The sequence below is a fragment of the Mchenga conophoros genome, linkage group LG19, assembly GCF_057382185.1.
Source record: "Mchenga conophoros isolate Kocher_MC1m ecotype Shallow Benthic linkage group LG19, M_conophoros_male_GT1.1, whole genome shotgun sequence".
In the NCBI taxonomy this organism is placed as follows: domain Eukaryota; kingdom Metazoa; phylum Chordata; class Actinopteri; order Cichliformes; family Cichlidae; genus Mchenga; species Mchenga conophoros.
This window is the reverse complement of record NC_140544.1, coordinates 4,018,180-4,079,127: the sequence shown is the minus strand read 5'-3', so window position 1 is coordinate 4,079,127 and position 60,948 is coordinate 4,018,180. Positions and strand designations below refer to the sequence as shown.

Sequence of the window (60,948 nt, the reverse complement as noted above, 5' to 3'; positions counted from 1 at the left end):
GCTTTTCTTACAGAAAAGCTGGTATAGCCATAAAATGCTAGCTGATGTATGCTGACGGGTTTACATTAAGCAACAGCACATGCATAGTTGTGGTGGTTGTAGGTGTGACTGTACATGAAGTCCCCATGTCACAGCAGAAGTCCAGAGTGGTGCATATTAACAGTATATTAGACACGAATGTTAAATGTGTCGTGGAAAGCATGAATTAAACTGTCTTGACTGTAGACAACATTAATATTAAGTGTGTTCCAAGACACAACATGTTGTACCATAATTTCCGCAAAGCGCACACATGTGTCTCAACATACATTTTGAAACTATTCTTGCAAGTTTTACAGCTCAACCTCCGCCATGGCCATTCACAATACACCAAAGTGTATCAAAATGATAGATTTTTGTTATTTTACACATTTACTTCTTACAATTTAAGCCCAGTTGTGCCGACAGATTTATTTCATTTACTACAGCAGTATTTCTTTATGATGTAGAAAAACAGACGTACTGTTGAAATTGTGCTTCTTTGTCTTATATTAGGAAATCTTAGTGATTAAATGTGTAGTTAAGTTTCTTTATACCGACAGGTTTCACAGGTCCGGCCCACATAAGATCAAAGTGAGCTGTATATGGCCTGCCATGTAAAATGAGTTTGGCATCCTTGCACTACGCAACAAGCATCAAAGTTGGGCTTGAGTTAAATAACCTTGTGTTTGTATCGTTCTGTTCTGTCTGGTGTTGTACTGTTACTTGCAGTTTTATTTGGAATGTTGCACTTTATGTAGTCCTGTGTTGATTGTCTATGTAGCACCATGGCCTTGGATCAACACTGTTTCCTTTCACTTTGTACTGTACCACTGCAGATGGTTAAAATGACGATAAAGCCAGCTGACTTGACTTGAATTGAAATAAAGAGAAAACCAGCAAGCCAAGCGAGCTAAATGAAGCAGTCAGATGATGGACATCCTCCAGTAGCTAAACAAAGAGATGGGAATGACAAAGGTGAAGGTGAACAATGTATTGGTAAAAAACCAACAGCAGGCTGGGAGCTGGAAAGATGGAAAGCTCATTAATTTGTTCAATTCAATTCAATTTCTTTATTGTCCCACAAAGGGAAATTAATTTAGCAGCAGGATAAAAGTAAACAGAAGAATACTTTAAAATAATAATGACAATAATAGTGATAGAAAGTCCAAGGACAGTTATTTGCCATTGAGGAGACAAGATGCAGTGAGGATAAAAGAGACCTGGGCCCGTATCCCTAAAGAATCTTTGTGCAAAAAGTGGCTCCTAGCGGCCAAATTCTAAGAAAATTCTCAGAGTCATGACGTTTTCTTAGAATTTCCCCTAAAAGTGACACGACAATCCCAGTTAATATAAAAGCTATTCCTCAAGATTCCTAACACTTAAAAGGGCTCCTAAGGCGAGATCTGCTAAGAGCAGGGAAGAGGACTTTTAGTGGCTTAGGAGTTCCCCTAAGCAGCTGCACAAAATGGCCAACAGAAGAGGCAGGAGAGATGTCCTGCAAACACTGGATGACAGGGAATTATTGAGACGCTACAGATTGGATCGTGCAGGAATCATGTTTGTGGTGGATCTCCTTAGAGATGCAATTACTTCACCAACTCGACGCCACAACACTATTACACCGGAGACGAAAGTAATCACAACCCTGAGGTATTTGGCAACCGGGAAAATGCAACAATGCAGCAGTGATGACTTGGGTCTGCAATCACAGACATTGCTAAAAGCTGAGCCGTGTTACCCTCGTTAAGACCACACTGGACTTGTAACGTTGTGATTTCTACTTCATTAAGGACAGCCCCTTGAGATAGGCCATCTTGTTTTCAACAGGGTCCATATGGGAGTGAAAGTACAAAATATGTCAGCTAGGATATTAATATGAGCAAATAAGACACAAATCATTATTTGAACAGGGTGTAATGAGTTTAAGTTTTCACATATTTTAGATTCTAATGTTAGGCTATAACCCCTACAGCTTACTATTCATTTTCCAGATATTTTCTTGAATGTGAAATATTATTTACAATTACAGTCAGCATAAGATTAGAGTGTATAATTATGTTTATTGATTTGAGGGTACATCCTATGCTCATTATCACCAAAAGCTCATTTCCATCAAACTTGTAGGATCAACCAATCACGGCTTTTGAAATGATGACTCATACCTAGTAACGGGGTCAACCACACCTCCTCACTAAGATAGGATTTTTCATCCATTCCTTGCTCAGAGTTCACTGAAAATGTTCTGGAATCACTTCTAAGCTAAAACTCCTGGCAAGGAATTTTTAGGTTAAGTTAGGAGCTCTCTGAGAGGATTCTCAGAATCTTTAGGGATACGGGCCCTGGAGTCTGGAGAATAGAAATTCCACAGTGGTATTCGCTACATTACATCTCTGTCAGTCAATTATTTTTTACTGCTTCCAATTCAATTTAGTGTCAGTTAGTTTACTAAAAAACAGAACAAAAAAAACCCCAAACAAAAACAAATGAAGAGAGAAGAACAGAAACGGACTCAGCATGGGGGAAAAGTATTCTTCCACTTATCCAAAATCTAGTGAAGTCAAAATTTACAGTTATACTGAAGTAACAGAAGTATCCAAAAATGAGGCCGTGATGATTCACCTGGCTGAGTGTGCTCTCAACGGCTTCCCTCACAAACTTCTCTATAACAGAGTCCTGGTGCTTGTGTTTGTCAAATGAATGACAGTAAAATTAACACATTTTGGCTAACTTACCATTAAAAAGGGGAAATTGTGGGGAAAAAATACTGAATTGAAACATAATTAGAATTACATTTAAATTCCATTTCACTTTCACCACAACAACAATCCCCTCAAGCTGTTTTATATTTTATATTTATTTTACATTTATATAAAACACAGAGAAAGCCCCAGCAATCAGATGACCCCCCTCCCCCCATGATATTAATTACAAGTTTTAAAAATCTACATACAGCTCTTTTAAACCTTTAATATTTGCTGCTGTATAAAGCTACAATTATTTACATTGTAAATACTTTTTATAATTTTTTTTATTGCATAAGTAAATGAAAAAAAAATACTTTTGTTCATTTGTGCAAAATTTTACTATGATGGCTAAAAATGTAATAACTGTGGACAGGGTTGTTCTTTAACTGCTACACATGCATGCAGAGACTTTTAAACACAAGTATGTCCCAAACATACACTGGAAACAATGGATATAGTCATCTGTTAGCTTGTGCACACCCACTTAAAACCTTTAGTTGAATATGTTGGTTGGTTACCAGTTACAAAGTAGCCTGTTTTAATGTCTATTTTAATCAACTTTACACAACGGAAATCATAATTTATCAGACAAGACCTCATAGTAGTGATGAGTATTTGTCAAAAATGGTGAAACTTCAGATTTGCTGTAATTCAAGACCAAAAAAGAAGCAAAATTTCAGCTTTTATAAGTTCTTTCTTTTTTGGGGGGGTCTTTTAAATGAACCATAAATTATTTAGTATTTTATATTACAAATTTACTTTAAAAAGTAACTCTATAGCCCATGGGGCAGTTGACTCATTAACAATCAGGCCAATGGTCATCAAAAAGATCATAGTAAAAAACTTTTAAACAAAGAATAATAATACTCAGGTGCGGTAATCTTACCTTAAATTTGTACTTCAGTTTATGTAACTCCCAGAAGGTTGATTCTGTTCATCTGGATTTGGCGCTTTCAGTAGGAGAAACGTTTTATCACTCATCCAAGTGACTTCAGTCTCAGCTGACTGCAGGTTTCCCCAATCTTATAAACAGTACCTTTGTGCAATGACTGAAACTAGCTCACTGAATGAATAATGGGCTGTGAGGTCAGTTTCTTGATAATTAATTAATAATTAATGTGCAAATGCACGGTTTATAAGGTTGGGGATGATTGAGCATGCATCAAGACCTTCAGTTTATGTAAATACTCATAAACATGTTTACAAAACTTTGATGATGAAATCCACAAGATCCACTTTAAGGCTGTCTTTTTTTTATTGACGAAAGTCTTGAATGGACTGTTTACAATAAGTTACATTCACTGATAACAACGCACCTGCGTTCATTCTTGTTTGGTTTGCAGGAGCAAGAGAAAAAGAAAAACCATAGAAACCCTGCCATCTAGTGGCCTACACTGACAAGTGCACAGGAAGGATTGAGACCAAGTGGAACAACGTTAGTTTAACATCCCTTTAATGAGTTCAGTCATGTAGAAGAAGAAATAGCTCACAAAAACAAATGATTAATTCCATTTACTAATATATTTGACTATAAAACTTTACAAATATGTATTTAAGGTTATATATACATAATTGAGAAAAATACATCATTTTGCAAGGAAAGGGGATCGTAATTCTTACAGGAGTAACATTGGCAGTACAAATACACATAAAATATTTTCACATTAAAATGTATTTTCGCTAACATTTCTGTGCTGAAGAAACTCTTAATGACGACCACAGTAACATTAACTTTGGATAATTGAGCACTCTCAAGCATAAAAGGGGACAATGCTGGCTTTTCAGAGCAATGCATATGTACAAGCACATAAAACCACACGTTACCATCTCACAGCCTCATAAAGGGAAGAAATCGCTGTAGTTTCTCAGTAGATCAAAGTGAATTTACTAATATTGACTGTATAGTTGTTCTTGGTGTGCTCTAGTCGCTGCAGTTCCATTGGTCTAAATTAGACTTGGCAGCAGATTAAAATCAAGCTTAACAACATCTCTACATTTTCTGCATCAACAAATTAATACTTGCACCATTCTCATGACAATGAAACTTCATTCAGTAGTTTGGAGGTGTATTCTGCAGTAGTACTTAGTGCAGGCAGAACTGCTGTGCCCAAAATCAGACCGTGTTAATTTGGCTTACAGCAATAAGGGCTGGAGTGTAAAGTTAAAAAAAAAAAGGAGGATGTGTCAAACCCAGCTTTGTTGCAGCAAGTTCACACTGTCATGACTATTTATTTGATCCCTGGAATTTTAAGTGATTACAGTGCCACTTAAAAATGACAATGTGTGTGGAAGGGAAAAGAGACAACTGAAGAATATTGAAATAATTTATGGGGACTAACCAAATTTGGAAGACGGCAAATTGAGTCAACTCATGTCCACTCAAGACCTTCAGGTGGGCAACAAATCCTTTAAAATGGGCGGGTGTTTTAGACCAAGATTCTCTAAAATGCCCAGACTGCTTCATCACACTCACATTCTGACCCAGCTTGGACTAATGGGATAAGGATGAAGGTCCTTATTGTAGTGGTGGAAGTAGAAACAAAAGCATTTTTTACAGATGTGCGCCTCCAACGTGGAGAATAAATCACTCATTTAACTGACTGCAAGTGCATTTGATTTGAGAGGAAGTCACTGAAAGTTACTCAGCAGTTTAAGTCATGCCTTTGACCTTTATATTGTAAAAGGATTAACCTTTTGACTGAACCGTCTGATGATGCACACGATCAACAGTTACAGTGCCCGTATGTACAAACCATAGCATAAAAGTGATGGGAAATAGTTACGGTGGAAAAGAGTTTATCAGTTCCTAAGAGCAACAACTTGACAGCCTGGATTGAGAATCAGGTGCCCTCCGGATCCAGTCCTGCTCAAAAAATGGTGTATTTTTTATTCTATGTATTCTGTTCATCGTCCAGTGTGTCCCATCTCTGAATGTAACTAAGACAACAACTGTTTTAGTGTATCAATGAAATTAACAAAATAGTCCTCTTAACGTACACACATTAAGGCATAATTGATCCAGAAGAGAGAGGGGGAAAAAAAGAAGAAGAAAAAGCACAGCACAAAGAACAACCTAATGTGAATCAACACCAAGCACACCCCTTTTCAAGGCTTTGCCTCCAAGCCCAGCACTGCTCACAATCTGAACGTCAGTAGCAAAGAAACAGTCGTGAGGACTGTTTCTTTGCCTACAGTGTCCAACAAAGTATCTGGCATGACCCTCCCAGCCAGATACTTGACCGTTGATACTGGATCAGTCTTGGAAAGGAGAAAATTTCCGCTGCAGAACCCCAGAGGACAGCAGAAAGACAGGTGAATGGGGAGTAGGCAGATGGACTGACAGGAAGCCACAGACATACACGACGATCCGGATCCCTGGATCACTGGATGACTTCAAAGTAGTGCAAGATGGCCATGATGTGCTGTGGCATGAACACATAGCCGGTGTATATGGCCATACCAGCCACAGAGATCAGCAGGGAGTCTGAAGGAGAGACGTTAAGGAGGAATTTCTGAAGACATTCAAGTTTTACTGCAGGGAACCACAAACAAACTAACTGATGTGCCTTCAACAATCAGTAGCTGGTAATGTGATTTACATCCAACAAACACTGCCTGCTAATGGATACAGGCTGGCAGCCAGTTGCACCTGCATGCAAATGTTTGGCCACCAAACAGTCAGTGACCTCTTTTCCTGGTTTGTGAATAGAAAAGATATCAATACAAGCCCTGCAAAATGTTAACTGGCTTATATAACAGCTGTGGCTAAAGTGTAGACACAAAGTCTCATAATTTCAGTAAGGCAAGTCAAACTTTAGTGGTAAATCTTCTAGCAACTGGAAAGAATTTCAAACTCGTTCGGCAGGATTTACATTCCAGAAAGCAGGGAGGAAAAAATATTTGAAATAACTTTAAAACTATGTACAGAGATAGCCACAATAATGCTCTCAAAATCACACTATTGAGCGTAAAGCATGTTTACACACTTTATAATTACCTTGCTAATGTAAACAGGAAAGCAGACTGTTGCCATCATTTTGCTCAAAGCATGGTCCAATAGACATTTTCATTGTTGAATGTCCTTGCTGATAGCTATCATATAAGATCACCACTACACAAAAAGGCAAGTTGCAGAAGGCTCTGCAGCTCTTATACTTGCTGCTTTCCACAGGCAGCATCTTCCAGTGGGAATATGTGACACTGTTGTCTTGCCTGACAAAATTACTGTGCTTACAAGAAAATTAGCAACCGCATCACACACACATCTGAAAGCTCCTGGTTCTTCAAGGACAGAAACTGCTGCTTTTTATCATCTTACATTTTTAACTTATGACTCAAAAAGATCATTTACAGTACCAGGAAACTTTAGGTGGAGGAACTTCAGTGTTTATTTTTGCTCCATTTAGCTGTAAATGTTGTACAAAACAGATTTTAAACTTGTGACAGGATGTTTTGCAATGAAAATAACCTTGGAGGTCACAGCTCTCTACAGAGCTGTACACCTTCTATCAAGTGACCAGATATTTCCTAACAGATTTGTCAACCAAGAAATTTTGTCAGTCACTGACATTTTCTAACGCTCATTCACTTGCTATTCCCGATAGGAAAAGAAACAGGAAAAAAACCCAAACCCTTAAATACTTACAAAACCTACAAAAGTCTCATCAGCCACTGGAAGTTAAGTTCATCGTAGCCATAATCTGCTTCCTGTAGATCAACAATAAAATAACCAGTGTGATCCCTGAGCGACTGCGTCAAGTTATTTGATGAGATGCAGGCCGATAACGATCAGGAAGACACAGTAACACACCTGACCCTCGGAGGGAGACGAGATACACCCCGACAGTGACGCCATCATGCACAGAACGTGATACTGATGACTTCCTGCACTGCCACAGATCAAAGTACAGTCATAAAACCATCAACAAGGGGTACACTCTAATTATTAACTTCGTTCAGTTAACATTGTTTGCGTTTTTTTAAAAGCATAAAATTAAAATAAAGGTCATACGTAACGTGTATGTACTTCACGCGACAATCACCTGACCGACTCTCTTACAGTAGCTGAAGCTAGCTTAGCTTTGATGCCGCCCAAAGAGTAAACTAACCGCACACACGCTGGACTTGAAAGGCAAAGTACACAGCACGACAACAAAGTGTGAAACATTCTTTAATGTATCAATGAAAGGAATTTGACGCTTTACTCAAGTCTGTCACTACAAACACGTTTCTTTATGTCAACTAGGTTATGAACTAGGAAGCGGTTTACGCACACATCGCTCCAGTTTTCATCCGTTTATACACAAACCAATTACAGATTAAAACACATAACTTGTAGAATAACATTTAGAGCAGTCTCTACAATGTGGCGGATGAGTGTTCAATTCAGAATTGACTAAGCTGTGAACTCTTTAGCTTTCAACGATAACAAGGGCCGACTCGGTCTATATGCCGCATTTGCCATAAATCACCGCTCATGTGTTAAAATGCTGTAAATGGTTTATACAAACAACTGAAGCTATGTTTACTTTTACCCAAAGTTAGCGCTATCAGTGAAAGATCTAGGCCAGTCAGGCTAGCGTTCGGCTAAAGGTAGCAAATTAGCTCGGTAGTACATCCCTTCAGAAGCCACTTCAATACGGAAAAAGGATACTGAACACCGTCCTCTCCCAGGGCTCCAGCATGTACAAGGCTGTCACCAGAAGATACTGGTAGTAAAACCAGGATAACTGCTTCCAACACTCTCCAAGTGCCATGGTCCAACTTTTAAAATCAACTTTGCTCCTTCCTCGCTGCTCTTATCCTCTTTATGTTTCGTGGTGAGGTGTTTTGTGCTCACGTAAGGTTTAATCGCGAGGCGCTGGTTTCCGGCAAATCACAACTCCGCGTTCAACCGTATGATTGTGACGCAGACCAGGGTGTTCCACCTTCCTAATTTCAAAATAAGAGTCAAAAGTAACTTTCAACACCACATCAAAGTTGGATTTATACTCTATGTTTCAGAACAGCAGCTCTATTTTTATTTGCTTGTTTATCTTGCTTTGCCTTAACCGAGTGCCCATCTTAGTGTATTTTCTTTCCATTAAGCATCAAATATCTTGGTTCTTTAAAACAGATTTTGAGTCACCCCCCAAACCAAAGCACTCTACTGGCCCAAACACTCACTAAAGCACTAAATGTGGATCATTCCATGGCTGAATAGATTCCCCAACAAAATGCTATACTCCCCAGTTTGAAACACATTTCCTTAAGAAGTACAGATATTTATGAAATCAGTTAACTACCAATTAAATGTCAGGAAACTATATTATGATCATACCAACTGTGTACAAGTGAGGCAGACAAAGCACTGTCTCTATTCCTACAATTCTGATAGACATCAGAACATTTACTTACCGAAGCCATAACTGTGGCAGCATGCATATGCTGAAAATTACCCGTCTCAGGCGAGATTATTTGTCAAGGAAAAATGATGTAGCCTTTCAAAAGTTTCAGAAAACTGTATTTTTTTGCATTTTAAAAAATAAAAACAGCAGCAAATGTAAAACTTTTAGAAGTTTTTCAGTGTCAGTGTGATTTAGTCTATATTATTTATGGCCAATTACACAGGCCACATTAGCATGATGGCAAAATTGCAAAAATACACTGATAGTCGTAGAAAGTTCTGTGGCTGCTCTACTAACAATGCACAATAATGACCAGCATTCAAACTACAGCGGTGCAAATTGGTCGAAAACAAGCAGACACTATGAGTGTCGAAGTATTCTGCTAATAAAATAACAAAAAATCTAATAAAACAAGGCACAGGTTTGATGATGCTCTTGTTAATATAAACAGCATTGTAATTCAGATTAATGAGGGGAAGCTAAAGGAAAATCAATATGTTTTAATATAGGGGCAAACTGTCCTGTCAGAAATTGATGAGGAATTTGTGTAATCAAGTGGGAGGAGGTGAAGTATAGGATTCAACCAGAGGAGAGCTGCATTATGCTGACCTGTACCTTAATAAATCAGATTTGTGTGACCGATTTAAATTTTCTACTCCCAACATTTTTGCTCTCCAAATTACACACGCAGTAAGACAAGACACAAGAACACCGGAGTCAACGGCAAAAGGTTGTGTTCAGGCGCAGCACTTAAAGTTTTATAGACATGAGGTGGTACATTTTTTCTAATGCTGAAAAGGATTTCATTTTTGTTACCTGTTGAACAATGTGTTCAAAATGTGTATGACAAACATGATCAGGCGACTGATCACAGACTGATTTGCCATCTCAGCCGTGACGCTGAAGCAAAAAAAGCTGTCAAAACTGTTGTAACTCCTGTAAACACAACACTGACAAGTTATCACTGGCGCCATGATCTTATTTGCAGAAAAAGAAAAAAGAAGATGGACATTTACACATCCTGCAAATACAGAACAATAACAGCGTTAACTTAAAGTGATGAGCACACGTCCAGCGTTCACTCCCCTTTAGCTTTGCTTTGGTGAGCATTTTGGATATAAAGACAAAGATCTGAGCCACGAGGTGTGAAGTTAGAGACAAAGTCCAGCTCAGACCTCGTTCAGTCCTTGTCAGCAGTGGCTGGCCAGGATGTTGAAGAAGTGGTAAACCTCATCTTTATCGAACACGGCCACCTCAGTGGAGCACTCAGAGCACTGCACCGGGTGGTACACCTCATCAGCATCCATCCCCATCGCTGCTGGAGTCTCATCCGCAGGCGTCTCTGTCTGCTGTCCCCTCCTCCTCTTCCTGTTCCTCCGGTTCTTCTCCTGCTGGTTTTTGTAACGCAGCACCTCCTCTCTCTTGACTGTGCAGTTCATCACAAACATTGCTCGATACTGCGTGCGGTACTTCTCGTGCCTGAACGGACACAAGAGTGATGTGTCGTTACATTTTAAAATGACAAAATCTCTACAAACTAATGAACGTTTCTCTTACAATCACTTCAAATCTTTTTTAAAAAACAAACAAACAAACAAACAAACAAACAACAAAAAACTGATGTAGAGTATGAAGTGACTCACATGCCTTGTGTTGTCAAAACAGCTTTGACTGTGATACTATGATCCCTAATCTAACCAGGCTAATCAGAGACATGTAATGGGAGTTGGGCAATGGCCCATTGGCTCTCCTTAGTCAGTTTTTATTCATATTTTCATCACATATTTAATCACTCCAGCTTGTCAAACATGGGAACTAGTCCTGTGCATATATGAAAACATGGGTGTAGCTTTGGTGTCAGTGAAGTAAAGCTTAAGTGGAAGTGGATTAACCTGCATTCTTTGTAATGGCCAGCAGGGGGGCAGCAGGGGGCGAGTCCTAGCTTTGCGAAAAGGTTTCCAGTTGTTTGAAGTATATGGCTAAACGGCCCTCAGCTCCTGTTATCTGTGCCCTCAGCAAGGACATTCTGGATAAGTTAAATCACCAAATTAAAGTCATAAGGCTCCAGTACACCCTCTGCTTTGGTCGCTTCACACGCTGCAGCAAGCTTATCACGCAGTCACTTCTATTTATGCCCATTAGGGCATAAAGGAAGTCAATGCATTATTTGCCTGAATGATGGGTGTCGCCACTCAAAGAATACCGCCAACATCAGCACTAATATATGAGGAGAAGAAGTCAAAACCCCAAAGTCTCAAGTTTTCAAAATGTTTCAAAATCTCCCTCTGTATATGTGTATGTCTCTGAGCTTCTGTCCTGGAATATCATTAAAATGGTGATGAAAACCTGACACAATCGTACACTTGTGTTCAACCCAGCTGCGACAGCTGCAGTGGAACGCTCCAGGTTACAAAATCAAGAGTTGCACCACAGGTGGAAGATAAATCAAAACAGCAGTGTGTGCGAACTGATGCAAGGTTATTTTCAGTGCACACTGCCGTGCTTTGGGGCACACGGTGAGCATATTGAATACAACATGATGTTGTTCTCAATCACAACAAGTGACCTGAGCTCTCCTAAAATATATTGCATGTGATACTTTGGCACGCTGTGCATAAACAAGGATTAATACAAACACTTTTCAAAGACTTTTCTTAAAATGTCAGTATTATTACGTTCTAGCAATTTTCCCTCTGCTGGACTGAAACTCCACTGTGCAGGACATGAAGCACGTTTTAGTGTAGTAAAAAAAGAAACTTGGCCACTATCAGAGATGGTATATGTAACACTACTCCATCATCAGTCAGATTTTGTGGATGTCAAACTTCTGTAGAGGCGAGCAGCTCTGTGATCTCAGTTAACATTAGGCTGACACCTTAATCTGCTGCTGGGTAAAGATAGGGATCTGCACTGTTTTGAAACCTGCTGTGGAGCCTCACCTCTGACAGTCCAGGCAGAGCGTCGTCATGCAGGCGGGACAGTTAAGCACAGCGTCGCTGTGAGGCAAAGCTTGAGGGTGGCGAAGCTTTGAGTGAAAAGCTGCAGCAGGTCGTTTTCTTCTGCTGTACCTACACAGGAAGGTAAGAGGTGGAATGAGTCTCTGGAGGGAAATTTAAAAAAAGAAAAAAAAAGAAGCAAAAACATCTGGTGGCATGTGTTTTAGAAATTGTAAGAGAATCTGTGTTACTCTCTCCTCCTGGCGTCAACCCAGGCCTGGTCTCTGTCGTCCTCGTCGGGGTCGTACAGCAGCTCGTCATTGGTCGGAATGGTCCGCTGTCTCCGCCTCTGGCTTGTTGAGCTGCCTACAGAAGAAATTTTAAATACTGTTAGTGGCAGGTTGTACATGTATTCTGTCATCATGATTCAGTTAAAAGGACTGGATGTTACAGTCCCTGATAATGCATTGCTTTAGATGAAGAGACTCTCGAGGGATGGCTGTTATGAGGAAAAGGCAGCCTAGAAACTTTGCCAGCAGCACACATCGTTGTGTGCCTCAACTTTCGGTCTTTTACCCAGGCTAATCTGCCATTTTCCTTCCTTGGTTAGGTTTAGGGATTAGAGATCGATCTAGATTATCATTTTAAATTTGGGACACATCATCAGTAGTGGACCTTGGATTCATCAGGTGTTTCGGCCATTATCACTAGACACCCTCATCCAAGGAGGCCCTGCCAGGGTCGATCAGGCCCTGGAGTGTGTCACTGGTTTATGTTAAATTGTTACTTCTCTCCTTTTTTCTTCTGTTCAGTTTCCTACAGTTTATTTTCTATCTATTCACTGCAACTGAGAAATAATACTTACCTCTTTAGCATTTATGGAGCCTAACTTCTTCAAAGGGATAGAAAAGGTGATAGCGAGAAGTAAGACAATGACATCTTAATGACTGTTAGTAACCACAGCAGGAAAACCAGTTCTCTTACTCGGTGTGCCGTCCTCCTCTGAGTCCGAGTCAAAATAAACCTCATCATACATCTGTGGGTTAGAAAGTCCAGGACCACCAACAGCACTTCCTTCCCCTTCTGCTGCTCCTCCTCCTGGTCGTTTTGAGGTCTCTACCAGAGAACAAACACACAAATGCTAAGCACAAACTGTATTTACAGAGACGGTCTGTCAGACACAGCAGGATAAGTTAGTTAACCTTGGGATTAAACTTGGCTTCCTCCTATACCACTAGTGACACAACATAATACTTGTTTTGTGCTTAAACATACGCTGCAGTACATTATTTAGTGAGTCAGAAATTAATGCTGGGCTTACACTGTGCGATTTGTGGCTCATTTTGAGCCGATTTTTCAGTCGTGCAACTGTTTTGGGGATCGGCCCGAATTTCGCCTTCATCGTGTTTCGTGCATCGTGTAGTATACGTAGGGTATCGAGAAGCGATTAACACCTCACGACCAGCTCCCGATCATCAATCGCTCGGTCGTAAGAAAACCAAACCTGCTTGAAATCCTGTCGGCCGTCGTGAGGGTGTCACAGCAGCCTCTCACACTGCGCACGCGCAAACACAGAAATGAAAGTGAAAAAACGGGGCACACGACACAAGCGATGGAGGCACAACTTGTAGAACTTTGGCAAGCTCATCTGAGCCTTTCCCATGTGGCCTAACAAAATTATCATGACCACAACAACCGTGAAAATAATTGGATGGACATTGCTGCTCAATCACAGCTGCCTGATCAATGTTTTTCATTAGCAATTTAGCAAAGTTGATGGTGGCAGTGTGCGTGTCTGTGTGAGTGAAAGACAGAGAGGGAGAGCGAGCGACAGATTTTCCGTTATAATGAATAGCCTTTATTGTCATTGTACAAGGTACAACGAAATTGGAGTACCACTCCTTTGGTGCAAAATGCAATAATAAATATAAAATATAAAAAGTACAATAAAACAACCGAAGTACTCAAACAATAATAAGTACGATATATACAGAATAGCAACATTCATATAATGATAGTATGAATAGCAGCATAATATAGTGACAGTGGTAAGTATGGTATAGTTAAGCAGGTTCAATTGTTTTGTGCCTTTTTACTACGGTGATAGCTCTGGGAAAGAAGCTATCCCTGAATCTGTTTGTCCTGGTTTTATGTGACCTGTACCGTCAGCCTGATGGTAATAGTTCAAACAGTTGATTACTGGGGTGAGAGTAGTCCTTAATGATATTGCCAGCTCTGCTGAGGTACCGAGAGTTTGCAATGGCCTCCAGGCTGGGCAGAGAGCAGCCAGTGATCTTCTGGGCTGCGCTGATGACCCTCTGCAGTACTTTCCTGTCTGCAGCTGAGCACCCTGCATACCATGTTGTTATGCTGTACGTTAGGATGCTCTCTATGGTGGCTCTATAGAATGTCACCAGCAGCCTCTCCTCCAGGTTGTTCCTCCTGAGCACTCTCAAAAAATGGAGACGCTGCTGGCCCTTTTTTACCACCACTGTGGTATTTGCAGTCCAGGACAGATCATCAGAGATCTGCACGCCCTTCATGTTATGGACGCACAGTGTGAGCACTGAAGTCGCATCAGAGCATTGGGGCGTATAATGTGAGCATCGTGACCTGCGAACTTCTAACCCCTGCGAGTCAATCGTGCAGTTTGAGCAGAAGCTGAATAACGTGACTGAAAAACAAACAAACAAAAAAAAACCGCACAGTATCTGCCCAGCTTAACAACAGTGGCAACGCCGGTTGTTTTGGAGCCAGAAGTGGCCATAATTGGACAAGATGATGGAGTGCTAAGTTTTACTCAGCAAATAAATGAACCACACAGCTGATTATTTGTAAGATATTTTCATTAAAAATGCTCAAAACGACAACATCACAAACACTGAATTAGCTAAGATGAAGCTTTGCACACAGCTTTTGGCTATAGCTGCCATCTAATCAGTTAATAGAAAAGTAAATCCAGACATATCACTAAGAAAATACAAATACTAGCAGCTGGGTGTTACCTGCTGCTGGTCCCCAGGTTCCCTGCATGGTCTTGATGGTGGAGCTGAGCTCTGCCTCCATCTCTTTTTCAAAATCATCCTCGCTGGATGACTCGCTCTCCCCAGTTAGATACTCTCTGATCAGCTTCTTTTTCTGGTCCGGAGTCCCGTTCAGGAGCACGTCCAGCTCATCCTCCGAACTGAAACAGAGAAAAAGTTTTCAGGAAAAAACCCCAAAAAAACCCATAGACTCCCAAACCCAGAAGATTAAGAAATTGAAGTAACCATTCATATGTTATTCTGCACACGTAACATTATATCATCTGGTGGTATCGTATAGTATTTAAAAGACCAAATAATTAAGCACTTAATTTGAAAACCAAGAATCCACGTCGAAACTGTCGCTTTAAGCTTAACTCAAAACCAAAATAAGTTGCCTGTACTCACTGCATCCATCGGTACATACATATTTGCTGCTTTAATAATGAATAAACTTCAGATCTTCAGGTAGACAAGTTCTTTTGAAGTTTTGGACACATCAAGACATCGCAAGACATCACTTATAACTATTAATAATTATGATGTCTTGCTTAATTTTCTCCAATTTAGCGCCATAATAATAAATCCAGAATATTCTTGGCTAATTAGGGCAATAATAAGCATCTACACTCGTGTATTTTATTTTCTTCTCTCCCGCTTTCCTGCAACATTTAGACTTGTAAAAATCTGCCGCCTTTCTATAAACATAATTAAGCAGTAACATCCATGTCACGTTAAAATAAATTCACCGTAAAGAGGGGCTCAGCGCAGTCTCCCTGCTATTCTAGTTTGTTTACATGTTAGCTCCCAGCTAGCTAACTGCACTTTAGCCTCCCAAAGCCAAAGCTGCGCTGGCCCCTAAAAATAAACACCCGTGTTATCCTCGCACCTGCTGGCGGCCCGCTCTTCGTCGCTCGGCTCTTCGATCTCATATGACTCAAAGTCTTGTGCTTGACCTAGCTTATTCATGTTAAATGTTAGAGGAGCGTTAATTACAATAGCATGAGGTGCTGATAAGTTAGCTACAACACGCCAAATTGCTTCTTCCGCTTCCGCTTCTTCTTCGTTTGTGTTTAATAAGGGTTGGTAAGCGTATACTAAAGTCTATTACCGCCCTCAACTGGGCTGGAGTGTGGGACAGGCGCTTAGGGAGGAATATAACAAAAGGATGAAAAAAAACCTGCTTTATGTTATAAAGTTGTATATGTCCCCAACAGTGTCACCAGCAAAGCACCTCCACACTATCACACCTCCTCCTCCATGCTTGTAGAGACCATCCGTTCACCTTTTCTGCGTCGCACAAAGACGCATCTCAAATTTGGACTCATCAGACAAAAGCACAAATTTCCACTGGTCTAATGCCAATTCCTTGTTTTTCCTAGCTCCAAACAAATCTCTGTTTGTTGCTTTTCCTTAGTAGTGATTTCTTAGCAGCTATTTGACCATAAAGGACTGATTAGCACAGATGTGTCTGCTTTGGAACCCTCTTTTCCGGACTGACTGAACTTAAGTAATAATGGACTGTGATTTCTCTTTACTTAGGTGACTGCTTCTTGTAATAATATGGAACAAGGTTGTCAGCTGTGTGCCAACCTGACTTCTGCACGACGCAACTGATGGTTTCAACCCCATTAAGCAGGCATAGTTGGTGCTGTGGGAAACATTAAAATCTCACACTCCAAGCCCCGCATAATCACAAAAAGAAATTTAAAGAGTTTTCAGTGAGCAAGCTTTTCTTTATAACTTCTTCAGTTTTACCCATATGGAAAAGATATATATAAATCTTATAAAGTTTGTATCTGTCTTGTGTGAAACTTGTATGAAAAGCATATAAGAGTGAAAACAGATATAAGATCCCTTGAAAAATTATATAATGAAACTTGTATGTTTTGGATACTTACTAAAACAATGTATGAAAGTAATGCGAAAGTGGCCACTTTCATGAGTAAATCATGTAAGCCTTATATGATTTACTCATGAAAGTGACCACTTTCATGAGTAATCACATATAAGTTTTTACTATTTCTTTTCCGTATGGGTAACTGGTGTCGTATTACATTGATTGACAATGTCGATTTAGCTTGGAAATATTTCCAGAGAGTTTTATCTGCTTTGTGGACAAACATGCACCCTTTTGTCAGGTCAGAGTTAAAGGTCGGGTGGGCCCCTGGTTCAGTTCTGAACTGGCTGGTCTCCTACATGAGAGAAACCAGGCCTGGGCAGCTGTGAGATCAGATTCTGATGGTGATTGGCCACTTTTTCATCAGCTGCAGAAAGGCCAACTGTGACTACTTATTGACTTTAACCACTGACACTCAAAATGACCCTAGCTGGTGAGGTTTTGGCAAGCTATAAAGTCTCTCTGTCAGCTCTCATTCCACAGAGCTACCTCCTCACTTAATTATTAACTCCACTCCTGTGTCAGACAAAACCAAAACTCTCAATTGTTGTAACAAACACTTTGTTGCTTCTTATTCTGTGTAGCACATACATATACTACTCTGCTGGCAGTTCCTCAGTTACTAATACTTTTTCCTTTACACCCTTTATGGTAGAGGAGGTATGTATCTGCTCAAGGCATTTCCATTGAAACTGAGGCGTCATACAAATATCTAGGCATTGTGATTGATGACAATCTTTCCTTTAAGCTATGCATTGACCACCTAATAAAGAAACTGAGGGTGAAGCTGGGGTTCTTTTTCAGAAACAGATCATGTTTCTCTTTCACGGCAGGGAAAGGACTTGTTGCTGCCACTTTTTTACCCCTCCTGGATTACGGTGATATACTTTACATGAATGCCTGTGCTCATCTGTTGGATTCTGTCTATCATGGGGCATTAAGATTTATAACTGGCCATAAACCTTTAACACACCACTGTACTTTATATTCTCTTGTTGACTGGTCCTCATTGCTTTAAGCAGGACGGTTCATTGGTATCACTTTATGTATAACTTTATTTCTGGTTTGCTGCCCTCTTATTTATCAGAGTGCATGTTACACAAACAGTTTAGTCATAGACTGCGGTCTCAGGACATCATTACGTTCACTGTTCCACCAGTTCATACAGAGCATGGAAATAAGGTGTTCTCCTTTTCTGCCCTGTCTTCACATTATTGCAGGATTTGAAGCTCTCTCAACTGATTCCACTTGCAGACTTTAAAAGAACGAACACATGTTTTTGTGAAATCATCACTGGGAACTTGTTCTTGCCTTTGATATCACATTAGACGAGTTTAGCTATTTTATTGTTTCTGTTGTTGTTGTAAGTTTAATATGTTTGTCTGGAACAGGTCTTGCTTGTAAATGACACATTGAGTCTCAGTGGGTCTACCTGTATGATAAAGGTTTAATAAAAATAAAAATGTAAACACAATATTGAGTTTTTAAATGATTTCATTCATTCAGAAAAAACAAAAAGCCACCCTAATGTACCCAGCCCTGTATCAAAAAGTAATTGGTGTGAGGCTGCTTTGATGTTTGACGACCTGGACAATTTGTCGTAATTCATGGAACCATGAATTTTGCTCTCTGCCACAAAATCCTGAAGGAAAATAGCTAGCCACTAGCTTGTACCTTGAAGCTCAAGAACACTCAGGTTATGTAGGAGCACAATGATCTGAAACACACCATCAACTTCACCTCTGAAAAAAAGGTTGTCGAATGGCCTCGTCAAAGTCAGAGCAGTTTTAGACGCATGACCTTAAACAGAAAACCCTTCAATGTGGCTGAAGTAGAACAATTCTGGAAAAAAGAGTGGGCCAAAATTCCTCTACAGCTTTGTGAAAGACTCATTGCCAGCTATTACAAATGTCTGATTGCAGTTCTCGCTGCCAAGGGTGGCACAACCAGTTATTCTGTTTAGGTGGTAATTACTTTTTCACACAGGCTTGGATATGTTTTTTTCCTTAGTAACTGAAATCATCATTTCAAAACTGCAGTTTGCATCAACTGCGTTTTATCTTTGTCTAATATTACAATTTATTGGATGATCAGAAACATTTAAGGTGTGACAAATACACAAAAACTAAAAACTTCTTCACAGCACTGTATATTACCTTATAACATTTGTGCACTCAAACAATTTTTTTCCCCAGGTGATGAAATAAATTAACAGTTTGTTTCATTGGTTGAAATGGTCATTTCAAGAGTATTTCATGTAAGAAAGCCATGAAAGCTGACTGCATCACTGATACTGGAGGTGATTCTCAGGAGTCAGGTTTTGATGGTGATGCTGGCATGTAGGCCGCACATCCACAGTAAAGCACTGGCTTCATTAATGCAGTTTGTGCACCATCTTTAGTCGTCAGAGGACATACTGGAGGATCTCTCGACACCTGTCTCTTCTCTGTTTTGATATTGTCCGTTAAAGCTTTGGTAAGCATTGGTGAAATATGCCGTGATAACATTTCAGCAGAGTTTTATGCCGTATTTATGGATGGCATGGTGAACTGTGTCCACAGACAGTGATTTCTGTGATTTCAGTGACAGAATCATGCCTGTTTTTAATGCATGTGAAATCCCCAAAATCATCACCCAGTGTTGATTGTTGACCTTGCACACAGATTTCTACAGATCTAGTGATGATATAATACACTTTATGAGATATTCTTTTGAGATAAGTCTTTTTTTGTTGGAGAGCATTATTCTGAAGTTGTTCTATTTTTGGGGATGCTTTTTTTTTTTGCAGATGAGTGAAGCTCTGCCAATCTTTACTTCTGAGAAACCCTGCCTCTCTGAGATCCTTCTTTTATACCCAACCACATTACTGACCTGTTGTCATTTAACATAAATGGCAGCAAAACGTTCCTCGAGCTGTTTCTTTGTAGTACTACTTACTTTTCCAACCTATTCTTGCTCTTTCCTAACATTTTTGTTTCAGCTGAAAATGAATAGATTTTTTTTTCTAAATAGTTAAATGTGAATTGTCAATAAAATGTGGATTTTTAGGATTTACAGATCATTCTGTCTTTCTTTATATTTTACACAGTGTGCTAGTGTTTTTGGAAGTGGGGATGTATTTTCTTAGGTGATTAGAGATCTTCCACTATTGCTGAAGGAGAGCCCGACCCAACAAGACACTACAAAGTGGTTGATATTTACAAGATACACGTAGACGTGGTCGTGTTTTTTGTCTTGCCAGATGAAAGATGCTTATAAAAGACAGAAGAGAACTGCAGGAGCAAGAGCCTTACATGCAGAGACCATAGATTTAAAGAATGTGAGATAGAGATGGAGCCGCCACTAGATGGAGCCAAAAGATCAGACATGTTGTTTCAGATGCTCAGGACAGATGCGCTGATGAAGGCCGACACCATGAGGTGCTATTAGGAAGGCGGATTTAATACACAAATTCATCCATCCATCTATCCTCTTGCGCTTGTCCTGGTCCCTACTCCTTTAGTTTTTCCCATTTTTGAATTACTGATGAAACTGTGTGCAGGGTGATGCTGCTTAAATAGTATGCTGTGTGAGATTTAGTAGTTTGATAGCCTGAGTTGATCTACTGAGACTGCAGCTTAATTTTGTGGCCTGTTTGGACTAATGTTTAATTTTCCACAGTACTCAGTAATTCTAAAATGAGTGTAAATTAAATATCTAAAATCAGTGGTTAATTAATTTCAATAATTTAACCATTATGAAAATATGCTTGGTTTATACAGAATATATATCAATTAGTTACATTTAATCCAACAAGATTAAATAAATTTTAACATTTTACATGATTTTATGTAACAAAACATGTAATCAAATGATCTAAAGTCAAGGTTTTGGGCATAAATATTTTTTTTTCTGTTTTCATGCATCTGACTGAGCATGAAGACATGTGGCCAACCTGAAATCTGATCACATCACTACCAAATCAGTACATCAATTTCAATTCTTTTTTATTTATTATCCATCCATTATTTTTAACTACTCATCATGCGTCACCAGTCCTGCACAGGGCTAACACAGAGAAACAGACAACCGTTCACTCTGGCATCCAAAACAACAAAACAAAAACAAAAACAAATGAACCCATAACACACTGTTTTTGTGTTTAACTGTATTGTTATCTCATCATCTGGTTAAGTCAGTCTGAGCACAGATGTTTGAGCCATCTTTGGGCCAAAACGGCTCAAATATGCTTGATTTGTAAGAAGGCTGTCTTAGATATGCCAGGTTCCATAAATGAACAACTCGACATCTGGGTAAAGGAATGCACTTTCTAAATTGTGGTAACATTGCCTGTGACATTAAACTTTAACAAGACTGACAGGTTTACTTTAAATTGCTATTTGCTACTCGAACTGAATTGAATGCCTTGAAAGCACAACTACTCGATTTCATTTCAGTTTTATTCATATAGCACCAAATTACAGCAACAGTCAACTTGAGGTGCTTTATGTTGTGAGATGAAGACGCTACAATAATACAGACAAAAACCCAACTATCACACAACCCCCAGTAAGCACTTGGTGACAGTGGTTAGGAAGAAATCCATTTTAATAGGAAGTAACCTCCAGCTTAATTAACAAGACTCAGAGAGGGACAGCCTACTGATGTGAGCAGTAGGGGGTGACAACAAAACTGATTTTGGTTTGCAGGCACCAGCCAGAAAACACTCCAAATGCCATTATGCAAATATCATGCATTGTTTTGCTGTGTATTCAAATGGTTTCTCAACAGATGAAATCATGTTAAGGCAAGAGATTATTTTTTGCCAGAGTTATACTGTCAAGTTATAATAAATAGAACTGTAATCTGTAGCAATTACTGAAAAACATGCTATTTAATTACAGATTTTGAAAAAAAAATCTAGGAACCATCCATGTGTACTGGCCTAATAATCTCTGAGAGTGCCAAACAGGCAGGCAGCTGACACCAGCAAGACAGGAAGCCATGTTGTCAGACATGACTGACTATTAGTGCTGTTCTAATGAGCTGTTTTCTTTATCCAATCGGTAAAAGGCTCTGTTACTGTACAGAGTAATGCTTGTTCACCAGCATGTTAAACGTGAGGTAACATCCAGAGAATGGCTGAACACTAATTCTCCCTTCCAAAAAACAGCACTTTAACAAACATATTGAGGTAATAATGTAATAATGTGTGTGGCTCATTTATTGAATTCGCTGTAGTTACATGTACATTACAGTGCACAGACTGTAGTGCTTTGGTGGAAGTAAGCAACAACTTTTTCACACAACTTTTTTAGATCTAAGATATTTTGAACTACGAGACATTTTCACTGTTACTCAAGGTGATAACAACAGAGCAGCAATAGCTGTATTTTTTATGAGTACTCAGTGACAATATTTCACTTTGCAAAAAAGCAAAGGCTTCTGAACTGAACTCTTTCAGCCTCTGGCATGACTGACACTTCAAATCTAAAGGCCATAGAAGAAGCTTTATGTGCAGATTTCATGCCTTATTTATTTCTTGGTTGTCCCTTTCTGAGCCTGGGTGCTTGCTCAAAATAAAGCACTGCTCTAATTTTGTAGATTATATGTTGTAATCGCTAATCAAATATTTTCAGTCAAACTACACTGATGAAAATAGTTCCATCATTATTATATTTTTGAGAGGGTAACAAGCAAAGTCAGATTTCTCTCATTTGTGACCATCACAAAACGACTGAGACTCATGCATCTATGACTCCACTTGCTTGTCTTGAGTCATTATGGAATATGGTCATCATATTCAAAATTTGTCATGATCGGCCATGACAGAGCATGACCAGTAGCTGTTATGATGACTTTGCTGTTTGACAGCAGACACTTTTTTTCAGTGTCTGCTGCTGTGTTTATCTTTATTAAAAACAGTCAGCAACAGCAACAGAAGCATAAAAGACAGGAAGTCCATGCAGATCTTCACAGTTACTTTGCTGGATTTAGGAGAGGGCACGAGGAACCAGTACAGCAGCGAATTCTGTAGAAATGCAATACACCAACCCAAAAGTTATAGAGCGCCGCTAACTAAAGCAGATTGTCATAATACAAGAATCAATAGAATACCATACAGAAAATGCACTGAGAATGTAAAAGATAAGCCAATAAACTTTGTTTTCAGAAGGGGAAAAGAAGCAAACCTGAGATCTCCCACAAAGCTCTGCATCCAGGCTCTGACTGCAGACAGGACTGGAAGATATCAGGCTGCACTCAGATGAAAACAATGCAAACCTATGTCTCTGCTCAGATCCCAAGTGTTTAGAAAAGAAGGGAGACCAAACGCAGTTTTTCAATAAAACACAGTAAAGAAAACAAGCAATATTATAAGACTGTGTGGAAGTCATTGTATTGATATCTGTGCGCTTGCTAGATGAATGAATGTGAAACAAAATAAAGACAACAAACTGTAATTCAGACAGCCAGGGAAAGAGACCTGCCAGTTCCTCTGGGAGAGGACCAGCCAGGCCTGCTTTATAGTCAGGTGTTCTGCAGCCCTAAGAAAGAAAGTTATAGGCAAATAGAAGAAGCACGAGTAATCAGTGATATTCCCACCCACAAGACATGATTCCTTCAACAAAACAACAAAGTACCCTGAACTCTTCATGTTACGAGCGCTAGACCATTTAATACTTTAGGTGGCTTAGAGGTTTTAGACGTGCCAGTCTTAACTACACCCCCAGTGCCAAACGCCTCCCCAGACCATCGAACCTTAGCAGCCATGGCACCTAAGTGCAGTTTAAAAACAATAAAACACTGTTGTCATTTCCTTTAATATAGCAGATGGTTAAATTGTCAGGCTGCAGAAACAGAACATTAAAAAAAGGTGAGTTATGGCTAGAAAATGTGAGCGCACTTTATATCTTATCAACAAAACACCCGATGTGACGGCTTTGTATGTTACGTTTATGTATCACAACCTTTGGGCTGCTGTTTTAATGTGGTCACACATCACTGATTCAAACCCACCTGGAGTCAGAGCTACGATAAATGACCAGATCATCAGTTTGGTTCCAGACACTTTGTGCCTCAATCTCATCTGGACAGATTTTAGATCCATTCATAGTCTTATTTTGTTGTTACATAGTCTGTAATTGCAACAAATTGCAATTCTACATTCATCAAACACTTGGAAAGCTACTCTGATGTTTAGTTAAATTCACCATGACTGACCCCTTACTATTAAGAGTCACTCAGTTTATATTCAATCACATTCTAAATGGTCACACTGTAGAACATTAAACAATAACTGATAACACTTTATAATACGGCCCATGATTGATGCCATAGTTCTGCTGTAATTAAATGGAATTTCAATGTACTGTATCTGAAATTACAGTGTAATTATATTTAGATGCAAATACTTAAAAGTAGGTACTAGAACAAGGGCGTAACAAGTCATGGTGTTACAGGAAATAAAGAATTAATTATGCCATAAGTAAATTGAAGTGACTAATTTTAAGTACTACATAATTTCAGTACTGTGTAATTTAGCAGAAAAACAAACATTTTCATCATAACTATACTTTTTAGGGTGCAGAATGTATTGTGGAGTAACTAAACCTTGCCTAACTTCTGGGTATTTCAGAGGAAAGGAGACACACATTCTACTGGAAGTAATTTTGAAAAAATGAAAAACCATCATGTATAGAATATAAAATAAAGAAAAACTAGGCAAGACTAATCTCCTCTGAAAAAGTAAAGCATATTTATAATGTAAGATGTAGAAATACTGTCTGTTTTACCAAAAAATGATTTATGGGATACTTAAAATGAGTGAAAGCATAATTTGTGTCTCTTTTCCTGTAAATTGGCTGGAAGTTAGATCAGGTTAAGTCACTCCATAATCCCACCTGCTCCCCAAAAAGCACAGCGTACCAAGTAAATTAAAATTGCTGTTTTCTCCTCCTCCTGCTTTTTAAGATAAACATCTTGGTCTGTATTGATAAATATTTGTCTTTCCACTGGATTAAAATGGAGGTGCTGCTCTTTATTTACCCGTTGCCATGGTGAATCGTGGTATCGATAGCTTCCTTTCTCTGCTCATGCACGGGTTCACCTCAGGTTGAACATACTCAGAGTTGATTGAACCAACCGAAGACTCCGATCACAGAGTTGATTAACTCAGATTTTCGTTTTTAAACTCGGGCTTTGTTGAACCCGTTTGAGGGGAATAGGCCCCTGGTGCATTTGTGAAACACGTCCTCTGCATGCATTAACACGATCTTTTCCTTTTCCCCATATTTTTCTAGACTACAATAAAAGATTTGCAGGAGAAAAACTGTGTGTGTGAGTGTGTTTAAACCTATGTATCTGGCCTCCTTTGCCTCTGCTCACTGTTTGTGTGTTTATATCTTCCTCTGTTTTTGTTTGTCTGCCTGTGTGTGCTGTTTGTTTTGTGTCTTTTTCCCCGAGTTTGTCCTTTAATGTGTCTTTCTGTTGCGTGACTGTGTATCAGAGTGTATGTGTGTGTGCGCGGAGCTGCTGGGTGACATTTTCCATTGCAGGTGTGACATCTCTGCTCCCCTGACAGCCTCTTCTCCGACACACACTAAACAACTCCTCGCTGATTTTACCTGCCTCCCCCCCTCCAGCCCCTCCACACACACACACACCTTATCGTCCACCTCTGTCTCAGCACTGCTGCTCGACAAGCTAATTTAGCCAATTACACACAGGTGTGATGCTAATTTCCCCGAGCTGGCAGCCAGCTCCTGGAGGAGGTAAAAAATAACATAATTACACCCATCTGTCCCCCTGCAGGCAGGCAGGCTCTCCCACTGGGTGTCGGCTCCACCGCCATTACAAAACACACACAGGAGAGGGAAAAAAAAGCCACACTGTTGGCTTTGATAATAGGGGAGAAGACAATGGACAATGTGTGTGTGTGTGGAGGAATCCAGGCTGCAGCCACAGTTGCTTTTCCTCCTCTTTGTCTGAAGCTTTCAATGGATTTTCAGCGATACACAGCAATTTCCCACAAGAAAAGAAAACAGACTTTTGGTGCGGCGGGATAATTATGTGAAACTGTTTTCGAAGGCGATGGGGTTGGATGTGCCACTGTTAGGTTTTGTGTATGTGAGAGGAGAGGAGATGAGGAGGGTATTTCAAAACTGAAACACACAACAAAACGAGGTCAGAATAGACGGAGGTCTGCAGACGGTGGAGGAAACAGAGGAATCAACAAGCTGCAGAGTTTCTCTGGGCCTTAAATGAACTAGGCAACATGGAGTCTTAAAAGAAGACTCTGCAGACGCCACTATGGTTATAGTTGGTGGAGGGGCATGTATAGTAATCAAAAGGCCAACGTATCGATGCCTGGCTTCTCCTGTTTGCATACTGATTTGTCCTTGGGTAAGATTTCAAACACCAATGGATGCACTGGCGTGTGACAGGTAAAGATAAAGTGTGACATGAATGGCTGGATGTGGCCTGAGGTGCAACAGTGTGTGAGTACTTAGTAAACCAGAAAAGTGGATGTCACTAATAAATTCAATTGATGCTTATAAAGTCTTCAAGATTTGTTTCTTTACCTTACTGATATATTGTTGATGAATTATTACGCCTTTAAAATACCAGAAAGCTAGAAAATATGATTTTAATGCAACTCAGTAATCCTTCTATACACTTTAGGTGGGGCTCAAAATAATGAGATTTTAAATAAATACATCAATTTCCAATGAGACGATTGGAGTATGCATTTAAATAATTCAAATAATCTACAGATGTTTCCCAATCAATATAAACATCCAGTGGTTGAATCTGTAGCCCACAGTGTGTAGTAATATATCAAGTCCTGTTGGTGAGGTCACTGTGAAATACTAGCAGGACCCCCTTTTTGTTATCTCATGATCTTTTCACTATACTTTCTATATAGTTGATATATTTATAAGGTTTTCATATATTTAACATTTTTTATTTACAGTGTGAATGACTATGTTTGTTCTTTGTTTCTCTTTGTGCCTGAAGGTGTAGCGGCTCTGTAATAATAGTGATAAAAGGCTTCTAAATCTTGGTTTATAACAGTCTATGTCCTAACAGTTTTAGGCTGAAATAGCACATTGATGACTTCAGAGTATACAGTGGGATGCAAAAGTTTGGGCAACCTTGTTAATAGTCATTATTTGCCTGTATGAATCGTCGGTTGTTACAATAAAAAAATGTGAGTTAAATATATCATAGACACACACAGTGATATTTGAGAAGTGAAATGAAGTTTAGTGGATTTACAGAAAGTGTGCAATAATTGTTTAAACAAAATCAGGCAGGTGCATAAAAGCACCACAAAAAAAGACATGAAATCAATATTTTGCAGAAATTACAGCCTCTAAACGCTTCCTGTAAGTTCCAGTTAGAGTCTGGATTGTGGTTGAAGGTATTTTGGACCATTCCTCTTTACAAAACATCTCTAGTTCATTCAGGTTTGATGGCTTCCGAGCATGGACAGCTCTCTTTAACTCACAGCACAGATTTTCAATAATATTCAGGTCTGGGCTGAGATGGCCGTTCCAGAACGCTGTACTTGTTCCTCTGCATGAAAGCCTTAGTGGATTTTGAGCAGTGTTTCGGGTCGTTGTTTTGTTGAAAGATCCAGCCCCGCGCAGATTCAGCTTTGTCACTGATTCCTGGACATTGGTCTCCACAATCTGCTGATACTGAGTGGAATCCATGTGTCCCTCAACTTTGACAAGATTCCCAGTCCCTGCACTGGCCACACAGCCCCACAGCATGATGGAACCACCACCATATTTTACTGTAAGTAGCAGGTGTTTTTCTTGGAATGCTGTGTTCTTTTTCCTCCATGCATAATGCCCCTTGTTATGCCCAGATAACCCAATTTTTGTTTCATCAGTCCACAGCACCTTATTCCAGAATGAAGCTGGCTTGTCCAAATGTGCTTTAGCAAACCTCAAGCAGCTCTGTTTGTGCTGTGGGCGGAGAAAAGGCTTCTTCTGCATCACTCTCGCATACAGCATCTCCTTGTGTAAAGTGCGCCAAATGGTTGCACGATGCACAGTGACTCCATCTGCTGCAAGATGATGTTGTAGGTCTTTGGCGCTGGTCTCTGACTGTTCTCAACATTCGTCGCTAGGGATGGGTACCGGTATTCGGTGCCACGATGATGACCACGTTATTAAATTAATGCACGTAAGGTGAACTAGCAAACACCGTCGTAGTTACATGCGGCTGTCTTCTTGTTTGATGGCAGGTACTCCCTTCACCCTGGCCAAAAAGGCTAAAATGACCAAAGAAAAAGCGGAAAACAGCTAAACATGAGAGGTTTTTGGACAAAGTTGGGTTTTTTTTTTTCCCATTGATTAAGCACTGCTTCCAGCCAAGAGTGATACCATAAATCCCCTATAGCTGCAGAAAAGGCTAACATTGTTATCTTTTTACAAAAAACAGCTGAACATGAGAGGTTTTTGGACAAAGTTTGTGTTCTTCATTCTTTAAGCACCGGTTCGAGCACCGTTTAAACACTGGCACCGTTTCAAAAGTACCAGTTTGGTACTGGTATCGGATAAAACCTAAACGATACCCATCCCTATTCGTCGCTTCTGTCTATCCGAGATTTTTCTTGGTCTGCCACTTCGAGCCTTAACTTGAACTGAGCGTGTGGTCTTCTATTTTTTCAATATGTTCCTAACTGTGGAAACAGACAGCTGAAATCTCCGAGACAACTTTCTGTGTCCTTCCCCTAAACCATGATGGTGAACAATCTTTGTCTTCAGGTCATTTGAGAGTTGCGTTGAGACCCTCATGTTGCTACTCTTCAGAGAAAATTAAAAGAGGAGGAAAACTTACAGTTGACCCCCTTAAATACTCTTTCTCATTATTGGATTCACCTGTGTATGTAGGTCAGGGGTCACTGAGCTTACCAAGCCAATTTGAGTTCCAATAATTAGTGCTAAAGGTTTTGGAATCAATAAAATGACAACAGTGCCCAAATTTATGCACCTGCCTGATTTTGTTTAAACAATTATTGCACATTTTCTGTAAATCCAATAAACTTCATTTCACTTCTCAAATATCACAGTGTGTGTCTATGATATATTTAACTGACATTTTTTATTGTAACAACCAACGATTTATACAGGGAAATAATGACTATTAACAAGGTTGCCCAAACGTATGTTGTACTGGGTTCCACATTGACCTATGTGTTGTTTACATGTTTCCATCATATTAGAAAATATATATACTCCTCAGTTTTTACACAAGTGCTGATAAAATGCAGACATTGGAAGAATGTACTTTCAAATTTGCACATTTGGCTGCAGACAAGACTTAAATGACAAAAACGTATAGTTTGGTGGAAGAACACAAGGCTGTTTTAGCTGTAACTATTATAGGTCTGATAAATCCTGTCCAAATAGGACTTACACCCTTTTAGGTAGCATTAAGCATCTCCTTCCGTCCAACAATGCACCTTTGACTTATCCATACAGTGAACAAGTGGCACAGCAGCCTTTGGTTCCTGCAAAAGACTTAAGTGAGAACTACCATGCCTGTTTTATGCAACACCTACTTACCATCTTCATTCTGCTATGCAGAGAACATGGAGAAAACAAGCCCAGGTGTGTGCTTTTCACATGCCTTATGAGAAACAAATTTGAGGTGAAGATGCAAAGACACTGATGGGGCTTGTGATCATCTAGGCAGCCTAGAGATTATTCTATATGTCACCTTATTGGACCTGAGTGTCTTCAGATATAAATACAGTTTGAGAAGATTTCATTATTGAGACTTCTGCTGTCACGCAGACATGTGAAACATGTCTCAGAGGCCTTCCCACCCTGCCAAGAAAAATAAATTGGTCCTCACACATAACCTCTTTATCTACATTCTTGCCGTTTCCTATGGTGCGTTTGTGATGGCTCTGTCCATACAGATTGCATTATTCTACATTCTCACTTAGATGGATCTGTCAGTCTATCTGTCTCACGGTGATGTGCCCCGGAGCCCCACTGACACCTGCCACACTCTGAAAAATAAAGGTTCAGAAAGACCACAGATGGTCTACTTAAAAAGGTTCAGTGAATCACAATTTGAACAAGGAAACAGAATCACACACTGTAACAGACATGCTTATTTTTATTTGCTATTGTAGACACCAGGTTTGCTTTATTATACTGCACATGAAATTCCATTGATCTGCAAAGATGCCGGTAAATAGCAAAGTCACTAAGAAATAAGGAAAAACAGCAAATCTAAAGCACTGGGTTCATGTGTGTGAGTTGTGAACACAGTGGGCATTCTATGGTGTCCAACATCTTCTAACACAAGCCTAGACATGACAAACCCACGGCTCGTGCAGCTGGTACAAGCTGGGATAGCTGGGAAAGCCTGGAGGCAGCTGTGACCCCTGCTGAGGATGACCTGGCAGTGTATCCTTGTGGCCCACCATCAGGGTGCGGCAAGTTGGTCGCTGGCCAGTGCTGGAATCAAGGAAAAAGCACCTCCCCTCATGTGACACAACAGTTTGGCCACCAAAAGGGGCTAAGTCTCTCTTAGTCACTCTTAGAAGTGTGACCAGCCCAGGCACTTCTCCAAGGACTACCCATTCCTTGTAGATGAATGGTTAGTCCTTGGCAGGTGAGCCAATCCAGGGGGAATTTACAGCATTCCAGTAAGGTGTCCAAATATTCTCCGGATAATGGTAGACTGAGGTTGAACATGGGCCCTCTTTCACCAAAACGTGGATCACCATGGTCAACGTGGTCAAGGTATATGACAGAGTACTATATGAGAAATTCAAGAGTGGTAGAGAAGTATGTGAGGGTGGTGCAGGGCATGAATAAGGACAGCCCTGAACCCCTTCTTGTTTGTAATCGTGATGATGAATGGGTCAGAGAATCTCCAAAATTATAGCTCCTGTGGGCTGTTGCTGGTCTGCAGTTGGTCAGTATGTATCAAAAGTGGTCCAAAAAATGAACAGTGGTAAATGAACAGTAAAGACTGGCTTGTGTGATCTGATCCAACTGACGAGCTACTGTTCCTCAGATTGCAGAAATGTTAATGCTGGCCTGATGAATCATATTTTCTTTGCATTACATGAATGTCTGGAATGTGTGTGCTTAACTTACATGGAGAAGACCTGGCACCAGGGTGCACAATGGGAAGAAGACAAGCTAATGAAGGCTGTGTGATGCTTTGGGTGATGTTTTGTTGGGAAACCTTGGGTCCTGCAATCCATGTGGGTGTTACTTTGACACATACCACCTACTTAAGCAGGCCATGCACCTTTCATAGAAAAAGTGTTCCCTGATGGCTGTAGCCTCTTTCTGCTTGATAATGATCCCTGCCACAAAGCAAAAATGCTTCAGGAATGGTTTGAGGAGCACAATAGCAAGTATGAGGTGTTGTCTTGGCCTCAAAGTTCCCCAGATCTCAATCTGAATGAGCATCTGTGGGATGTGCTGGGCAAACAAGTCCGATCCAAGGATACCCCACCTCACAACTTAAAGGACTTAAAGAAGCGGTCCCCAACCTTTTTTGCGCCACGGACCAGTTTATGCCTGACAATATTTTCACGGACCGGCTTTTAAGGTGTCGCGGATAAATACAACAAAATAAAACTAGTACCGGTACAGAAAAAAAAAGATTTATTCATAACACACGTGAAAAGACCCAGGAAAACCGAGTTAACGATAAAAACGATAACAAAATAACGCTAAAAACCAATAAAAACCCTGAAAACCATACATTTCACACCTGAGCCTCAACTGTCGCGGCCCGGTACCAAACGACGTGGCCCGGCGGTTAGAGACCGCTGACTTAAAGGATCGGTTGGGGTTTTTACCTTACTCTATAAAGCATTGTGTTTTGGCGCTATGTAAATAAAATCAGATTTAATTGAATTGAACTGAATTTAATCTGTTGATATAATTTTGGTTTGCGGCACCACAGCAACCCATGTTCATAAGGTCTAGTGGAGTCCATGCCTCAATGGGTCAGGGGTGTGTTGGCAGCAAAAAGCGGACCATCACGGTATTACACAGGTGGTCATAATGTTATTCCTGTATTTGTAAAAGACAAGGAGACAGGTGTAACAGTGAAGATGCAAAAAACAGAGGTAGTGAGGTTGGATGAGTTCAAATACCTGGGATAAACCATCCAAAACAATGGACAGTGTACCAGAGAGATGAAGGACAGAGTGCAGACAGGGTGGAGAAATAGGCATCATACAACAACGCCAAGTGTCTGGTGATCCTAAGAGCAGCTCTAAGGTCAATGGGCAAGTGACCATCAGTGAGGCCACTAGGATTTCTCATTTGACTGGATAAGCGTGGCTGGATAACTGCAAATAAAGGGAAAGTAATCTGCATGAAGATACGGAATTCCCAGAAGGCAAAACAGTGGGCATACAAGTATAGTTACAAGTTCCTGGGTACCCCACTAGGATTGTAGAGTACAGGGCTGTTCATGAACTCCAATAAAAATGATGACCAATATTTTCTATGCTGCATGTAATTCTGTTCAGATATCATTATTCCCCATGCCTCTCCATTTTAAAAAAGTCCTGATAATACCATATTTGATTTTAATATCTTGTTTTCGAAAGCATTTCCCTTATGTCTCTCTCCTCTAAGTTAGATACTGTGAGATCCATGCAATGATTTTTCTCTTGCTTTATTTTTGTAACATTGTAGATTTTCCTGAGAAACTTGGATAGCTCCAGCGCCCCCCGCGTCCCTGGAAAGGATAAGCGGAAGCGAATGGATGGATGGAACTTGGATAGCAGTTTATTAAAAATCCATTGACAGATATACAACTGTACTCTACTGGAAAGGTTTTGTTGCTCTCTAGAAGAACCGCAGGCCACACTATAATGTCAGGCTACAAATATCAGCATTCACCATCTAATGTCAAACTTCATGTTCACATAAACCTTTGCAACCTCAGTGGTGTGCACGGAGTTGGTTTGCATACCTCAGCAACTTCTGGATTTGGCTTGCAGTGTTTTCATTTCGGTGGCACGGTGGTTAGCACTGTTGCCGCACAGCAAGAAGGTCCTGAGTTCAATTCCAACATCAGGCCGGGGTCTTTCTGTGTGGAGTTTGCATGTTCTCCCCGTGTTTGCGTGGGTTCTCTCCGGGTACTCCGGCTTCCTCCCACCGCCCAAAGACATGCAGCTTGTGGGGATAGGTTAATTGATTAATCCAAATTGTCACTAGGTGTGAATGTGAGTGTGAATGGTTGTCTGTCCCTATGTGTTAGCCCTGCGACAGACTGGCGACCTGTCCAGGGTGTACCCCGCCTTTTGCCCTATGACAGCTGGGATAGGCTCCAGCGCCCCCCGCGACCCTGAAAAGGATAAGCGGAAGCGAATGGATGGATGGATGGATGTTTTCATTTCGTTTTTGTTGCCACTATGTACCTCTAGGTAGTCCTGCTGCTCTCAAAGTGTGGGCTCCACCTGTTGGCCTGCACTGCAAACACAAGAGATGACCAAGCTTCATTATCTTCTGTCACCTGAGATGAGCTGCACTCACCCGTCACCCCCAAAACTCCCCCTCTCTTTCTCTCCATGTAAAAAGTGTGGGGACTTGATTATCAGTCATGTCGGCGAACTGTGATCCGCTGTAACCCACTGACGAGATTGAAACACACCTGCATGATACACACACACACATACACACACACGCTCTACATGAAGTCAAATTAAATGACTCAACCCCTTGTTATTTCCTGACACTTTCAATGTTCCTCCTACTCTGTATGCATGTGATTGTGTGTGTGTGTGTGTATTTCTCCACAGTTTACAGATGGATCATTTCCATCTTTTTCTGCTTTTATTTCATCCCTCTTTCTCTTTTATGTCTCCACAGACAGATTAATCATCCCGGGTGGTACTGTGGGCAATGTGTTTTTGGATCCTTACTAACCTTAATGCCACTTTTCTTATTCCACAGGCTTCCAGAAACCAGACTGTTGTGCAGAGCTGAAATGATTAGGTGGTCATTATCAGCCAGTATAAAATTAGTTAGCAACAATTAAGATTCGTTTTTAAATATTGTTTTAAGAAAAATATATATCTGATATTTCCCCTTTGTCCTTATCAAATGGAAAAGTGGCAAGATAAGAAATTTAAATATCTACATTAATGCTGAAGCATGACTTTGATTACAAAACATCCGTCTAATGTTGATTGAGGGGAAGAGAGACATCATCCCTCAAGCTATAAACCCGTATTCAGTCATGACTTTCTACCTCTGTGGCAACAAAAATAAATTCTTGTAGGTTAAACTGGGCTCGCCAAACACAAGTGTGGACAGACTCTAAAAGAACCCCACAAAATTAAAACTTCAAAAAGCATGTAATGCAAAAACTGTAAAAGACTCTCTTCCCAATACTCTCCAGTCAAAACCAGTATCTGATCTGGTTAATATCTCATTTTCTTGTCCTTGAATATATAATATCTGAAACTTGCCTGAATTCACAGAAATCTGAATAGACTTAAATTAAGGCTAATACAGTAACTCAGTATTTACATAGATTATGTAATATGCTCTCTCTTACTGCAGCATTCTGGATCAACTGATGGCTTTTCAGGGAGGTTTTTGGACTATCTGATAATAATGAATTATAACACTCCAGCCTAGAAGTAATAAATGCATAAAGCATCACTCTGAGACAGGATGTTTCTAATTTTACACCTGCTGCACTAATGCAAGAAAGCATCCTTCATTTTTGTTTAGTAAGTGCATTGAGAAAAATATCCCTGTCAAAAATGACTCCAAAATTAATCACAGTGATAGAATCCAAGGTAACGTTAAGTGTTAGTTTCTGGTTAGTCACCATGTTTCTAAGATTTTTAGGGATAAGTATGGCTGATTATTAATTAAGCGTATTACGCTTAATTGGTTGATTGGTAGCTCTGTAATGTATTGAAATGTCTTATATAATGATTTTTCATACTAATTTTACATTTTCATGGCTACAAATTTTAGGTTTTCCTACATGTGTAATCCCTCAGTGATCGGGCCTTGGACCTATTTTGTTTTCACTATGTCTAACCCAGTTTTTTCTCTGTCCACTGTTCTGCTGATGATACTCTGCTTAAATTCGTTTTTAAACCTAAAAATCTCAACATGATCACTAATATCAGTTTGTTTCACTTCCCTTACTGACAGGCTATCTCGGCATTACTTCTATTGCAACCCTGGCAATACTCTTCCTTCCAGTCGCAATTATTTTAAAAGGGGTGGCTGTAGCTCAGGAGCTAGGGCATGTCACCTACTAACTGGAAGGTTGGTGGTTCCAGTCTGTGTGCCCAAGTTGCTCAGTGATATATCCATAGGTGTGTAAATTTTAAATGAAAAGCATAGAAAAAAAAATGCATGGGTGAATGAAGCAAGTTGAATAAAGCACTTTGAATGCTCAGGTAGCCTAAATAACAAAACAACACTAAGTGTTGAAATGCAAAACTCACACCTATACCATTAATCACTGAGTCTTCTTGTTCTAGTAGATACTCTAACCTTTCTCGATCTAGATCACTGCACACTGCTCACTTGCACATCACAGTTTCCTCAAGCTAAGCTAACTTATGCTATGCTGCTAATAAAAACTAGTTGTCGATCTCATATCAGTCCTATTTTTTGGCACCTTCCATTGACTTGCAGTGTAATTTAGAATTCATAAAAAAATCACAAATATAAAGTCCTTCCAGGCACACCCAGTTTGTAGGTGCTTTCCTCAATCCCCTGGCTGGCTGAACCATATATATTGTCACTAGTTTCTGAAATATATATTCTAAGCATTTGAATATAAATAAAGGTTAAAAGAAAGAGTACAAAATATTTTTAAAATCATGTAAAGATTACATATTATATAGAGATATAACAATTTCTAACAGTAATTCCAGTGTGAGGGTGATCCTTTTACCCAAAATATGTCAGGTTAGCTAGCTAGAGTTCCTCTCTCTCTCTCCCTCTCTCTCTCTCTCTCTCTATATATATATATATATATATATATATAAATATATATATATATGCTCCAGTGATTGGAGCACTCAGTGCCGTGACCCTCAAGCTAGGCTAGTTTGGTTCCAGCAAGTCAACATCCAAGATCTTTTTCCAAAAGACCACAGTCCTAGCCACACCAAAGACCCTTAAGCTCTGGTAGAGGACCTGAGCTTGAAGGATAAAGACCGCCCTGAGAGGCGAGTGGGGAATTCATTTGTATAAACGAAGAAGTTTAGTATTCGTAACATGGGCTTCTTATCCAGGTAACCTACACTTATTTTTCTAGATGTACAAGAACATTATAATTTTGTTATATATCAGTACACCGTTGAATCTGAATTGAATCTGAATCTAACCTTTCATATAAATATACATATTAACATTTAAGGGTCTTTAACATTCGCGCTCTCTTCTCTCTCTGTCGTATTCCTATTCAGTAACATCTATAGATTCAACCTTGTGTCGTTTTACGTTTCTCTCCATTTCCTCTATACCAGTTGTTCAGCCCACATTAGCATGTGAGAGACAGCAAGCGGATAAAGAAAATAAACAAAAGACAGAAAAAGAGGAAAGAGGAGGCGATGGAGAAAGACAAAAGTCCAGCTGTGAGATGAACATGGGATGAACGGTGGGAGAATGAAACGGATCTCATCTTCCAGGGAGAGAAACTTCCACAGCATGGCTGGGTTATTACCATGTAAATCACACACACACACACACACACACACACACACACACACACACACACACACACACACACACACACACACATATATTCGGGAGGATGTTGCACAAACACAATCCACACCAGTACACACTCCTTTGACACAGTTTGATTGGATGTTTTTGAATGAAGTTGGCTCCTGCCTGGTATTTTGATGAAGTTTGTTATTTATTGGGTGATGAAATTAAGTTAATTGCTTATTGGTATTTTAATTAAGTTTCTTTCTCCCTCAGTGTTTGAGTGATTTTTTGAGTATTTATTGGTATTTTAATGAAGTATTATTTGGCTGCAGACTCAGTGGGAGAGCAGCTGAACAGGCATACACACAGCAGGTGGCCCCAAAACACACATGTACACATACGCACACACACGAACCCACACTTTGAGACATACAGTTCATAACTAACAGAAGTGTACACATGATGACATGTTAACACGCAGCTAAGCAAACAGATTTACGTGTATCTCTTTCATGAAGACATTCAGTTACTAAGCTTAAGTTAGTTATCTGAGGATAATGCTAGCATCATTCTACATGACAAAAGGATAATCCATTAGTGTTTTTCTCCATACTTTGACTCAGTTTGAAGCCTGCTGGTCCTTGCTAAAGACACAACTCTTAAAAACACATCAATAACATTATCTTCAATCATTTTCAAAAGCAGTCCTATAGTTTTGTGACTAAGTGTGAGACTGAGTCAAAGTAAACGTGAATGTGTGTGTGTGATTAAGTTACACAATAACTTGCACCAAATTTCTTTCTTTTTGAGTGCCACATTTAAGGAAGCCTGTTGAAGCCAGTAAAGAAAATACTGTCTACAGTGATTACCCCCCCCCTCCCCCCCAAAAAACCATTCACTTTAAAAATGTTTTCATATAAATATGACAACTTTGTCAAGAAGAAAAATTTAACAAATTCACGATGTAAAAATTCAATACTGTGAGAACAGTAAAAACTACGAGTTAAAAAGTTAAAAAATTAACATGAAAAAAATATCAAAGGATACAAATTTTTAAAATTAGCTCATCATATTGGTTGGAAAGATAAAAAAGGTCAAAGAACAAGTATGACTTACTGAAGTAAAGAACCTATGAGAAAATTTTAAAAACTGAGGTGAAACAGTCAACACTAAAAGAAAAGTAAGCAAAACAAAGAAAACAGTTGTCATAGCTACCAGACTTAAAAAGATTACTGACTTAAAAGAAAAATTCACGCCTAACTCTTACATGATCTATTTTAGTAGCAGCAGTGGGCTTCAACACATACAGGAATACCTGGAAACACAACACCTTACTTACAATTAAATTCCTGAAGGGAAAGAGAAGTCACTCTTGTATAATTATAGACGTTACAAACATCGATATGAAAAATAAAAAATCCACATAAATAGAGTTCACATAAATATTTCAGCATTCAATTCTAATGCAGGAGATCGCTGCCTTTCTACTTTGTTTAAAGTGAAATCACCATCTACTTTCACTTTTGCATGACACTGTTTGGGAGGACATACAGGCCCAAGAGTTTGTAGTTCATTAGACCACTGAGCTGTAGAGATAACTGAACCCTCCGGTGTGGCACTGCTGAGCAGATGCTTTCTGACAGTCTCTTAGGAAACACATCTGCAGCTGCTAGTTTGTGTCACATGTTGTTCCAGGGTTGTGACAATATGATTTAAGGTGGCATGTTTAGTTTCAACATGCTAAGCATTGCTCTTGGCTGTATACTACTGTATGGGCATTAGACTGCAGAGTGTCTGCATGGCTGAACAAGCAGGGCCCTCTGTGAGCGATCAGTCAGAGTTAGAAAGCTCACACTTATGAGAGAGTGCTGGCTCCATCGTGTAGTCATTTACTCATTTGCCTAACAAGTGAAAGTTCTACAGTTTGTTCCCAGGAGAAGACAAAAATCCCTTTGGAGTTTCCTCAAGAAAGGCATCTGGTGTAAAGATAAATCTAATATGTGACATGATGCCCTGTGAATAAGGAAGCTACTGAAAGAAACTTGTGAGGGAGTTACTGCAGCTCTCATAGGAAGACACACTGACGTAAATCACTTTCTAGCACTTTGAAAGGTTTAAGAACAAAAAAAAGGGGGGGGAAAAGCACCCCCCCCTCACCAAACAAATGACTTGATGCTCAAAACAGAGAGATTAGATGACAAGTTAGACTATATGTATAAACTCAGTTCTAATTTATATAAACACCTTTGGACATAGTCAAACTCATAAACTTTGTCATGGATATTAATTGGATAAGGTTTATTCAAGATATTTCACTCTTCAGTATCTTATAGTATAATACCAGGACGAGCTATTTTTAAAGCAAAAATTAATCTGATGGTCAGAAACATTTGCCTGTTGTGAAGATTCTTTCGTCATGTGTTATATCTCCTCTAGTTGGGTAGGACATGACATGAAAGAAGAATCAATGTTCCCAAGTCCCAGGCAGCCACAGAAACATCATCTCTCTTAAAGAACAAAGGAGCATCAAGCAGATCCACAAACAAACGAGTACAAAATCCTCAGAGTGAGCTAAAGCCAAAACAACAACTAAGTAGAAGATGAAACATGACAGAATCAAACCAAAAAAAACCCACTTGATTTTGTTATCCTAGACATTAATGAACTAGTGTTTAAATTTCCTTGAATTCTGTTTCCCGGATGGGACAGAAAGGAAAAAATTGTAACTTTTAGTCCCTTATTAAAAAAACCCAAATGATTCTTGACCTTAGAGACAAAAAAATTAAGATTTTTTCATTTATGTCCTCATCAAATGTGGTCTACTTTTCTTCTGGGCCATATCTGCCCACGTTTGGTCAGGGCTCTGAAAATGTGCCTGCAGTGTCCAGAACCAGAGGTATCAAAACAGTCCCAAACCAAGATGCCCCCTCCACCGTGCTTCCCAGATGGTGTCCGTGTAGAGAATCCTTTTTATATCGCAGTGTTGTGAATTTTTGGGTAAAAACTGTTTTCTTTTCCTGGCATTATGCTGAGAGGCTGGCTCTATTCTCCCCCAGAAAACAACACATGTATTCATTGTATAATATTTAGATTGTGATTTACTGAGATTCTCACTTAGAATGAGTTTTTACCTTTCAGAGCTATTTGGCTTTGTGATGCTGCACTGATGTTATTGAGTTTCACGTTTTTTTTCACATTTTTGCTGCTGTAACACAATAAATTTCCAGCTTTTAGGATAAATTAAGTGTATCTTAGCTTAAACATTCCTGTCTAGTGAGGCTATGGAATGTCCTCCTAGAAGAGCAAAGACGTGGTCTTTTGTTTTAGAGAATAGTGGCTTACTTCAGCCACTTTTCTTTTCTTTTAACAATTCTAATTTAGTGGACATATTTAAACAAGTGGTAGATGTTTCTTTGGCAACAAACCAGCCAAACAGTGCTGAGAAAAAAATATTTTGTCATTAACCCTGACTTTGTATGGCCTACTTTTATACATTAGCACTAACTCAAAACAACAGTTTATAGTGCAGCATAAAGACGGTACCTGATAAGAAGTAACTTTTTTCTAAATTGAAAGTGAGCACCCAACATATTCAATAAAGATAAAGAAGGTAGAACTGTCATTGCCCTTTATTAGTCTACAACTGTGACTTAAATGAAAATTGGAGTTTTTAGGACCAGAAGTTCTGGTTATTGTGAAGGGGTCACAAACTCACAGACATATTCAATCTGTCCTTGGCCCACGCTGTGGTACCGGCCTGCTTCAAATCCACCTCCATCGTCCCGATACCCAAAAACTCCAACCCATCTTGCCTCAATGATTACCGCCCAGTAGCACTCACCCCCATCATCACTAAGTGCTTAGAGCAGCTGGTCCTAGCACACTCCAAATCCTGTCTCCCCCCCACCCTGGACCCCCACCAATTCGCATACCGCCAGAACAGGAGCACAGAGGATGCAGTCTCCATCGCACTGCACTCTGTCCTCTCACACCTGGACAACAACAACACCTACACCAGAATGCTGTTTATAGACTTCAGTTCAGCGTTCAATACAATCCACCCCTCACAACTCATCAGGAAACTGACAGACCTGGGTATCAGTTCCCTCATCTGCAAATGGATACTGGACTTCCTGACCAACCGCCCCCAACATGTCCGGCTGGATAACCGCTGCTCATCTACAATCACGATGAACACCGGTGTACCACAAGGCTGTGTGATGAGCCCTTTCCTCTACTCCCTCTTCACCCACGACTGCAGACCTGCTGATGGTTCCAACACCATCATTAAGTTTGCAGATGACACCACGGTGATTGGCCTCATCAGTGACAACGATGAGGCCGCCTACAGGGAGGAGGTGGATCGTCTGGCTGAGTGGTGCGACAGAAACAACCTGCTGCTTAACACCGAGAAGACCAAGGAGCTCATCGTAGACTACAGGAGGAATGCTGACCCACATCCACCCATCCACATTAAGGTGACAGCTGTGGAGCGTGTGAGCAGCTTCAAGTTCCTGGGAGTCCACATCTCCGAGGATCTCACCTGGACGACCAACTGCTCCAAGCTGGTCAAGAAGGCTCACCAGCGCCTCTTCTTCTTGAGGACTCTGAGGAAGAACCACCTGTCCTCAGACATCCTGGTGAACTTCTATCGCTGCACCATCGAGAGCATCCTGACCAACTGTATAACAGTCTGGTACGGGAACTGCTCTGCCTCGGACCGGAAGGCGTTGCAGAGGGTCGTGAAAACTGCCCAGCGCATCGCCGGAGCACCACTTCCTGCCATAAAAGACATCTACAGGAAGCGGTGTCTGAAAAGGGCTGGGAAAATCATCAAAGACCCCAGTCACCCATCACATGGACTCTTCACCCTCCTGCCCTCTGGGAGGCGCCACAGGAGCCTCCGGACTAAGACCACCAGGTACCGCTTCTTCCCCACAGCTGTCAGACTCCTGAACTCTGCCTCCTGACATCTGACCCACGTTAAACTCATGGACTGAACATACACAGACCCACAATGGACAACTGTACCCTCAAACACACAATAATAACATGGACTGAACCACCACTCACAACCACTAGCACTTTATATAGCCTCTGTAGAAACGATCTACACCCTCACTTATCTTAACTGCACTACTGTATAGCTCTGTGTAAATAATCATCCTGTACATTCGATAATCTTTAATCCTACAACTGTTTACAACTTGCATAGTTCCCATTTCTGTATAGCTGTATATCCCAGATTCTGTAAAGTTATTTATTTCATATTCTGTATAGTTTTTCATATTTATATCCTGTTCATAGCCTGTACATAGCTTGTACTCACTGCAGCCTGTACATACTTATAGTTATAGAATATTCACAACATACTTCATACCGTGTACATTATAACATACCATAATAGATCCATTTCTGTAATATACTCACATATCTATATTATTGCTAATATATATTGTAATATATCTATATCACTAAAGCACTTCTGGATGGATGCAAACTGCATTTCGTTGCCCTGTACCTGTGCATGTGCAAAGACAATAAAGTTGAATTCTATTCTATTCTATTCTAACCTTTTTTGGTCTGAGCCCTAAAACCAAATGTAAACAGTCCAACAGTGTTTCGAAGCTCTATCCCATTGAAAGAAATAACCAGATATTCCCCCTTGAGTTTTAAATCTCCAAATTGTTCCTGACACAGACAGATTAATCATTACAGTCAAGGTACTGAACACAAGTCTGTCAGGGTTACGGGTTCATTTCCACAGTGGAGCAGTACTCCAGCCGTTATTCTTTTGGTTGCCTGGAGGGCAGAGGAGGCTTCTGGGTAGTGAGAAGGGACAGGTCTGGCTATCAGTCATGCACACACAGACACACACACAGAACACAACACAAAAAGCTGAGAGCTGTGAGAACATTTTCTTGTGGCCTCAAGGTGTCAGGAGATCCATCAAACCACCAACAACTAATTATTACCTTCCTTTCCTTTCTCACTGCACAAGTGTGTGTGTGTGTGTGTGTGTGCGTGTGTGTGTGTGTGTGTGTATTGGCCCCCGGGGTCCGTTGGTGTACATAATGGCTTTTTGAAGAGATTGTCGGTTTGTAAAGACATTTGATTGACATCTCCTGATGTCTCAATCCAATTAGAGAGAGAGAGGTCCTTTGTGCATGTGTGTGTATGTGTGTTTGTGTGTGTGTGTGTGTGCGTGTGCATGCGTGTGTGTGTGTGTGTGAGAAAGAGAGATGAGAGAGATGTCTCCGAAATATGTGAGGGTGTAAGTTGATTAATTCAATACTTTTGATATTCAATGAATTGTTTAAATCGTGTGTTGGGTAAAAAAAATAAAATCAAAAACAAAACTTAAAAAGTGAAATGTTGACATGTTTCTAAAAAAATGTTCATTTATTAAACTCTTGACTCTACTGGGCCATATCACGGAAACTAATCAGTTTCCCAAGCAGCAGGACTCACTACGTGATCTTTGAACGTCAGAGGTTGGACAGGAGTGAGTCATTCATTTAAAAAGTACTCAGCTACATCAAAACCCTGAAGAAATTTATTTGATTCATTTTATGCTTCAATTAAACACGCTCTCTTTATTTGCCACATTTGCACAGTTTTAAACAACAGGACTGACCTGTGTGTGAAATTATTCTTATTAAAGGATCACAAGGTATGTAGCAAATTATTATTGTTCGTGCCATATTAATAAAAAAAAATCGTATTTAAAGAAAAATAGTTTAAGTTTTCAGGAAAAAATACAGACTTCTTATTTTTTGTTATTTTACTCATTTTATTTATTATTGCTGAACAAAAACCGAGCTTTTAAACACAAGAGGTTGCTAACATCAGCCGTTCTTGGTTATGCAAATAATTTTATATTGACAAATAAATATAAACAATAAAAAACAATAAAAAATAAATTAAATACAGGAACCAGTTATTTCAAAAATGTAACACACATAAAAATGTATATACAAACAGAGTTTTTTTTTTAAAATGACCAAATGAATAATAATAAATGGAGAACAGAAACGTTGTTTTTGAAACAGTACTGTGGCCACCATGACCTGTCCCAACTTTTTTTTGCTGATGGCATTAAATTCATGTTGAAACATGCATGAAAAAGGAAAAATGGAAAAGGCGAGAAAACAATGTTATTATTCCTATAATCAGGAAATTTACTTACAATTACAGACAAACATTTCAAAATATAAAGATATGAATAAATGTCAACACAACTATATTACTGAAACAATTTCAGAAGACGTAAATAAATCATTCAATACATATGACTTTAGATCTAACAACAGTAATTTACCAGTTTTCATTATTACCTTGTCGTCCATTTGAGTGCTTTAAATAAATTAGGAATGAATTTTACTGAAACCTTTATTTGCTTTTTCTAATTTTAGTAAGTCATTTTGCTTCCTTTGTTTTCTTGTGTTGCTGTTGTTTTAGGTTTACTCATATTTATATAAATTGTATCTAATTTTTTCAGTGTATTGAGTTTTATTTCAATTTCAATTTGAAATACTGTTTGATTTTAACCCACAGGAGCAGTAAAATAAACACTTGTCCTAATGAAATAAGCTTGTAGCAAAAGTTATAAACCTCAAAGATGTGGTTAAATAAATACTGAGTAAAATATAATCGAGATTTATTTCCTGTGTTTGGTTTATGTAAAAGAAAATTCACTGCCACGGTCTCATCTGTTATAACAACGAACATTTTCAGGTCTAGAAACACACACACACACACACACACACACACACACACACACACACACACACACACACACACACACGTACAGGCACACACTTAGGCCTCTCAAGGTCTCTATTCAGTCTGAGTAACAAAGCCCAGGACCTCAACCCAGCATGTCTGAAAAAACACTCTGAGTGTGTTTTGTAAGTGTGTGAGTGTGTTTTGTTAGTGAGTGTGTGACCGTTTGTGTGTGTTTTGTACTTGTGTGTGTGTTGTGCTAACAAGGTCCGGGCCTCAGCGTGATGACGATCTTAACGAGCTGTCTGTCACTCTTCAGCTCTCAGCTCAGACCTCTGTGTCATTAATGACTGTGTGCATGTGCATGTGTGTGTCTGTGTCAGGGGTATAAATGGAATAATGTCTCAGCAGGACAGAAAAAACATTTAGTCTCTTTTGGCGCCACAATGTCAAGGTTTCAATGGCTGCTGTCTCCTTCTGTGATTGTGTGTTTCAGTGTGTGTGTGTGTGTGAGAGAGCAGCTGCCCAATCCCAAATATCAGTATTTTTCTGGGTCCATGTTTAGAATAATGCTCCCCTTTTTGTTTAGTGCTTTTCACAATCAATTTCATCACAGATTTTCTTCCCATAATGCACTGTGCAAGTGTATTTTCTCATTTGGGGAGAAAGCATAAAGTTCACTGTATGAAAGACAAGAGTCTGCATATTTTCTTCAAATCTATTCATTTGCAAGGATTGAAAAATGTCAGAAATAGTGCTGAGCAATTTTGGGAACCACGATTATACAGTCTTTTTCCAAAAGGTTTGATAACCCTCACTTTGATTATGTTGGTGAGTATGCTCTTACTTTATATTATTCTCTTTATATGTAATATTGTTATCTTTACATTTCATGGCATGTAATGTGTAAAGAATTTGACATTGCACGTTATGTCATCAACGTTAATATCATCCATCCATCCATTCTCTTTTATTAGCAGCTTATCCAGTTCATGGTCACAGAGGGTCTGGAAAAAAGCCCAGATGATATACCCTGGATCAAATATCAGCTAAAGCTGATTTAATATTTTTAATTTCATGCCATTCAATTTAATTCAATTTTATTTATATAGCGCCAAATCACAACAACAGTCGCCTCAAGAAGAAATACAAGTGTCTGCATATTATTAGAATTTCTTTACATTATGGTTACAAGTCTAAGCGAGGACCAGAACTAATTATCATCAGTTTTTTAATCTGCCAATAATTTGCTGGATTTAAGGTAGTGAAAAAGTCCAGTGATTTAAATGTCTTTAAGGGTCAAAATGTATTGTTTCATGTCATGTACAAGAGAGAAAAGAAGAATTTAGCCAGTTTAGGCATTTGTAAGCAGATAATCATTTTAGTTTAAAAACCATCGCATAATAAATATAATGCAGTGATTTCCAGTGGGTCTGAGCGATCCTGAGCTCTTTAAAGCTAAATACAGGAAACACCGTCCATCAAATTGTCAACACACTGTTCAAAAGTAAGTCTCTGTGATGGTATGGGTGTGTTTAAAATACCTCATAAATACTAAATGAAATATGAAGGTTTTAGAGAAACATGCAGACAACAACCTTTTTGAGTAAGGCCTTGATTATTTCAGCAAGACAATGACAAACCACTTAAAGCAGAAACGTGGCCATGTTGCAAAAGATGTGCTAAACTGGACAGCTTGCAGTCCAGATCTGTCACCTTTTGAGAATATTATCAAATATTATCAAAAGAAACACAGAATGGCTCAAACTGTTGAGCAGTGGAAAATCCTACATTAAGTAAAAAGTTTGCTTTTGAAAATATGGAAATTTAGTCTCAGTAATGTGGCCACCATGCCCTGTCCCATTTCTTTGTCAATGGTATTAAATTCACATGATAATATTTCCAAGAAAGACAAAAGTGTATTAAAATCATTTCAATTTTATTGACAGTAGCAATGAAAATGTATTCATTGTTTTCTAATGATATTGCCTAAAAGACACACGTATGCAGGTGGCCCCAGGTGACCCTGTGGATCAGGCGTAGTGGGAGACTTGGGTTCAGACTCAGACTGAATGGGACCTTTGAACACAGATGCAGGGTCAGGCATGGGCAGGACCCACAGGTGTGTGAGTCACAGGCCTGGGCTCCTACAGGCCTGGGCTCTGGGAGCTCTGCAGGCACAGAATAAACACTTCAAGTCTTTATTTTCCTCACTGGGGTGTTGAGAACTGGTAGCTCACAGTCAGTTGACATGGGTTGAGAAAGTGTCCTTGATTGGGACTTGGTTCCAGCAGACACGGGTGAGAAGCTAGCTCTCGCTGCAGTGAGGAGCAATAACAATGAGAGCCCCACTGTGTCCTGGAAGAGGGTGCAGAGCAAAAGCTACTGGCTCCTCAGCATCTGCCCATAGCTCTGTCAATGATGAGGGATGAAGCAGACAGCATTCTCTGGCAGCATCACCTTCAAACTGACAGAATAGTGCAGCCTCTGATGAGCGCAGCAGTGTGGCATCAAGGTTGGGCTGTTGGGCGGTAAAATGTCTGTGATTCCTAAAAAACGCCAGATGACTACTCATCACAGGTAATTATGGTCACTGACTCTTGTCCCTAATTCTGCTGATGAGAAGCATGCTTCTTTTAGTGGGAAGCTGGCTGCTGCAGCTTGAAGCCATCTGCCTGCAGTGGTGAGGAGCTAACTGGGTACAACCTGATGAGCACGTTAGTAGTAGGCCCAGTGGGTGAGAGGCCGTGAAAGGCTGAGCCAACCCACTCTCATCATCGGAGCTTCAGACTGTGGATGGACTGCTGTCAAGCAGGCCTGTTGCAGCAATCACACTTGGGTTCTGGGGTGCTGCTGCAGTGATGTTGAGGTGCTGGGTAACTGAGATGAGGAGTGCTAAGAGCAATGCTTCCTCTTTGAGAGAGGGCTGGAGGAGTGGAAGCAGTTGCATGTGAATGAGGGTAAAGTGTAGTGACAACAGTCCTTTTTCAGCATGGGTACGGAAGATCTGAAATCATTCTGTGTAGATTTCTTCATTAAGAAAACTGGAACATAAACTAAAGCTGAGGAGACCTAAAGACCAAAGTAATACAATAGCCATAAAGAAACGAACCAGGAAGTAGAACTTGATAGAATACAAAACCCAAAAGACCCAGAAACCCCAAAATACAGAAACCCAAATTTAATTACAAAAACTGCAAACTCAGGGTCTATGACCAAAATAGGAATATCTGTGGCAATTTCTGAGACCAAGCTTTTCAGTGGTGACATTAATTGCAATGCTATTCTTACTGACTAATTACCCCAATTATGCCACTAAATGTACTTGCATTTAGATAGCATTTTTCTATTCTTACTGACCGCTCCAAGCACTTTAGGCTACAAGTCATTTTAACTACTATTCTATGCACTTCAAGGACTTTATATACCTCAGTTTAAGGGGTGGCTGTAGCTCAGGTGGCAGAGCAGGTCAGCCACTAATCAGAAGGTCGGTGGTTCGATCCCAGGCTGCATCCTGGCTGCATGCCAAATATCCTTGGGCAAGATACTAACCCCATGTTTGCCTACTGGTGGTGGTCAGAGGGCCCCAGGGCAGCTGTGGCTACAATGTAGCTTGCCATCGCCAGTGTGTGAATGTGTGTGTGAATGGGTGAATGACTGAATGTAGTGTAAAGCGCTTTGGGGTCCTATGGACTAGAAAAGCGCTATACAAATGCAGGCCATTTCATAGCCAATTTAGAATCACCAATTAACTTAATATGAATGTATTTAGACTTTGGAAGGAGGCCAGAGGACTAAAGGAAACCCACACAGGCACAAGTAGAACATTAAAGGTGGAGGGCTTAATCCAAATATAAATATCCACTAAGGAACATGCAAACTCCCCACAGGCAGGTCCTAGTCAGGATTTAAATCAGGAATGTTCTCACTGTGAGGGAAGAGTGCTAACCACAACACCGCCAGGTGACCCCAAGCATTGCAATTTAAGCAAAAGCATCTGGGCTTTGTCATTGAGTTGAGCTGCCAACTACAATTTGTGTCTCTTTTTCTGTTGTAATGCTTGCATTTTCATAAATTCCAGATGTTCCAGTGACTATCAATGGCTTTACTGATCAATGACTTTATTGACATGATAAAGAAAGCAAATTGGTCAGCAAGAAGTTATTTTTATATTTGCAAACCATTCATTATTTGAAATGGGAATCAGAAATAATGCAGTTCTACTTCATCCAAAAGTCCATTAACTCAGTTTAAAATGAGTATATTATACCTCAGACAGAAATCGCTGCACTAATTGTTTTAACAAATTTGCAGACATGTGGCTCTGTTAGTGTTGCTTCAACAGTGGGTCAAGTTGAGAAGTAATCCAGAATGTGGAAGCTAATTTTATGTTGTTTCTCACCTCATACAAGTTTTGCTTTTCATACAGTGCCTCTCTTAATTAAACTTGTCTGGTCTATAAACAAACATCAGTGGAAACTACCCACTGGGACAAATACCTGGACCAAAGTGGTTTACCAATCAGAAATGACTAACAAATCAACACAGTACAGAGAACAAGAACAAATGATGAGTTTCTTGTACCTTCGTGCTTTTGTGTGTTTGCAGTCAGCAAGCTCCTAGCAGACCTTGAATCATCAGTACTGTTACCATGGTGATGTGCAATTTGGAAACAATAGATGAAATATCAAAATTGGCCCTACTGAACTAAATTATGTTTCAGCAGTTCCCAAACAGGATTTGAATAAACACCTTTCAGATAGTGAAAGACTTTTACTTATTGTGGCTGCAGTTTAACTTGAAACAAGCTTAATTAAGTCAAACCATGGCATCTGTGTGTGTTTCTTACAGCACACGCAGTGTTGTTCGCAACCTCTGAGTGCAAACATCCATCTTCAGCTGTGGCTCAGTGAAGCAGAAACACACGCACAACACACACAAAACACACACTGCTATGGTCACACCTCTGTTTTTGAGAGTTTCTAATGTGGGTCTGTGTACTGCTGTGTGTTTGTGTGTTTTGACAGTGCAGGATTGTATTGGTGTTTGAATCAGTTGCTCCACACTCTCAGCATCAGCAAGCCGCAAAGGAGATACTGGAGTTTGTGCACTAACAGCAAACACACACACACAAAAATAAATCAATTTTACAACCAGAACAACATAAAAACGGTCCAGTCTTTGACACTATAGAGGGAAGTGACATCTTTAAACTTGACTTTGTCTAAAGATCAGAGGATCAAAGGGCCAAAACCCCTGAAAGGAAATCAGGATGCTTTGAATTATATACAGGAGAAAATAAAGAGTCAGCCAACACAGCCTGTGGGGTGATTGGGGTGGATGGACAGGTCAACAAAGCATCAAAATGAATATAATAATAATTATTACTATAATTTTTTACTATAGACTTTACATTTACACCACAGGAATTTACAGCACAACTTCTCTGTCTTAGATTACAATGTGCTTCACACAAAGAAATTTATGGAATATTCTCCTCTGACCTTCACCCCATGCAAATAATGAAAATACAATATATTAAAAGAAGAAAGAAGTTGCCATTCTTTCAAGTAAATGTCTTGGCATATACTGTTAGTAGTTAGCAGTGTTGGTCAAGTTATTTGAAAAAAGTAATCAGTAACTAATTACTGATTACTTCCCCAAAAAAGTAATCCAGTTACTTTACTGATTACTTATTTTCAAAAGTAATTAATTACTTAGTTACTTAGTTACTTTTTAAAAACACGATTTACAACCTGAATAGGTGATAAAGCGATAGATCTTTCAGCCCAATTCTACTTATAATAATCCATCATACAAAATGTAATCAAATGGAAAAGTCTCCTTTTTTAAAACTTGTTTTATTAGTTTTAATCTTTTAACTTTATGCATCAAGCAAAAATTTAATTATATGCAACGTTCTCTGACTGGAAGAAATTTGTTTAACATCCATCCATCCATCCATCCATCCATCCATCTTCATCCGCTTTATCTGGGGCCGGGTCGCGGGGGCAGCAGCCTAAGCAAAGAGGCCCAGACCTCCCTCTCCCCAGCCACCTCCTCCAGCTTATCCGGGGGAACACCAAGGCGTTCCCAGGCCAGCCGAGAGATATAATCTCTCCAGCGTGTCCTGGGTCTGCCCCGGGGCCTCCTCCCGGTGGGACATGCCTGGAACACCTCACCCAGGAGGCGCCCAGGGGGCATCCTTGTCAGATGCCCGAACCACCTCAGCTGGCTCCTTTCGATGTGGAGCAGCAGCTGCTCTACTCTGAGCCCCTCCCGGATGGCCGAACTTCTCACCCTATCTCTAAGGGAGAGGCCAGCCACCCTTCGGAGGAAGCTCATTTCTGCCGCTTGTATCCGCGATCTCGTTCTTTCGGTCACTACCCACAGCTCGTGGCCATAGGTGAGGGTAGGGACGTAGATCGACCGGTAAATTGAGAGCTTCGCTTTTACACTCAGCTCCCTCTTCACCACGACGGACCGGTGCAGCGTCCGCATTACTGCAGCTGCAGCCCCAATCCATTTGTCGATCTCTGGCTCCCTTCTCCCATCATTCGAGAACAAGACCTCGAGATACTTGAACTCCTCCACTTGGGGCAGGAACTCATCCCCGACCCGGAGTGGGCACTCCACCCTTTTCCGGGTGAGAACCATGGCCTCAGATTTGGAGGTGCTGATCCTCATTCCCGCTGCTTCACACTCAGCTGCGAACCGTTCCAGTGCGAGCTGGAGGCCCTCACCCGATGAAGCCAACAGAACCACATCATCTGCAAAAATCAGAGATGAGATTCTGAGGCCACCAAAGCGAAAGCCCTCCGCCACTTGGCTGCGCCTAGAAATCCTGTCCATAAAAATTATGAACAGAACCGGAGACAAAGGGCAGCCCTGGCGGAGCCCATCACCCACCGGGAACGAGTCCGACTTATTGCCGGCAATGTGAACCAAGCTCTTGCAACGGTTGTACAGGGATCGAATGGCCCGTAGCAATGGGCCAGACACCCCATATTCCCGCCATACCTCCCACAGGACACCCCGAGGGACACGGTCGAATGCCTTCTCCAAGTCCACAAAACACATGTAGACTGGTTGGGCAAACTCCCATGCACCCTCAAGTATCCTGGAGAGGATAAAGAGCTGGTCCAGTGTTCCGCGACCAGGACAAAAACCGCATTGTTCCTCCTGTATCCGAGGTTCGACTAACGGACGAACTCTCCTTTCCAGCACCCTGGCATAGACTTTCCCAGGGAGGCTGAGGAGTGTGATCCCCCTGTAGTTGGAACACACCCTCCGGTCCCCCTTCTTAAAGATTGGGACCACCACCCCGGTCTGCTAGTCCACAGGTACTGCCCCTGATCTCCACGCAACATTGCAGAGGCGTGTCAACCAGGACAGCCCTACAACGTCCAGAGCCTTCACGAACTCGGGGCGGACCTCATCAACACCAGGGGCTCTGCCACCAAGGAGTTGTTTAACTGCCTCAGTGACCTCGCCCCCGGAAATTGGCGGGTCATTCCCCTCATCCCCAGACTCTGCTTCCTCCTCGGAAGACGTGTCAGTGGGATTAAGGAGGTCTTCGAAGTATTCCTTCCACCGCCTGACAATTTTCTCAGTCGACGTCAGCAGCGCTCCGCCAGCACTATACACAGTGCAGGTAGAGCACCGCTTTCCCCTCCTGAGACGTCTGACGGTTTTCCAGAATCTCTTCGAGGCAGTCCGAAAGTCTTTTTCCATGGCCTCTCCGAACTCCTCCCACACCCGAGTTTTTGCTTCAGCCACTGCCCGAGCCGCATTCCGCTTGGCCTGTCGATACCTGTCGGCTGCCTCCGGAGTCCCACAGGATAACCAAGCCCGATAGGACTCCTTCTTCAGCCTGGTGGCTCCCTTCACCTCTGGTGTCCACCATTTGGTTCGGGGATTACCACCATGGCAGGCACCAACCACCTTGCGGCCGCAGCTCAATGCAGCAGCTTCGGCAATAGAGACGCTGAACATGGTCCATTCGGACTCAATGTCCCCAGTCTCCCTCGGAATGCTGTTGAAGCTCTGCCGGAGGTGTGCGTTGAAGATCTCGCGGACTGGGGCCTCTGCTAGACGTTCCCAGCACACCCTCACTACGCGTTTAGGTGCACCAGGTCTGTCCAGCGTCCTCCCCCGCCACCTGATCCAACTCACCACCAGGTGGTGATCAGTTGACAGCTCAGCCCCTCTCTTTATCCGAGTGTCCAGAACATATGGTCGCAGGTCTGCTGATACGATTACAAAATCGATCATCGACCTACGGCCTAGAGCAGGGGTGGGCAATCTCAGTCCACGAGGGCCGGTGTCCCTGCAGGTTTTAGATCTCACCTTGGGTCAACACACCTGAATCACATGATTAGTTCGTTACCAGGCCTCTGGAGAACTTCAGGACATGTTGAGGAGCTAATTTAGCCATTTAAATCAGCTGTGTTGGTTCGAGGACACATCTAAAACCTGCAGGGACACCGGCCCTCGTGGACTGAGATTGCCCACCCCTGGCCTAGAGCGTCCTGGTGCCACGTGCACTTATGGACACTCTTATGTTTGAACAGGGTGTTCGTTATGGCCAAACTGTGATTAGCACAGAAGTCCAATAACAAAGCACCGCTCGGGTTCAGATCAGGGAGGCTGTTCCTCCCAATCACGCCCCTCCAGGTCTCGCTGTCGTTACCCACGTGAGCATTGAAGTCTCCCAGCAGGACAACAGAGTCTCCAGGTGGAGCACCCTGCAGCACTCCCCCCCCCCCCCCCCCCCCCCCCCCCCCCCAGGGACTCTAAGAAGGCTGGGTACTGTGAACTGCCACTCGGCGCATAAGCGCAGATGACAGTCAGGAGCCGTTCCCCGACCCTAAGACGCACCCTCCCCGGGCCTGGCTCCAGGGCGGGGCCCCGGTAACCCTATCCCGGGCAGGGTAAACTGTTCCCTCGGTGTCCTTTTCATAAGGGTCTTATGAAAGGACATTTAAACTTATTTTCTGCACATTCCAGCACATAAAATAAAAATATTTTTTGTGTTTACACTCACTCTTTCAAATAGATGCAAGTAAAACACAGCAGAAAATAAATAAAATCAAAGACTCAGCGGTCCTGTTGCTCTATTTTCACCTGTAAAGCAGAAGTGGGGTAGGCGGAGGTTTACCCTGGTGCAGGTGTGCCGCAGCGGTCAGTGGAAGAATCTGCGAGTTTCTCTGTGAATTTCCCATTACGTCGTAACGCACTCGGTGCTTGCTTGGAAGTTTAGGGGTTTTTTTCGCTGTAAAAAGAAGTTTTCTTCCCACGCACAACGGACGCTAATGTTTTTAGGGAATCAAACTCAAAATAAGGTCAGTACTTCCACGCTTTAAACGCTGCACGCTCATACTCTCTCCTGCACTCGATATATGATCCATTGTTGATCTGCACACAGCTGTTGTCATGAACGTCGCACTCGCTTACGTCATTGTCAGAGACATTCTCGCAAAAAAATCACGGTTTTAGTAACACAGTAACGCAGCGTTCCTATGGGAAAGTAGCGGTAATCTAATTACCGTTTTTGCAATAGTAATCCCCTACTTTACTCGTTACTTGAAAAAAGTAATCAGATTACAGTAACGCGTTACAAATAACGCGTTACTGCCCATCTCTGGTAGTTAGTCCTTAATGTACTTTGGAACAAGGCTATGTTGTGCTTTAAAAGTGATTAGAAAGACTTTAAAACTATTACAAAAATTAACATGCATGCCAGTGTGAATTTTCTAGCATTGGAGTAATATGTTTATGTTTCTGAAGACTAACAATCCCGGAAATAGTGCTTTGAATCGTCTTAAGTTGGTGACGTGACCAAAAACTGATAGAAGAATAGGTTCCTGTTATTAATCTCTGAGTCTCTTCCACAGCATGTCTTTATCCTGTCTTCCTTCTCTCACCCCAACCGGTCGCAGCAGATGGCCCCGCCCCTCCCTGAGCCTGGTTCTGCCAGATGTTTCTTCGTGATAAAAGGGAGTTTTTCCTTCCCACTGTCGCCAAAGTGCTTGTTCATAGAGGGTCATAGGATTGTTTTTTTTTTCTATGTATGTATTATTGTAGGGTCTACCTTACAATATAAAGCACCTTGAGGCAACTGTTGTTGTGATTAGCGCTCTATAAATAACATTGAATTGAATTGAATTGAATTGAAAGTGAGAAAAAGTAAAATTCAGCAGGACAATAAACCAAAACACACCAACAAGTCCATCTCTGAAAGGTTTAAACAAAAACAAAAGGAATGTATTGGATTTACCTAGAAAACGTCTGGACTTCATGAGCTGCTTTGGAATTAAATTAACAGGTTATTTGTGCTTGAAACTGGTGAATTATCAGAGTGAAAGTGGAAACAAGAACCTCTCTGAGGCGCATACAAGAGCCGGGACACTATATTTATACTGGGCTTTTAATAAGATGAGAAGCTGTGTAGCTAGAAGTATGAGGTCGGTGGAGGGAAAGTGGATGTCTGTCTTTATACTTCTTTATAAGCATAAAAACAGACATACTGTCTTTATAATCCTAAAATAAAGAGTCACTATGTGGGACAGGTTTATATTATTAACTGGTAAATATATGATGTGCATTTCAGAACATGTTGCAAGGGGTGAAAAAAGTAATGTAACAAGTTTATTTCTCCGGAGAGTAATTAAGTGATGTAATGTGTTGCTTCAAAGAAAAAGGAGTAACAAACCCAACACTGGTAATTGGTAATTGGAAGATTGCCACAACAGAGCATGGTCTCACAATAACACTGGTCTCTGCAAGGAAGTCCAGCCCAGTGATTACTGATTAAATATGCTCTCTGTTTATATATTACTGCTTGCATTCCTCTGATGATCACTGGAATTCAGATCAGAGTTGATTCCTTGTTTCTGTGAAACTGTGCCACTGCAGAGACTGCAACTGTTGTTTAGCATCGATAAAGTGTGGGACAGGATGGAAGCTCCTCATTTCCTCATTCAGTCAGTGATCTGCTGAACCTCCTGATTATCAATCTCATGGACAACACCTTTTCTGTTACCAGCTTGAAAAGTCCACGGCAATTAATCTTCTCAAAACATCAAAATAAATAATTCCAATACTTGTGATGTGTAACAATGAGATGTGCAGATATAAGTCATTACTTAATTTACAGGACAAATGAGCATCCTCTTTTAAATCCTTCAGTTGTGTTCAATATTAGGACAGACCCACATAGCAGACATCTGGTGGCTGACATCTGGCATGGTAAGTGGAATGTCATCCAGATATGTGCCAGGCCTGGCATGCCACATCTGGCCCGATAATGGCTTGGTTTATGTGGCCCAGACTCGTAGAAAACAGGTCTTCCCCGGATCCAGTATCAAACTGGCACTTCTGACTGACTGGTGTCATGGCAGGGTGTATGGCAACCAGATGTGGGCCAGGTCTGGCAATGATTCACTGTTTATGTTCCTATTTTCCCTTTTTAGTTAGAAGACCCAAATGCCATGTTGCAATACTATACATCTATGGTAGCCAACGTTTCAAATGCAGGCTTGACAGGTTTGTGAGTGTACACTTTATCCAAAACCTAGTGACGGTTTACCCAGTGGGTGGCTGTAACTCAGGAGGTAGAGCAGGTCTCCTACTGATTGGAAGGTTAGTGGTTTGCTCTCTGGCTCCTCCAATCTGCATGTCAAGAGTGTGAGTGTGTATGAATGTAGTTAGGAAGCACTCCGTTTAGAGAAAGTGCGTGAATGTAGCATGATGTAGAGAGCATTTTGAGTAATCTGTGAGAGTAGAAGAGTGTTATATAAGAATCAGTCCATTCACTGTCTGAACAGAGTTTCGTCATCTTACTTTTGCACTGTTATGTTCCGGCACATGTTGTAATTACTTGGCTTAATTAAGGTACACATTAAGCTGACATCTGGGGCCAGAGCTGAAACTGTCCTGGGCCAGCACAGGGCCACCAGTGTGTCTGCAACTGGCCTTGTGCTGGCCCATGTGTGGGCCACCTCTGGCAAACCAGTTCTGGGCCACCAAAGGGCCGTCATTCTTTGTGGTATGTGGGCCATGTGTAAGCACATTGTGTGGGCCAGATCCAGGCCATACCAATTTTGCTTTGTGGGGACACTCAATATTATCTTCCCTAACAGCCTCCCCACAACATCATTTGCCAAAGTAATTCAGAGGTTGAAATGTAACAAAAAAGAAAAAAGTGCAAATAATCCAGATGAAATATCAAATTAAATCCATCATTTAAAGGGAAAAACATATGTTTCTTAATCAAATAAGTATTTTAATTTCTCATTGCTTTTTCTTTCCTCTGCCTTTTTTCTTTGCTTCTTTCTCTAATTCTGTCATGGTCCTGGGCCATGTTGGCCCAGTGTTCTTAGTTTCCTTGTATGTTTGTATTTTATTCCATGCTTCCCCTGCCCATTATGTCTAAGTTCTCCCCGTGCTCTCTCTTCCCCCTGTGTGCCCTCTATGTATTTATGAGCCCTCGTCCCCTTTCGTGTTTATTCCATGTCTCCCCTGCCTGTTACGTTGGTGTTCTACTCGTGCTCTCTCTCCTCCTGTACTTCCTGTTTCACCTCTCCCGTCAGTGTTCAGTTCACCCCGCCCTGTCTCGTTATGATTATCAGTGTCACCTGTGTTCCCCGTGTGTTCCCACTTCCCTCGTTAACCCTCTGTGTATTTCTGTCTGCGTCTCCCTCTGTTCAGTGTGACGTCGTCCCTCATGCTGCGTGGATTTCCCTGTGTCTCTCTCTCCGAGTGTTAGTTTACTTTTCCCAGTTTAGTTTTGTATTTCCTATGTCCTGCCTCTTCAGCAATAAAGCTGCCTTTTTGAGTTCATTCCCTCGTGCCTGTGAGTCCTGCATTTTGGGTCCTCCTCCTGCCTGCCACACAGCCGAGCCTTGACAGTACGACGTCACCAGACATGGACCCAGCAGGCTCCTCCCGGGAAAGCGATTTGGCCCGCATCTTCGGCCTGTGGGAGCGAGTTTCCCACGCCTCGGACATTAAAGCCGTGTCCATTGGGATAAACGCCATCGAGGCTATTCTCAAAGGGAATCCCCATCTCCACGAGCTCTCAGGATTTTCGGGCTTACTGTCCAATCTGCAGAAAGCCAAGGAGACAGTACAAATTCGCGAGCTCGTCATACCGCAACAGCGACCGCCACAATCGGGAAACGTTTCCACGCTGCTGCCACTGGACTCCTCTCCATCCACCCTCCACTCTGACTGTCACTCACCCGCTGCTTTTCTCGCAGCAATGTGGTCGGAGGATGAGGAGCCGGCCGCGATCTCTCCGTCGTTGCCGGTTTCCTCCATCACCGCACCTCCGGCTTCCTGAAGAAAACGGCATTCACGCCGCCGACGCGCCACCCCACAGCCGGACATTCGGCCTTCTAATTCACCTGCTGTGGTGAGTGAGAACTCTGTGTCTTTTCCAGACATTATGACTGTTCATTCAGGGGCTGTGTTTTGTGTGGCGGAAGTCAATGCGAGCTGCTTATCGCCTGCGCAGCCCTTCACAGCTCCGTTAGCTCCCTCGCAGCCCTTCACAGCTCCGTTAGCTCCCTCGCAGCCCTTCACAGCTCCGTTAGCTCCCTCGCAGCCCTTCACAGCTCCGTTAGCTCCCTCGCCGCCACCCTCAGTTCAGTTAGCTCCCTCGCCGCCACCCTCAGTTCAGTTAGCTCCCTCGCCGCCACCCTCAGTTCAGTTAGCTCCCTCGCAGCCACCCTCAGTTCAGTCTCCAGTGTCCCCAGTACAGTCTCCAGTGTCCCCAGTGCAGTCTCCAGTGTCCCCAGTGCAGCATCCCTTAGCACAGTCATCCACTCAATCACCAGCTCCACTTTCCCCTCAACTATCACTACCACCTCTAGCTCAATCTCCTGCGCACTCACCTCTGGTTCATTCTCCTGTGAAGTCATCTACTCCACTGCCTACTCCACTCTCACCACCTCCGTTACAACAGACATCAGTTCAGTCCCCTGTGCCAGTGCAGACGCCCTCAGTTCAGTCCCCCGTGCAGTTATCTACTTCACCACCATCAGTAGCTCAGCTCCCACTCTCATCCGCCTCTCCAGTAGCTCAGCTCGTACCTGAACCATTGGCCCAGTCCCCGATAGCAATACGGTCTTCTGTTCGGCTTAACATTCAGCCAGGGGTCCCAAACCTCTCTGGCTCTACATCAGCTCCTGCTGGAAGCTCGGATGAGCTCATCCAGGACTCCGTGGCTCCCACGCCGCCATCTGCCTCGTCCGCTGGGGGTTCCAGTGAGCCCGGCCAGCACCTCCTCGTCTCCGCTGGAGGGTCCGAGGGGCCCGTTCAGCCTCCTGTCTCCGCTGGAGGGTCCGAGGGGCCCGTTCAGCCTCCTGTCTCCGCTGGAGGGTCCGAGGGGCCCGTTCAGCCTCCTGTCTCCGCTGGAGGGTCCGAGGGGCCCGTTCAGCCTCCTGTCTCCGCTGGAGAGTCCGAGGGGCCTGTCCAGCCTCCTGTCTCCGCTGGAGGGTCCGAGGGGCCCGTTCAGCCTCCTGTCTCCGCTGGAGGGTCCGAGGGGCCCGTTCAGCCTCCTGTCTCCGCTGGAGGGTCCGAGGGGCCCGTTCAGCCTCCTGTCTCCGCTGGAGGGTCCGAGGGGCCCGTTCAGCCTCCTGTCTCCGCTGGAGGGTCCAAGGGGCCCGTTCAGCCTCCTGTCTCCGCTGGAGAGTCCGAGGGGCCTGTCCAGCCTCACGCCGCATCAGCTGGAGGGCCCGAGGAGCCTGTCCAGCCGCCATCTGCGACCGCTTCGTCATCGCCTGGGCCAGCCTCTGCCTGTGCTTCTGCTACGCCTGGTCCGGCCTCAGCCTCTGCAGCTCCGCCTGGTCCGGCCTCAGCCTCTGCAGCTCCGCCTGGTCCGGCCTCAGAGTCTTCGTCCTCGTCTGGCCCGGCCTCAGAGTCTTCGTCCTCGTCTGGCCCGGCCTCAGAGTCTTCGTCCTCGTCTGGCCCGGCCTCAGAGCCTTCGTCTGCTGCAGCCTCCTCAGAGCCTTCGTCTGCTGCAGCCTCCTCAGAGCCTTCGTCTGCTGCAGCCTCAGCCTGTGCTTCGCCTGGTCCCGTCTCGACTGGTCCTGTGCCCACCGGGCCTCGGCCAGTACGCCTGACACTGGAGAGCCGCCGCCGCTGCCTTCCGCGCGGCCGGCCCCCTGAACTGCACCGTCATCGCCTGAGTGGCCGCCGTCGCCTTCCGCACGGCCGGCCCCCGGACCGCCTTCGCCTGGGTGGCCGCCGTCGCCTTCCGCACGGCCGGCCCCCGGACCCTCTTCGCCTGGGTGGCCGCCGTCGCCTTCCGCACGGTCGGCCCCCGGACCAGCGCTGTCATCGTCGCCGCCGCCTCCCGCGCGGTCGGCCTCCTGAACTGCTCCGTCGTCTCCTTCACCGCCGCCGTTGCCTCGCGCACGGCCGGCCTCCTGAACTGTTTCCACGTCGCCGCCGTTGCCTCGCGCACGGCCGGCCTCCTGAACTGTTTCCACGTTGCCGCCGTTGCCTCGCGCACGGCCGGCCTCCTGGACTGTTTCCACGTCGCCGCCGTTGCCTCGCGCACGGTCGGCCTCCTGAACTGTTTCCACGTCTCCGCCGTTGCCTTCCGCATGGTCGGCCCCCTGAACTGCTCTGTGTTTGGGTTATTTTCTTGGGCTCCGGTGTTTGCTGTGCTCTTCTTTTGTTTTCTGTTCCGGGCCCTCCGTCCTGGGCCCCCGCCGCCCGCCCTGGGTTGTTTTCTGTTTGGTTTTGTTTTTCTGTGTTTGGGCTGTCTGGAGCCAGCCCTTGAGGGGGGGGTACTGTCATGGTCCTGGGCCATGTTGGCCCAGTGTTCTTAGTTTCCTTGTATGTTTGTATTTTATTCCATGCTTCCCCTGCCCATTATGTCTAAGTTCTCCCCGTGCTCTCTCTTCCCCCTGTGTGCCCTCTATGTATTTATGAGCCCTCGTCCCCTTTCGTGTTTATTCCATGTCTCCCCTGCCTGTTACGTTGGTGTTCTACTCGTGCTCTCTCTCCTCCTGTACTTCCTGTTTCACCTCTCCCGTCAGTGTTCAGTTCACCCCGCCCTGTCTCGTTATGATTATCAGTGTCACCTGTGTTCCCCGTGTGTTCCCACTTCCCTCGTTAACCCTCTGTGTATTTCTGTCTGCGTCTCCCTCTGTTCAGTGTGACGTTGTCCCTCATGCTGCGTGGATTTCCCTGTGTCTCTCTCTCCGAGTGTTAGTTTACTTTTCCCAGTTTAGTTTTGTATTTCCTATGTCCTGCCTCTTCAGCAATAAAGCTGCCTTTTTGAGTTCATTCCCTCGTGCCTGTGAGTCCTGCATTTTGGGTCCTCCTCCTGCCTGCCACACAGCCGAGCCTTGACAAATTCATTCTGTTGCCTTTCCTTTCCTGTGTTGTGGTTTCTTTTTCTCCTTCCCAGATAATTACCATTTTTTATTCTTTTAGTTTCACTTCCTTTACTTTGCATCCCCTTTTTGCTTTTCATCTTCTCTTTCCTTTGGTTTTGTTCAATTTTCCTTTCCTA

General features: G+C 41.9%; 2 protein-coding genes across 2 annotated transcripts; both read right to left on the bottom strand.

Moving 5' to 3' along the window:
• Window positions 1–4,201: 4,201 nt before the first annotated feature.
• On the bottom strand, window positions 4,202–8,655 carry sptssa (serine palmitoyltransferase, small subunit A). The gene is made up of 2 exons (XM_085257058.1): window positions 8,419–8,655; window positions 4,202–6,249 (listed from the first exon to the last, which is right to left on the bottom strand). Exons 1-2 carry the CDS (start codon window positions 8,519–8,521, stop codon window positions 6,146–6,148), a joined length of 207 nt encoding a protein of 68 aa, XP_085113184.1. The 5' UTR covers window positions 8,522–8,655; the 3' UTR covers window positions 4,202–6,145.
• A 590-nt stretch (window positions 8,656–9,245) lies between these two features.
• eapp (e2f-associated phosphoprotein) lies at window positions 9,246–16,169 on the bottom strand. The gene is made up of 6 exons (XM_085257057.1): window positions 16,000–16,169; window positions 15,093–15,271; window positions 13,072–13,203; window positions 12,339–12,453; window positions 12,091–12,219; window positions 9,246–10,630 (listed from the first exon to the last, which is right to left on the bottom strand). Exons 1-6 carry the CDS (start codon window positions 16,077–16,079, stop codon window positions 10,342–10,344), a joined length of 924 nt encoding a protein of 307 aa, XP_085113183.1. The 5' UTR covers window positions 16,080–16,169; the 3' UTR covers window positions 9,246–10,341.
• Window positions 16,170–60,948: the final 44,779 nt, after the last annotated feature.

Bases quoted from the DNA above. Each gene is read 5' to 3' on its own strand.
- eapp (XM_085257057.1), bottom strand. From the start codon at position 16,079: ATGAATAAGCTAGGTCAAGCACAAGACTTTGAGTCATATGAGATCGAA. The intron at 12,220-12,338 runs GTAACACAGATT...CTTCCTGTGTAG, and splicing joins GTTGACGCCAGGAGGAGAGA to GTACAGCAGAAGAAAACGAC. The intron at 10,631-12,090 runs GTGAGGCTCCAC...GTGTCCGTTCAG, and splicing joins CTCTGCCTGGACTGTCAGAG to GCACGAGAAGTACCGCACGC.
- sptssa (XM_085257058.1), bottom strand. From the start codon at position 8,521: ATGGCACTTGGAGAGTGTTGGAAGCAGTTATCCTGGTTTTACTACCAG. The intron at 6,250-8,418 runs GTATCCTTTTTC...TCTCTCCTTCAG, and splicing joins CTGGGAGAGGACGGTGTTCA to ACTCCCTGCTGATCTCTGTG.